Source organism: Tachyglossus aculeatus, chromosome 4, assembly GCF_015852505.1.
Source record: "Tachyglossus aculeatus isolate mTacAcu1 chromosome 4, mTacAcu1.pri, whole genome shotgun sequence".
In the NCBI taxonomy this organism is placed as follows: Eukaryota; Metazoa; Chordata; class Mammalia; order Monotremata; family Tachyglossidae; genus Tachyglossus; species Tachyglossus aculeatus.
The window spans coordinates 125,889,906-125,959,596 of record NC_052069.1 but is presented as its reverse complement, the minus strand read 5'-3'; the positions used below and the strand labels follow the sequence as shown (position 1 = coordinate 125,959,596).

The 69,691-nt window shown below is 47.5% G+C and overlaps 2 protein-coding genes, 2 long non-coding RNA genes and 1 pseudogene across 5 annotated transcripts in view; all 5 read left to right on the top strand.

The window, feature by feature from the left end:
• Positions 1–27,632: 27,632 nt before the first annotated feature.
• On the top strand, positions 27,633–40,441 carry LOC119927346 (allergen Fel d 4-like). 2 transcript variants are annotated; one of them, XM_038745955.1, is made up of 7 exons: positions 27,633–27,739; positions 29,313–29,449; positions 33,274–33,347; positions 36,040–36,150; positions 38,221–38,322; positions 38,596–38,621; positions 40,256–40,441. In XM_038745955.1, the coding sequence occupies exons 1-6, from the start codon at positions 27,644–27,646 to the stop codon at positions 38,607–38,609; spliced, it is 534 nt and encodes a 177-aa protein (XP_038601883.1). In that variant the 5' UTR covers positions 27,633–27,643; the 3' UTR covers positions 38,610–38,621; positions 40,256–40,441. The 2 variants fall into 2 exon arrangements, with proteins under 2 accessions (XP_038601883.1, XP_038601884.1); XM_038745956.1 differs by having other exon boundaries at positions 38,596–38,643.
• LOC119927151 lies at positions 40,336–47,999 on the top strand (annotated as a pseudogene).
• A 709-nt stretch (positions 48,000–48,708) lies between these two features.
• On the top strand, positions 48,709–50,504 carry LOC119926550. Its single transcript, XR_005450344.1, has 3 exons — positions 48,709–48,775; positions 49,399–49,472; positions 50,420–50,504. It is a non-coding gene; the product is annotated as an uncharacterized LOC119926550 (long non-coding RNA).
• A 665-nt stretch (positions 50,505–51,169) lies between these two features.
• Positions 51,170–54,581, top strand: LOC119926521. The gene is made up of 3 exons (XR_005450340.1): positions 51,170–51,260; positions 51,391–51,416; positions 54,459–54,581. It is a non-coding gene; the product is annotated as an uncharacterized LOC119926521 (long non-coding RNA).
• Positions 54,582–59,745: 5,164 nt separating this feature from the next.
• The window catches only part of LOC119927150 (beta-lactoglobulin-1A/1C-like), an 11,373-nt gene continuing 1,427 nt past the window's right edge, over positions 59,746–69,691 (top strand). Inside the window, exons 1-6 of the mRNA XM_038745693.1 lie at positions 59,746–59,838; positions 61,325–61,461; positions 63,882–63,946; positions 66,611–66,745; positions 67,887–67,991; positions 68,129–68,145. Of these exons, the coding sequence (XP_038601621.1) occupies positions 59,746–59,838; positions 61,325–61,461; positions 63,882–63,946; positions 66,611–66,745; positions 67,887–67,991; positions 68,129–68,145 (552 nt within the window). The remainder of the gene's footprint in view (positions 59,839–61,324; positions 61,462–63,881; positions 63,947–66,610; positions 66,746–67,886; positions 67,992–68,128; positions 68,146–69,691) is intronic.

The window sequence follows — 69,691 nt, the reverse complement described above, 5'->3', positions numbered from 1 at the left end:
TCCCAACGCTGATGACACCCAGATCTACATCTCTGCCCCTGCTCTCTCCCCCTCTCTCCAGGCTCGCATCTTCTCCTGCCTTCAGGACATCTCCATCTGGATGTCTGCCCACCACCTAAAACTCAACATGTCCAAGACTGAACTCCTTGTCTTCCCTCCCAAACCCTGCCCTCTCCCTGACTTTCCCATCTCTGTTGACAGCACTACCATCCTTCCCGTCTCACAAGCCCGCAACCTTGGTGTCATCCTCGACTCCGCTCTCTCGTTCACCCCTCAAATCCAAGCCGTCACCAAAGCCTGCCAGTCTCAGCTCCATAACATTGCCAAGATCTGCCCTTTCCTTTCCATCCAAACTGCTACCTTGCTCGTTCAAGCTCTCATCTTATCCCGTCTGGACTACTGCATCAGCCTTCTCTCTGATCTCCTATCCTCATGTCTCTCCCCACTTCAATCCATACTTCATGCTGCTGCCCAGATTATCTTTGCCCAGAAATGCTCTGGGCATGTTACTCCGCTCCTCAAAAATCTCCAGTGGCTACCAATCAATCTGCACATCAGGCAGAAACTCCTCACCCTGGGCTTCAAGGCTCTCCATCACCTCGCCCCCTCCTACCTCACCTCCCTTCTCTCCTTCTACAGCCCACCCCACACCCTCTGTTCCTCTGCTGCTAATCTCCTCACCATGCCTCGTTCTCACCTGTCCCGCCATCGACCCCCAGCCCACGTCATCCCCCTGGCCTGGAATGCCCTCCCTCTGCCCATCCGCCAAGTTAGCTCTCTTCCTCCCTTCAAGGCCCTACTGAGAGCTCACCTCCTCCAGGAGGCCTTCCCAGACTGAGCCCCTTCCTTCCTCTCCCCCTCGTCCCCCTCTCCATCCCCCCATCTCACCTCCTTCCCTTCCCCACAGTACCTGTATATATGTATATGTTTGTACATGTTTATCACTCTATTTATTTATTTATTTATTTATCTTACTTGTACATATCTATTCTATTTATTTTATTTTGTCAGTATGTTTGGTTTTGTTCTCTGTCTCCCCCTTCTAGACTGTGAGCCTGCTGTTGGGTAGGGACTGTCTCTATGTGTTGCCAACTTGTACTTCCCAAGCACTTAGTACAGTGCTCTGCACACAGTAAGTGCTCAATAAATACGATTGATTGATACAAAAAGATAAACAGGGTGGACACAGTCCCTGTCCCACATGGGGCTTAGGAGAGAATGGGATTTAATCCCCATTTTACAGATGAGGAAACTCAGACACAGAGAAGTTAATCAGTCCATCAACAGTATTTATTGACCACTTACTCCATGCAGACCACTGTACTAAGTGCTTCAGAGAGTATAATGCAACAGAATTAGCAGACACATTCCCTTGTCCATAACGAGCTTACAGTCTGCCGAACTGCCAAAGCAGACAAGTGGTAGGGATGGGATTAGAACCCACATCCTCTGACTTCCAGGCCCGTGTTTTTCTCAATAGGTTACGCTGCTTCCACTAGGCCACGTTGCTGGAATTAGAACATTTCTGAAGGGAACTCTGTTCCCTGCAGTGCTGCCCCCAAACCCACCACCCAGGGAGCCAACAAGCTTTCTAGAAGGAGGGGCAATGCTATCAGCAAAGGCTGCAGTGGCGAGACGGATTTTGGGGTTCATTCAATCATTCAATCGTATTTATTGAGTGCTTCCTGAATGCTGAGCACTGTACAACAATAATAATAATAATGGTATTTGTTAAGCACTTACTCTGTGCCAGGCACTGTTCTATGTGCTGGGGTGGATACAAGCAAATCCAGTTGGACACAGTCCCTGCCCCACATGGGGCTCACAGCCTTAATCCCCATTTTACAGATGAGGGAACTGAAGCACCGAGAAGTTACGTGACTTGCCCAAGGTCACAAAGCAGACAAGTGACGGAGTCAGGATTAGAACCCATGTCCTCTGATTCCCAAGCCCATGCTTTTTCCATTAAGCCATGCTGCTTCTGTATAATCACTTGGGAGAGTACAAAATAACAATCAACAGACACATTCCATGCTTACAACGATCTAACAGTCTAGAAGCCAAGGCTACAGTCTAGAGGGGTTGCGGGAGGGCCCCCTGCCTCACTGGGATGGTCTCTGAGGAACCATTTCTCACACTGGAGCTGCAGGCCACTGAGGAAGAAAGCTCGAGGGGCCTGGGGATATGGGCCCCGAGGGTAGGAAGTCCTGAGAGGGGACAAGAGGGAGGGAAACTGCCCTGAATGAGACCCCAAAGCTACCTCTGAGCTCTCTCCAGCTCCTCTCTGTCCACAGACTTCTGTGCTTTAATGATCATCCGGGTGAGTGGAAAGTTTATTGGCTCTGTTGGGAATATAACCCTCTTGTGTGTTGAGTGGCGAGGGGGTCACTAGGCTGTGCAGGGAGGGGAGAGTGATGGCACTGATCTCGCAGTCCTCCTCCCCCAAACCGTCTGGGAAACCGGTCAAATGGAAAGAGGCACAAGGCAGTGGGAGTGGAGGAGCCATTAGGGAATGTGGGGCCAGATTCAGGGGTCGGGGAACAGGCCTGGGAAGGAGAGGGAAGTGTAGGAATGGAAGAAGGGGGGGAGCATCTATGAAGGGGAGGAGGGGGACAGGGATGGAGCATGGTTACCTGGTCGCTAATCAGGGGAACCAGAGACAAATATTCTCCCCCAGTGAAGAAAGTTGGCAACGTTGGCTATGCTATTACGGTGGAGCAGTTTCCATAAAATTGGGAATCAAATCTAATCTGAAAGTCTACCTTGGGTCCCCTTCTGCCCCTTGCCATCTTAGTATCAAGCGGTCAGTACAGTGCACTGCACACAGTAAGCGCCCAATAAATACGATTGAATGAATCTTCTTTATGCCACCGATTCCATTAATCCCAGTCGATCCCATGTCATCCTCCCAATGTTACCTGATCTCTGCCCTCTATCCCAAGCTACCTGCCCCCCACCCCATATTCCTCCAGCCATTCATCAAAATCTATTCATTTTTTTTTACAGTGAAGCAGAAGAATCACAGTCCAGGAAAGTCCTTCCAGCTCCTGTCATTATCTGCCAGCATCCAGATGGGCCAAGTTGTGCCTTCCCCTTCTCCCTCCTCCTTCTCTCTCTTTCTCTCTCTCTCTCTCTCTCTCTCTCTCTCTCTCTCTCTCTCTCACACACACACACACACACACACATTGCATGCAGAGGGTTGAGAGATTTCCCATTTGGCTAAAGGACTCTCATATCTTGGCTCAATAAATGATTCTAACCATTGTGATTCTCTCTGCTGGTCTCTGCAAGGCAGAACTGTAAACTCATGGGATCCTGGGAGTTGGGAAGCTCCCACCCAGAGCCGTCACCACCATCAAACAATAATAATAATGATAATAATAATAATGATGGTATTTGTTAAGCACTTACTATGTGTCAAGCACTGTTCTAAGTGCTGGGGTAGATACAAGCTAATCAGGTTGGACACAGTCCCTGTCCCACATGAGACTCACAGTCTTAATCCCCATTTTACAGATGAGGTTGCTGAGGCCCAGAGAAGTGAAGTGACTCTCCCAAGGACAAGTGGCAGAGTGGGATTAGAATTCATGTCCTTCTGACTCCCAGGCCCGGGCTTTCTCCACTAGGCTCACTCTACCCCAGGTAATCTCCCCCTAAACTAGTCTGGGTCTGGTCTGGCCCGGTCTAGCTGAGAAGCCACCACTGACTCGACCTCTCCCTGCCCTTCCCTTGGGTGTCTGACCTGGGGGCCCCTCCTCTCCAGAACTGTAGCCTGCAGAGGAAGCTTTCTTTTCCTTTTTCCCCTTCATTTCCGCTACCCCTCTCCCTTCTGTTACCTTTTCCTACCAGCAAGGGATAGACATCACATTTGAGTTTGATGTTCCACCACATCCAATTCAATTCGTTTCAGTTCAATCATATTTATTGAGCGCTTACTGTGTGCAGAGCACTGTACTCAGTGCTTGGGAGAGTACAATATAACAAGCAGACACATTCCTTGCCTACATGAGCTTACAGTCTAGGGGGGAGGCCGACATTAATATAAATTCATAAATTATAGATATGTAGATGCAACACGTTCATTCCTTCAATTCAATTGTATTTATTGAGTGCTTACTGTGTGCAGAGCACTGTATTAAGCGCTTGGGAAGTTTAAGTTGACAACATATAGAGATGGTCCCTACCCAATAACGGGCTCACAGTCTAGAAGGGGGAGACAGACAACAAAACAAAACACGTAGATAGGTGTCAAAACGGTCAGAACAAATAGAATTAAAGCTAAATGCACATCATTAACAAAATAAATAGAATAGTAAATATGCACAAGTAAAATAGAGTAATAAATCTGTACAAATATATATACAAGTGCTATGGGGAGGGGAAGGAGGTAGGGCGGGGGTGATGGGGAGGAGGAGAGGAAAAAGTGGGCTCAGTCTGGGAAGGCCTCTTATTGACAGAAGAGATGTTTGCAGTGTCCATTGGTACCTAGACCTGCAACTGTTCACAGCAACTGCTCTCTCTTCCCTGTAAGAATTGCGGGCTTGAAATTTAAACAAAGACATGGTCTCCTATATTAAGTTACCCGCATATTATCACAAGAGCATAAGGAGTGCCTGAGTGCCATTACAGACTCTGGCCTGATTAATTAATTCAGGATTAATTTCATTGATGATTTGGTGTACCTCAAGCCTTGGTTCTGAGACCATTTGAATGTTTCATGTACACTGACTCTTTTGGGGAGCTCATCTTTAACCTCCAATTTCTCCCCAGCTCTGCAGTCTCGCATTTCCTCCTTCCTTCAGAACATCTTTCCCTGGATGACCAAGAAACCTCAAACTCAATCCATCAAGCTTCCCCTATTTCCCCTACAATGTGTCCCCAATATGTCCTCAACGAACTACAATCTTTCCTCCTCAACCCTCTCCTCCCCACTACTTTCCCATCACTGTAGACCACAGCACCATCCTTCCCATTTCACAAGCCTGCAGACCTCGGCATCATCCTTGACTATCTCTCTTCTTCTATCTGCGTATCCAGTCTGAAACTAAATCTTGTCTATTCTATCTCTGCAACATCTCCAGAATTCAACCCTTCCTCTCCACCCACACTAGTTCAAGCACTTGTAATATTCCATCTTGACTACTGCATCGGCTTCCTCACTGACCTCCATGCCTTCAGCCTTTCCCCTCTCCAGCCTATACTTCATTATGCTGCCCAGGTAATCTTTCTAAAAAGTATTTTGTCACACATCTCCCTATTCCTCTCATGCCTCCAATGGCTGTCCATCCACCTTCAAGTTCATTCATTCATTCATTCATTCAATTGTATTTATTGAGCGCTTACTGTGTGCAAAGCACTGTATTAAGTGCTTGGGAAATACAAGTCAGCAACATATAGAGACGGTCCCTACCCGGCAACGGGTTCACAGTCTAGAAGGGGGAGACAGACAACAAAGCAAAACATGGAGACAGGTGTCAAAACCGTCAGAATAAATAGAATTATAACTAATTCAAATTCACGTCAAACACAAACACCTTACCATTGGGTTCAAGGCATTGGATTAGTTCACTCCTTCTTACTTATCCTCACTCTTCTCTAAATATAACCCAGGCCATGTTCTTGGCTCCTTTAAATTCCTCACTTTCAACTCACCTGCCATCAACCTCTTTACTCACCCCCTCTCCCTACATTTTCCAGATCAGATCAGTCTACTAGATTTTTCCCAAAACAGATCAGCCTGCATCAGTTCATTCCTGGTCAAATTAGCCTGCATTAATATATCCTGGATCAGAGCAGCCTGTTATCCATTCATTCTGCATCATATTAGCCTGCCTCAGTGTATTCTGGGTCAGATGATCCTGAATTGGTTTATCCTGCCTCAGATTATCTTGCATTAGTTCATCCAGGGTCAGATGAGTTTGACTCATGTTCTCCTGCATCAGATTAGCCTGCATCAATTAATCACGGTCAGATTAGCCTACTTCAATTTTTGGTGATTCAGATCAGCCTGCTTAGGTTTTTCTTGAGCCAAATCAGACGGTTTCATTTGATTCCTGATCAACTTAGCTTGCATCAATTTATTCAGGGTCTGAATAGCCTCATCCATACACTCCAAATTAGATTTCCCTGCATAAGTGTATTTTGGTACAATTATCCTGAATGAGTTTATCTCGCACGAGATTACCCTGCATCAGTTTATCCACAGTCAGTTTGAATCTGACAGGTTTTTGTGTGTTAGATTTGCCTGCATCGGTTCATCCCGAGTCAGTTACCTCCGATTATTGGAGTTCAGATCAACCTGTTTTGGTGTTTTCCAAGTCAGATCAGCCTGCATCAGTTTATTCCCTGTCAAATTAGCCGGCATCAATTAATCCTGGGTAAGAGTAGCTTGTATTCATTCCACACCAGACTAGCCTGCATCAGTGTGTCTCAGACCAGATTGTCCTGACTGAGTTTATCGGGTGTCCGATTACCCTTCATCAGGCTATCCAGGGTCAGATTAGCTTACATCAGTCAGTGTATCCTGTTTGGATTGGCCTGAATGAGTTTATCTCACATGAGATTAGCCTGCATCAGATCATCCAGGGCAAGTTGAACTGGGGTCTGGCAATACTGCCTGACTGCTCCAGCTGCCCGGGACAGGTGCTTCCTGTCCCACACACATACTCTGACACCAAAGCTATCATAAAGCGTCCCCCAGCTCTTGAAGCTGCTGCCGCTGCAGGACACCTCCAACCACTGCCCTATCACACCTTGGGATTGACCCTAGAGCTCCGTGTTTCCCCGGCACCTTTGTATTTTGGGGATGCCCCCTTCTCCCTCCCAAGCCACATGACTCCAAGATGGTAGATTGCGCCACGAGGTGGAAATCAACAGACTGTTGGAGGTGAGCCTGAGAGCCTAAGAACAGGGACCATTAGAGAATGAAAGATGCCAACTTCCTGCTCATCTGCCACTGAGAAGACACTGAGCCTGAGGGACATCATGGGGACTTATGAGGGTTCGCCCCCTTGGGAGCATCTTCAGGAGGGCCAAGGGGAGCTGAATAAGACAGCCAGGAGTGGGGTCACGCAAATGGGAGGATGTGCTAAAACCCCGCCTATGTAAACTGCCTGAGATTAATCCTTGGATGGTGGCCATGTGCCAAGCTCTCCTAAGAGGAAGTGGGATTAAAGGTGCCTGATTTGGAGCAAACTGTGGTTTCTGTGTTTTCTTTGCTCCCCCATCACTCTAGGACTTGGATGGCATTCCCTGTCCCTCTAGAACCATATTGGCATTCCTCCCTTTCACTTTAGAACCCTGTCAGTGTTCTCCCTGTTGGCTACTGACCTCCTTCCTTTTGCTCCAGAAACTTACTAGCACCCCTCCTTTCCAGAACCCTGTCAATACTTCCCCCTTGACTCCAGGCATGATTCCCAGAGCATTGGGGAGAACACTGGCAGTGTTCTAGAGAGACAGGGAGAAGGTGGCCAGGGTTCAAGAAAGATAGGGAAAGTACTGGGAGTCCATGGGGAAAATACTGGTAGGGATCTAGAGCGACAGAGAGAATGATGGCAGCATTCTAGATAGTCAGGGAGAGTGCCAGGAAGTTCAATTCACCACGTGGAATAAATCTTGCATGGCTCAGCCTTTCTGAGTCTGATCTCTCACTCTCACTGTGCTGATCCTCTCATACGTCCCCGCGTGAAGGATGACAGAAAGGAAGTGAGAAGGAGGAGGCAGGAAGATCCTGAAATCCGGGAGGTGGTTGGGATCCTGGACCTGGGAGATGGAACAGGGGAAGTTTAGATTGAAATCAATCAATCAATCAATCAATCATATTTATTGAGCACTTACTGTGCGCAGAGCACTGTACTAAGCGCTTGGGAAGTACAAGTTGGCAACATATAGAGACAGTCCCTATCCAACAGTGGGCTCACAGTCTAAAAGGGGGAAACAGAGAACAAAACCAAACATACTAACAAAATAAAATAAATAGAATAGATATGTACAAGTAAAATAAATAAGGAATCCAGATATGTTTCAAAACCTTGGGGTCCTTGTCATTTTGCAAGTCCAGAAGCCAAAACAGAGCCCTTCTCTTCCCCTAGAGATCCCACTGGGGGATAAAGAGGCAGAAGTAGGAGTTTTTTGCTGATTGGTGCAGTTTGAGCTAGGCCAGAGGCTCTCACAGCCCTTCCTGGCCCACGGCACTGGGGAGCCCCTTCTCTAGTTCAGGATTCCCCAAACCTGGGCCATCTAGCTATCAGGGAGCTCAGGTCCCCAGCCACTGAAGTCCAGATATTCAGCCTCATTGAATGATGCAGCATCGTACGACCAGCCTGAAACTGATTGAGCTGGGCTCAAGGTGGGCCTGAACATGGCCAGTTTCCTGTTTGCTGGGTCCAGGATCACCAACAGGCTGGACAGAGCTCTCAGTTGACCAGTAGGTCTCTCTCTAGGCCGCAGGGCCAAGGAATATTATGGCCAGGACATCAAGTTCCAGTTGGTCCAAACGGGATAAAATGACCATTTTATCTACGAGCATCCTAAACCCCTCTGGTGATGGGATCATATCCAGTCAAACGGTCTATGCTAGGTGAGAAGAAAGAGCTTCCCTCCTTCCCTCCTTCCTTCCTTGTCTCCCCCTCCCTTGAAACTGTTTTCATGTTCAGGCTTGGCCCCACCATTCTGTCCCACCCACTGCTGCCTCTGTCTGAAGGAATTATTTTGACTTTTATCAGTCCCTTTGTCTTCTGACAATGCCTCCAGCCTAGTTTGGGAAGGGGAGGAGGGGAAAAAAAGCGCACTGAGTGTTCACTTGTATTTTTGCAACTCAAATTTGGGTCCTGGAGTCGAACCCCAGGTTCATCCTGACAGAACCGAGGAGCTGAAATGTGGGATTGAGACTCTGGGGTAAAGGACAGAAAATGTGTGAGAACAGGAAGCGCTAAACACTTGGTGACACTCAGTGATCTCATCGTCGAGTCAGGAAAGTGGCACCACTGAGAGAAGAGGGTAAAAGCAAGTCAGGGATAACAGAGCCTTTGTTCGCTCTGGTTCACCAGTCACTCTGCCCAGAAGCTCAAATCTATGGGAAGCCAGACTGCTTTCATTAAGATTTTCCCCCATTTACATCTTATATTTTTTAAATTGTATTTGTAAAATATTTATTAAATAGGCTAAATCCCTATTTTATAGGTGAGGTAATTTAGACACAGAGAAGGTAAGTGTCTTCCTGGCCCAAGATCACACAGCCTACAAATGGTAGAGTCAGAATTAGAACCCAGGATCTGTGACTCTCAGACCTGTACTCTTTCCACTAGGCCACTTTGCTTCTGCTTCCACCCTCATCTCTGGTCAGGCTCTGGAGGTGATTCAGGGAAATCAGGACCCCAAACAGTGTCCACTGGATCCTAAAACTCTCCAGATGTTCCCTCCAGCGGGCAGACAGACTGGGGCTCCCTGCCTAGCAAACCCCTCTCCTGAACCTCTTTGGCTTCCGGCACCATACTTTGTCTCTCAAACAAGTGTTCATCTGAACAGCAAGGGGATCATCTAGGGTCTAGCCAGCCGTAGCCTCCCCAGAGTCGGAGGCATTAAGTTCATGGGAAAATAGATTCCCTCCTGGTTCCCTCGCTTTCCTATGCAAACACATGCTCCGAGTGCCTGGACCTTCTGAGCAGGCAGACACTGAGGGTAGAAATCTGAATGGACTTTCAATAGACAACTTTCAGGGAGCAATCATGCATTTATCACACAATAAATAGAACCACAGTCTGACCCAAACTTCCTTTCCCTTTCTCTAACACTTTTTCCCCTTATCCAGGACCCTTTCTACTTTTGCACCAGCGACCTGATGCATGCATTCCTTTGACCCTCCCCACTTTCTCGTGGGATGTCCCGGATTCTAGTCTCTCCCTCAGGATCTTTGGCAGCTGAAGTGGATCAGCTGTCTATACTCACGATTGCTTCCCCCCCTCTGGAGTAGGAGCCTCATCTCCCTGGGGTCTGAAGCTCTGGACCCCGAAACATCTGGGTCTCTGGACTCCCAGAATCACATCTCAAATCCCCCTCTGAGTCCTGTGCCTCTCCAGAGTCAAGGCCCAAAACTTCTGCCTCCAAATGGCTGAAGGGTTCCTTCCCCAATCCCCTACCCGACTCCTCCTGTCCCAATCTGTCTTTCTCTGTGATTGGCTGGGCTCCAGATGGCAGAACCCAATACTTAATCCAATTCATCCTCCCTCATGAAGGGAGTCCTTAAGAGTGAGTTTCCTCATATCTAGGAATTTCTGGTCTCTCTTCCTCTCTTCCCTTGAGTGTGGGGCTAGTGTGAGTCACATAGGCTTCAGATGTTATGCACCGTCAGATGAGGAGACACCTGCTGTCTCAAGTGCTTCTCTTCCAGCTCTGTCCTTGACGCCCTTCAATCTGGCTTCCATTCCCTTCACTCTACAGTCATTCATTCAGTCAGTCATAGTTATTGAGTGCTTACTGTGTGCTGAGCCCTGTACTAAGCATTTGGGAGAGTACAATATAACAACATAACAGACAAATTCCTGACAACATGCTTACTATTGCCTTCTAAAAGGTCACCAATTGCCCCTTCATGCCAGATCCAATGGCCTCTATTCCATCCTAATCCTCCTTGAGCTCTCAGCTGCCTTTCATTCATTCATTCAATCATATTTATTGAGCGCTTCATTTATGCAGAGCACAGTACTAAGCGACTGGGGCCTTTGACAACCATCCGCTTGTCCTAGAAATGTTATCCAGCACTGATTTCACTGACACTGTCCTCTCCTGGTTCTCCTATTTCTCTAGCTACTCAGTCTCTTTTGAGGGGCTCCTCCTCTGCCTCCCACCCTCTAATTGTGGGTGTCCCTCAAGGTTCAGTTCTGGGTCCCCTTCTATTCTTCATCTACACCTACTCCCTTGGAAAACTCCTTTGCTCATATGGCTTCAACTACCACCTCTATGTGGATGTTTCCCAAATCTACATCTCCTGCCCTGATCTCTCTCCTTCTCTGCAGTCTTGCATTTTCTCTTGCCCTCAAGACATCTCTACTTAGCTATCCCACTGTCACCTCAAACTTAACATGTCTAAAACAGAACTCCTTATCTTCCCACCCAAACCTCATCCTTCCCCTCCCTTTCCCATCACTGTAGACGGTACCACCATCCTTCCTGTCTCAGGAGCTTGTAGCCTTGGCTCTATCCTTGACTTCTCTCTCTCATTCAACCCACATATTCAATCCATCACTAAATCCTGTTGGTTCCACCTTCATAGCATCGCTAAAATTCATCCTTTCCTCTCCATCCAACGTGCTACCATGTGAATCCAAGCACTTACCTTATCCCTCCTTCTTGACTTTATCAGCCTTCTTGCTGGCCCCCCTGCCACCTATGTCTCCCCACTTCAGTCCATACTTCACTCTGCTGTCTTGAACATTTTTCTTCAGAAACATTCAGGCCACGGTCCCTCTCTTCTCAAGAACCTCCAGTGGTTGCCCATCCACCTCCACATCAAACAGGAATTCCTTACCATTGGCTTTAAAGCAATCAATTGCCTTGCCTTCTCCTACCTCACCTCTTTACTCTCCTGTTACAATGCAACCTGCACATTTTCCTCCCCTAATTCTAACCTACTCACTGTACCTTGATCACCCGCCTACCTGTCGCCCACATCTTGCCTCTGGCCTGGAATGCCCTCCCTCTTCATATCCAACAGACAATTACTCTCCCCACTTTCAAAGCCTTATTGAAGGCACATCTCTTCTAAGAGGCCTTCCCTGACTGAGCCCTCCTATCCTCTTTTCCCGCTCCCTTCTGCATTACCCTGACTGGCTCTCTTTATTCATTCCCACTCCCAGTCTCATAGCACTTATGTAAATATCTGTAATTTATTACTTTGCATTATTGTCTATCTCCCCCTCTAGACTGAAAGCTCACTGTGGGCAGGAAATGTGTCCCTTATATTGTTGTATTGTACTCTCCCTATTGCTTAGTACAGTGCTGTGTACACAGTAAGTGGTCAATAAACACTACTGACTGACTGGCTGACTGGCTGTCACCTTGGCAACACTGAGATAGGAAAAAGGTAACAGTCACCCAACAGTCATCTAGATGTCCAATTGTCCCCATCTTTTCCCTGCCTTTCTATCCCCCAGGTAGTCTTATTCCAGATCATGTCCAACTCTAGTCGGTCACTGCTCCTGTAGGCCAGGCAGGATAGCCACGTGCAGAGCCCAGGATGGAGGACAAGCTGGAAGAGTGGAGGTATTTACTGGCCCAGTTACTACCCCAGTTACTATCTTTACTATCCCAGTTACTATCCTAGTAGTCCCAGTGGTTCCCTGAACAACTGAGCCTGCTCACCTCCCTAGAGGCTGGGGCTGTGTGGTCTGTCAGGTTTGAACAGCATCCATTCCAACCCCAAAGGGAAGCCTGCAAAGGGATTTCTGTATGTGATCCAACTGGATACTGCACTAAAAAGAAGAAAAAACAAGAGTAGCCCAGGGGAGGGAAGAGGATGGAGGAATCTTGCTCCTCCCCCGGGTTCCCCGCAAGGCTTCCCCAGGCTCACCAAGATCCCCCAGATTCCCTGGGCTCTTTAGACTGTAATCTCGTTGTGGGCATGGAATGTGTCTGCTTACTGTTGCATTGGACTCTTTCAAACACTTAGTATAGTGCTCTGCACAGAGTAAGCATTCCATAAATATGATTGAATGAATGAATGATTGAATGAAAGGATCCCCAGACTCCCCAGAACTCCCCAGACTCCCCTGGACTCCCCACTATGTCCCAGTATTCCTCTGGCTCCCCCAGGCTCTCTGCACTCCCTCAGGCTCCCCTAATCTCCCTCAGTCTCCTCCAGACTCCACCAGATTCTCCCCCCCACCCACCGCCATCAACCCCCCTGACTCCACAGGCTTTTCTAAACTTTCCTAGGCTCCCTCAGATGCCCTTGGACTCACTCCCCCAGACTCCTCCAGGCTCCCTGGCATTTTCTGGTACCCAGCCAGCTCTCGGTAGTGCTCTGGCTAATTTCCTGTCAAGCACCTTTGTTTCTCATCTGCCAGCTTAAACCTCCCGCCCTGCTCATTAGCACATCCAGCAGAGTGTGGAGTGGAGCCCTAAATTCTGTAAGAGTATCACTTGTCTTCAGTACCAGGAAAGGTCAGAGCAGGAAGGATACCTGCAGGATATTTTTCAAGATTAGCTTCGGGTTTCAGGTACCTGTGTTCTCCCAGTCCCCTGTGAACGCAAGTGCTTTGTTTTTGTATTTTGAGAGTCTTTGTCCCAGAAATCATTTTCTAGATGATGGAAGCACCCTCAAAGAGCAAGACCCAAACTTAATTATGGCTACGTTTCACCCCCAAGGCTCTGGGGTCAGTCATTTAATAGTATTTATTGAGATCTTACTGTATGCAGAACACTATACTAAGCACTTGGCAGAGTACGATACAGCAATACACTTCCCTGCTCTCAATGAGTATACAGTCTAGCCAGGTAGACAGACATTAATATGAATAAATAAATTACATCTAGCCAGAGTCTGTTCAAAAAGGGTGGGTGCAATGAAAGAGGGGATCCAAGCTTCTGATTTTATCACAGGCTGGAGCTCTTACCCCTGGACCAGGGAGCTGACAGGAACCTGGTGATTTGACATTGGCTTGCTGTTCCTTGTTTTTCAGGCCAGAAGTGCTCTGCAAAGAAGGCAGAGTTCCCAGGACAATTCATACCCTCAGGTAGGCAAGGTTCCAGCTCTGTCTTCCAGAAAGCAATCAATCAATCAATCAATCAGTTATATTTATTGAGCACTTACTGTGTGCAGAACACTGTACTAAGCACTTGGGAAGCACAAGCTGGCAACACATAGAGACAGTCCCTACCCAACAGTGGGCTCACAGTCTAAAAGGGGGAGACAGAGAACAAAACCAAACATATTAACTAAATAAAATAAATAGAATATATATGTACAAGTAAAATAAATAAATAAGTAGAGTAATAAATATGTAAAAACATATATATATGTATATATATATATACAGGTGCTGTGGGGAAGGGAAGGAGGTAAGGCAGGGGGAATGGAGAGGGGGACGAGGGGGAGAGGAAGGAAGGGGCTCAGTCTGGGAAGGCCTCCTGGAGGAGGTGAGCTCTCAGTAGGGCCTTGAAGGGAGGAAGAGAGCTAGCTTGGCGGATGTGTGGAGGGAGGGCATTCCAGGCCAGGGGGATGACGTGGGCCAGGGGTCGATGGCGGGACAGGCGAGAACGAGGCATGGTGAGGAGATTAGTGGCAGAGCAGCGGAGGGTGCGGGCTGGGTTGTAGAAGGAGAGAAGGGAGGTGAGGTAGGAGGGGGAAAGGTGACGGAGAGCCTTGAAGCCCAGGGAGAGGAGTTTCTGCCTGATGCGTAGGTTGATTGGTAGCCACTGGAGATTTTTGAGGAGGGGAGTAACATGCCCAGAACATTTAGAGAGGTGAAGTTAGCTTCAGGAGGCATTTTACTATTGTCTCTACTGTCCCTCCTTTCCAGCCCTGACTCTTCCCATGGCCTCTTCCAGACCCCCAATTCCTGGCCTAGAGACTGGGAGTTGCCAATGATCTCAGAGTTCAGTATAGGCAGAATATACTTGGAATCCCAAAAGGAAGAGAGGGCAGAAGCCGCAGCACAGCTTCATGTTGGAATGGGCCCACTATTTTTTCTGGCGGCTGCTTAGACGTCACCCCACCCCTGAATGCCTGGCACCCTCTAGAGACATTGTGCTCAAGAGGCAGGTGGGAGCAGAGGATCCTCCCGGCCCAGTTTCTGGGGTGCTACAGCTATAATTCCATCAGCAGAGTGACTGCACATCTTCATTGACTCAGCCCTACCTGCCTGGGTAGAAAAAGGAAATGCCTTGGGTTTGGAAGTATTCTGTCTCTGACATGGGTCTCCTGCCTGTTTCTTTCAAAGATGAAAGTCAATACTTCTTCCAGGTGGAGGAGATGGACTAGAAAAGCTTCGCTATTAACTATGACTTTGACCATCAAAACCAGATCAAGAGTCAAGTAAAACTTGACAGTATGGGACTAAGACACTAACTTGTTTAAGAAACGGAATGAGAAAGCTCATTAGAACTAGAAACTTATCAATTGGTGTCAATCCACAAACACAGTAAGCACTCAATAAATACAATTGAATGAATAAATGAATGAAACTCGGGTGCCTGCCTGCAGGGGATGGCCTGTTGTCCCATTCATCCTCCCACTCGCCACTGAGAAGGTTTTGGTGGTTTGACATAATTGGCCTAATGGAAAGAGCCTGGCCCTGGGAGTCAGAGGACCTGTGTTCTAATCTCACCTCTGCCACCCGCCTGCTGTGTGACTTTGAGAAAGTCACTTAGTTTCTTTGTGCCTCAGTTTTCTCATCTTTAAAGGGGAGTCAATAGTTGATTTCCCTCTTACTTAGACTGTGTGCCTTATTTGGAACAGGTACTGAATATAACCTGATTAACTTGCATTTAACCCAGAGTTTAGATCAGTGCCTGATACATAATAAGGGCTTAAAAAGAACATAATACTATTATTAGTAATAGTAGTAGTTGCAGTAGTAGTAGTAACAACAGTAGTAATAAATGTAGTAGAAGCAGCTGTATTAGTGTAGTAGTAGTAATAATAGTAGCAGAAATAATATCTCTAGTAGTACAGCGTGAGGAGCAGCATGGTCTAGTGGATAGAGCATGGGCTTGGGAGCCAGAAGGACCTGGGTTCTAATCCCGGATACACCACTTGTCTGCTGTGTGACTTTAGGTGAATCACTTCACTTCTCTGAGCCTCAGTTACATCATCTGTAAAATGGTGATTAAGACTGTGAGCCCCATGTGGGTCGAAGCTGTGTCCAACCCCATTATCTCGTATCTACCCTACCACTTAGGACAATGCTTGAAACATGTAAGCGCCTAACAAATACCACAGTTATTATTATTGTTAGTAGTAGTTGTAGTAATAGTAAGAGCATTTATAAAGAGTCTTTTGGATAACAGAGCACTGTACTAAGCGCTGGGAAAGTATACCAGTCCCTGGTCCAGTCCCCTGTGCAGCAGAATCTGAAGCCTCAGGTCCTAACCTATCTTGATAATAATAATAACAACGATCTGGCCTCCTACTTCATTAACAAAATTAAATCCATCAGGTAAGACCTCCCCAAAGTCACTTCCCCCCTTTCTCCAACCCCCCGGCTCTCAACACTCTCTGCTACTCTCCCATCCTTCCCAGCAGTATCCTCAGAGGAGCTCTCCTCCCTCCTCTCAAGTGCTACTCTGGCCACCTGTGCTTCTGACCCCATTCCCTCTCATCTCATAAAATCTCTTGCTCCATCCCTTCTCCCCTCCTTAACTTCCATCTTCAACCGCTCACTCTCCACTGGTTCCTTCCCCTCTGCCTTCAAACATGCCCAGGTCTCTCCCATCCTAAAAAAACCCTCTCTTGACCCCACCTCACCTTCTAGTTATCGCCCCATATCCCTCCTACCATTCCTTTCCAAATTCCTTAAACGAGTTGTCTACACTTGCTGCCTAGAATTCCTCAACACCAACTCTCTCCTCGACCCCCTCCAGTCTGGCTTCCGTCCCCTACATTCCACGGAAACTGCCCTCTCAAAGGTCACCAATGACCTCCTGCTTGCCAAATCCAATGGCTCATACTCTGTCCTAATCCTCCTCGACCTCTCAGCTGCCTTCGACACTGTGGACCACCCCCTTCTCCTCAACACGCTATCCAACCTTGGCTTCACAGACTCCGTCCTCTCCTGGTTCTCCTCTTATCTCTCTGGTCGTTCATTCTCAGTCTCTTTTGCAGGCTCCTCCTCCCCCTCCCATCCTCTTACTGTGGGGGTTCCCCAAGGTTCAGTGCTTGGTCCCCTTCTGTTCTCGATCTACATGCACTCCCTTGGTGACCTCATTCGCTCCCACGGCTTCAACTATCATCTCTACGCTGATGACACCAGATCTACATCTCTGCCCCTGCTCTCTCCCCATCTCTCCAGGCTCGCATCTCCTCCTGCCTTCAGGACATCTCCATCTGGATGTCTGCCCGCCACCTAAAGCTCAACATGTCGAAGACTGAACTCCTTGTCTTCCCTCCCAAACCTTGCCCTCTCCCTGACTTTCCCATCTCTGTTGAAGGCACTACCATCCTTCCCGTCTCACAAGCCCGCAACCTTGGTGTCATCCTCGACTCAGCTCTCTCATTCATCCCTCACATCCAAGCCGTCACCAAAACCTGCCGGTCTCAGCTCCACAACATTGCCAAGATCCACCCTTTCCTCTCCATCCATACCACTACCCTGCTCATTCAAGCTCTCATCTTGTCCCGTCTGGACTACTACATCAGCCTTCTCTCTGATCTCCCATCCTCGTGTCTCTCCCCACTTCAATGCATACTTCATGCTGCTGCCCGGATTATCTCTGTCCAGAAACACTCTGGGCATATTACTCCCCTCCTCAAAAATCTCCAGTGGCTACCAATCAATCTGGGCATCAGGCAGAAACTCCTCACCCTCGGCTTCAAGGCTGTCCATCACCTCGCCCCCTCCTACCTCACCTCCCTTCTCTCCTTCTATAGCCCAGCCCGCACCCTCCACTCCTCTGCTGCTAATCTCCTCACCGTATCTCGTTCTCGCCTGTCCCGCCATTGACCCCCAGCCCACGTCATCCCCCGGGCCTGGAATGCCCTCCCTCTGCCCATCCACCAAGCTAGCTCTCTTCCTCCCTTCAAGGCCCTACTGAGAGCTCATCTCCTCCAGGAGGCCTTCCCAGACTGAGCCCCTTCCCTCCTCTCCCCCTCGTCCCCTTCTCCATCCCCCCCATCTTACCTCCTTCCCTTCCCCACAGCACCTGCATATATGTATATATGTTTGTACATATTTATTACTCTATTTATTTATTCATTTATTTTACTTGTACATATCTATTCTAATTATTTTATTTTGTTAGTATGTTTGGTTTTGTTCTCTGTCTCCCCCTTTTAGACTGTGAGCCCACTGTTGGGCAGGGACTGTCTCTATATGTTGCCAATTTGTACTTCCCAAGCGCTTAGTACAGTGCTCTGCACACAGTAAGCGCTCAATAAATACGATTGATGATGATGATGATACGATTGATGATGATGGCCTTTGTTAAGTGCTTACTATGTGCAAAGCACTGTTCTAAGCGCTGGGGAGGATAAATGGTGATCAGGTTGTTCCCCATGGGGCTCACAGTCTTAATCCCCATTTTACAGATGAGGTAACTGAGGCACAGAGAAGTTAAGTGACTTGCCCAAAGTCACAGAGCTGACAATTGGCGGAGTCAGGATTTGAACCCATGACCTCTGACTCCTAAGCCCATGCTCTTTCCATTGAGCCACACTGCTTCTCACACTCACTTGATCCCACACTCCCACTCACCCCAGCCACGTGTCTGCCGTGGTGTCTTTTGAGGGCTCTGACCGCCATCAGAGAAGGCTTGGAAAGAAGGTAGCACCTGGTCCTTAGGCCTCTAACCCCTGCCTCCTGGGCCATAGACTGGTGGTAGGAAGGGCCTATACCATCCTCAAAAATATCCCAACAAAATATCATCAACACATACCAGGCCCACTAAAAATATTAATAATTAAAGTAATGATGGTATATGTTAAGCTCTTACTATGAGTCAAGCACTGTTCTAAGTGTTGGGGAAGATTCAAGCTGTGTTGGACACAGTCCCTGTCCCATGTGGGGCTCCCAGTTTTAATCTTTATTTGAAAGATGAAGTAACTGATGCACAAATAAGTGAAGTGATTTACCCAAGTTCACACTGTAGACAAGTGGCAGATGTGGAATTAGAACCCAAGCCCTTCTGACTCCCAGACACAGACCATGCTGCTTTCCACTACCCAGGGAGTCTGGTGTACACACACACACACACACACACAAACACACGCGCGCGCACACACAGTAACATGCACACACTCACATGATCACCCATGCACAGGCATACGCTCACACACAGGGATAGTCATGCAGAAAGGGGTGAAGATGGTGAACAACATCAAAGGGAAGCATTGGGAAGCATGGGAGCAGTGTGCAGCGTGGCTTAGTGGGAAGAGCCCGGGCTTGGGAGGCAGAGGTCATGGGTTCTAATCCTGGCTCTGCCACTTGTCAGCTCTGTGACTTTGGGCTAGTCACTTCACTTTTCTGTGCCTCAGTTACCTCATCTGTACAATGGGGATTAAGACTGTGAGCCCCACCTGGGACAACCTGACTACCTTGTATCTCCCTCAGTACTTCAAACAGTGCTTGGCACATAGTAAGCACTTAACAAATACCATCATAATTTTTATTATTGTTGTTGTGGAAGGATGGGGAGAGCCCTGCCTCTGCAAGTTTTCTCCAACAACTGGCTCTACTGAGCAGGGAAGAGGGAGAGTGTCCCTTGTTCTGGGGGCCACAAAGTCCCCATCGATCCCTCAGGGGGTCTAAATCAAAGGCTGGGCTGGGCCACTGGTGCCTTGAGAAGAGGTGGTCTGTGTTCTTCAACCAGGAGGGGTGAGGTCAGAGAACAGGATGGTATTTGTTAAGTGCTTACTATGTGCCAGGAACTGTACTAAATGCCAGGGTGTGGATATAAGCAAATCGAGTTGAGTACAGTCCCTATTCCATGTGGGGCTCACGGTCTCAATCCCCATTTTACAGATTGAAGTGACCTGCAGACAAGTAGTGGATCCAGGGTGACCTTCTGACCCCCATGCCCGTGCTCTATCGACTACACCATGCTGTTTCTCCAGGAGGAGGAGAGACGACTCTCCGAGGTTTGCTTGTAAACACAAAGCTGTTTCTTGGGGATTTCCCCAGTGGATTATCACCAGAGACCCAAGCTCACCCGCATCTTCCCTGTCCCTCACCCTCCCAGGGCTGAAGTGCCTGCTGCTGTTTCCCAGGTGACTGCAGCCCCTCAAGAATTCTGTCAGCTGATTCTTGCTCAGCTCAGTACCCTCTGAGACCTTCCTGCTCCAGACGAGAAGTGGTGACAGCACACCTATCCACGAGCTCTGGGACTCAGCAAGAATTCACTATCAAATGTAATAATAATAACACAACAATAATAATAATAATAACAATTGTTGCATTTGTTAAGTCTTGTGCTAAGCATGGACATAGATACAAGATTCGTGGGGAAGGAGTGTGGCCTAATGGTTAGGCCTGGGAGTCAGAGAGACCTAGTTTCTAATCCCTGCTCTGCAACGTGTCTACTGTGTGACCTTGGTCAAGACACTTCACTTCTCTGTGCCTCGGTTACCTCATCTGTAAAATGGGGATCGAGACTGTGAGTCTTATGTGGGACATGGACTGTGTCCAACCTGATTACCTTGTATCTACCCTAGTGCTTAGAACAGTGTCTGGCGCATAGTAAGTGCTTAACAAATACAATAAAAAAAGATAAAAGATAATCAGATCAGACCCAGTCCCTGTCCCACATGTGGCTTAAACTCTAGGAGGCAAGGAGAATGAGTATTTATTTTACAGATGGGGAAACTGAAGAAACTGAAGGTTCACTTACCTGCTGGGTGATCTTGGACGAGTCACTTAACTTCTCTGCGCCTCAGTTCTCTCATTTGCAAAATGGGTATTTAATACCTGTTATCCCTCCCACTTAGATTGTGAGCCCCATATGGGACCTGATTATCTTGTATTTACCCCAGCGCTTAGTACAGTGCTAGGCGCATAGCAAGTAATAATAATAATAATAATAATGACATTTATTAAGCACTTACTACGTGCAAAGCACTGTTCTAAGCACTGGGGAGGATATAAGGTGATCAGGTTGTCCCAAGGGGGCTTTAACAAGTACTTAACAAATGCCACAATTCTTCTTCTTCCTGTTATTCTTGTTATTATTTTAATTATCAGCAGTATCATTAAGCTATTGCCCAAGCTTACACAGCAGGCAAGTGGGAGAGCCACGTTTAAAATCCACTTTTGATTAGGGAACCAGTGAAAAGGGATCTAACTGCTCTAAAGGTCATCAGAATACCAACTAACAAAACATTGTTTCCCTTCGTGGTTGGATAAACTGAGGCAGAGGGAGGCCCGAAGGACTGGAGTCAAAATGTTTTGTCAGTGACTGAAACAATATTGACTCAAAGAGTGAGTGGTCCTTTGTCTGGCTTTCACTTCCTCCTTTCCCTTTAGTTCAGTCAAGGTTTGGAGAATTGGGTGAGTGTAGATGGCAAGGTGGAAGTCACTTGCAGAGAATGACCGTTGGATCCTTAGATAAATAATACTATATTCACTCCTGGGGTCAGATGCCCACGGGACTGGCTTCCAGCCCGCAACCATAAGGGATCTGGGAGAGGTTGGTTTCAGCAGGTGATCAGAGCAAACGCACATAGTCTGACATCGTGCCAAGAATGGAATCTAAGAGCAAACAGCTCTGATGTTCCGGGGCAAGCTTTAGCCAGAAAACGGACTCCACAGTCCCAATTCCTCCACAGTCCCAATTCTCACTGCTCCCCTTCTCCAAAGAGGTCACAATACAGTCTTTACCCAAGTAGCTTGCCATTTCCTGCCCCAACCAGGCCGTGACGGCTCTGGGTGGTTGTTTTGGAGGTCTGGAGTGGCGAATTTGGGGTGCAAGCACTCCTGGAACCCTAGACCCAGTAACCTAGCCTAATAATAATGATACTAATACCACTAATAATGATAATAATAATAATAGTGGTATTCGTTCAGTGCTTAACATATGCCAAGTACTGTGCTAAAACTCAAGTACAAGATAGGTGGAAACAGAGATTCTCAGTATAAGAAGGAGAGAGAACAGATATTGAATACTCATTTTACCCATGAGGAAACTGAGGCTTAGAGAAGTTAAGTGACTTGCCCAAGTTTGTCGAACAAATGCCAGGGCCAGTATTAGAACCCTTGATTTTGAACTGATTTGGATCTCAGAAGTTCTTGAATTTTTTCCTTTGCTCCGAGGTAAGTTCAGTCAGTGCTGCCCCTTGGGCTTACATCCTACATACCCCCGCTCTGTACAGTCATCGGCACCTTGACCCACCGGCCGGTTTTCCAGGACTCTGTTCTTCCTCTCTTCCCCAGCTGACCTCTAAGTGAGCACATAAACAACAAGTACAAAACTGAATTCCTCAACTTCCTTACCAGATCCTCTCCTCAAGTGACGTTTCCATCTTTGTTAACGACACTACCATTCTCTCCATCTCTCAAGTCTACAACCTAGGCACTAACCTAGACTTCTTACCATTTTCAATCCCAAACCATCATCAAGTCCTGTCAATTCTCCCTTCATGACATACCTAGAATCGACCCGTTTCGAATGGCCCTTACACTTGTCTAATCCTTTGTCATATCCCAACTCTTTCTCTCTGATCTCTCTGATTCCAATATCTCCTCTCTCCAGTCCATATTTCATTTTGCTATCCAGATCATGTCCTTAAAACATTTTGGTGCATGTCTCCCTGTTCCTCATAAGCTTCCAGTGCTTATCCATTCTACTCTACATCAAACAGAAACTCCTGACAGTGGCATTCAGTCAGTCCTCTCCCCCCACATAGTCTAACTGTTCTCTGAGTACAACCCAAGTCACACTATTTTCTCCTCTCAAGCCACCTCACTCACTGTATCCTGTCTTTTCTCATTTGAATTTTCTTTCTCCCCTGCTCCACTTTTACCCAAACTCTTCAGCCTTCCCCAGCATACTTACTATTAGTATATTAAGAGAGTAGAGGTCTGTATTCCACTATCTCCTTGCTTTTCCTGTTGGGGGTGGTGATCTGGGGTAGTAGGGAGGACAGGCATGGTAGGAGAAGATGAGGAAGAGGAGGGTGGAGGGAAAGGTAACAGAGACCACTGGAATCCAATTCTCTCCCAAATGAAGAGACCAATCTATAAAATGGAGATGGGGACTGTGAACCCTATGGGGGACAGGGATTGTGTCCATCCTGATTGGTTTGTATCAACCTCAGTACTTGGAGCAGTGTCTGGCACATTGCAAGCGCTTGACAAATACCACAATTATTCTATGAAAGAAGGTGGGGGGTGCTTCAAGCCCGAGGGAGGACATGGGCAAGGTGTTGGCAGCTTAAAGGTTGAGAGGAGTGAATAGGTTGGTATTAGCAGAGTTGGATGTGCCAGCTGGGTTAGAGTAGGACGTTTTACTGATAAGGACAACAGGAGACCCACAGTTCAACAACCGCAGGCCCTCACAACAACTGACCCTTTTTGTGCCATTGTGTTTGTTGCTTGCAGTTTCAAAGATGAAACTCTGAGCTGGAAGGGCGGGGAACGTGTGAGAAGCAGTGAGGCTTAGTGGCAAGAGCCCGAGCTTGGGAGTCAGAAGACCTGGGTTCTAATCCCAGCTCTGCCACTTGTCTGCTATGTGACCTTGGGCAAGTCACTTCACTTTTTTGTGCATCAGTTACCTCATCTGTAAAATGGGGATTGAAACTGTGAGCCCCATTTGGGACAGGGACAGTGTCCAGCTTGATTACCTCATATCTATCCCAGTGCTTAGAACAGTGTCTGGCACATAGAAAGTGCTTAACAAATATCATCATCATCAATCAGTCCCAACACTGAGAAATGGCAATATTCCTTCATCCTCCAGGGAGGGGCTGGGTCCCCCTAGTACCCTCTTATTTGGTCCTCCTCATTTCCACTTGCATGGCCATTAGCCTATTTGTCACTGCCATTCCTGGAGACAGGGAGAAAGGCAGAGAGAAAGAGAGACAGAGCGTGGCTTGTGGATAGAGCATGGGCTTGGAAGTCAGAAGGTCCCGCGTCCTCATCCCGGCTCTGCCCCTTTTTGCTGGGTGACCTTGGACAAGTCACTTCACTTTTCTGTGCTTTAGTTCCCTCATCTGTAAAATGGGGATTAAGATCATAAGCCCCATTTGGAGACAAGGACTGAGTCCAACCTGATTAGCTTGTATCTACCCCAATACTTCGAACAGTGCCTGCACATAATATTATTATGATTATAATATTAATAATAATAATAAACGATGGTATTTGTTAAGTTCTTACTATGGGTCAAACACCGCTCTAAGTGCTGGGGAAGATACAAGATAATCAGGTCAGATACGGTCCCTCCTGTCCTGCACAGGGCTCACATGGAAGGCGAACAGATACTGAATCCCCATTTTACGGGTGAGGTAACTGAGGCACAGAGAATTTAATTGACTTGGCCAAGGTCACACAGCAGACATGTGGCACAGCAGGGATTAGAACCCAAGTTCTCTGACTCCCAGGCCCATGCTTTTTCCAATAAGCTGTGCTGTTCCTCATGCAAGGAGAGCCAGGGGAATCCAGAACAAAAGGGAAGATGAGGCAGAAATATCCAAAAGGAGAGGCCCAGAGGGAAAGGAAGGAAAGAAGGAGATCAGGAAGAAATTCTGAGGAGATGAGCCCACACAGGACCTAGCAATAGGACGGAAAAGAAAGGTTTGGGATAGCAATAATGCCAATGAATATGGAATCAGTTGATTAAGCACTTACGGGAGGCGTAGCTGTGCATATGGGCAGTTGCTCAGATTCTGTCAACGGAAATGGGGGCTCTTTGACCTAGAAAAACAGTGAGAGGTTAAATTCAACGACTGAGGATCAGTGACAGTAAACAAAGGCATTCTCTTCCTTATCTCCCCAGACTCCTGACTGTTCCAGTCCTGGCTGCCTGTTATTCATAATCATCAAAATAATAACGGTGGTATTTGTTAAGCACTTACAAACAAGCACTGTACCAAGAGCTGGGGTAGATACAAGATAAACAGATCAGACACAGATCAGGCAGAAACTCCTCACCCTCATCTTCAAGGCTGTCCATCACCTCGCCCCCTCCTACCTCACCTCCCTTCTCTCCTTCTACAGCCCAGCCGCACCCTCCGCTCCTCTGCCGCTCATCTCCTCACCGTGCCTCGTTCTGGCCTGTCCCGCCGTTGACCCCCGGCCCACGTCATCCCCCTGGCCTGGAATGCCCTCCCTCCACACATCCTCCAAGCTAGCTCTGTTCCCCGCTTCAAGGCCCTACTGAGAGCTCACCTCCTCCATGAGGCCTTCCCAGACTGAGCCCCCTCCTTCCTCTCCCCCTCCTCCCCTCCACCTTATCTCCTTCCCTTCCCCACAGCACCTGTATATATGTTTATATGTTTGTTCACATTTATTACTCTATTTATTTATTTATTCTACTTGTACATATCTATTCTGTTTATTTTATTTTGTTAATATGTTTTGTTTTGTTCTCTGTCTCCCCCTTCTAGACTGTGAGCCCACTGTTGGGTAGGGACTGTCTCTATATGCTGCCAACTTGTACTTCCCAAGCACTTAGTACAGTGCTCTGCACACAGTAAATGCTCAATAAATATGATTGATTGATTGATTGATTGACACAAGACCTTGTCCCACATGAGGCTCACAGTCTAAGTAGGAGGGGCCACAGGTATTGAATCTAGATTATACAGTTAAGGAAACTGAGGCCAGAGAAGTTTAGTGACTTGCCCAAGGTCAAACAGCAGGCAGGTGGCAGAGGCAAGATTATATCATAGGTCCTCTGACTCTCAGGCCCAGGCTCTTTCCCCTAGGCCAAGTATTTCAAACCACCACAACCTTCTCAGAGGCGAGTGGGAGAGAGGACAACAGGCCACCCCCTGCAGGCAGTCACCTGAGTTTCATTCATTTATTCATTCAATTGTATTTATTGAGTGCTTACTATGTGTGCGGAACACTGTACTAAGCACTTGGGAGAGTAAAATACAATAAAAAACAGAAACATTCCTTGACCACAACTAGTTTACAGTTACTAACTCTCGGGGAGGGAGTTCTCCAAGTCAGGTAGAACTGGGATTCTTCCCACCACCGAACTGCAGGCTGGAATGGGAATGAACGAAGGGGGAAAATGGGAGTCTTTGGCACATCTGACTTAACAGAGCACAGAGGGAAGGTGGGTGGGCAGGTCAGTAGGAGAAGGGACCACAGGTGGGCTTTTCTCCATTTTCAAAACTCTGAGCTCAAGGACTTCTGCCCTTCCCATTCTCAAAGGTCTCAAAATATCCTGGCTCCTCCAGGAAGCCTGCCCCATTAATTCCTACCACCTCAAGTCACATAGTAATAGTATTTCTTAAGGACTTACTGTGCTGCACACTGCACTGGGAAATTATTTACCAGTGAGAATTAGACAGGTTCCCTGGCCCTTGAGAAGATCACACCCTAAGAAATCAGGGGGAAAGGGAGTCACAAGCATGAGGAAAACCAAAAACAATAGGGACACAAAAATGACATGAAATGAGAGGCTAGGGACCAGTCAATCAGTTGCATTTTTTGAGTGCTTACTGAGTGCAAAGCACTGTTCTAAATGCTTGAGAGAGTACAATCCAACAGAGTTGGTATGGATGCTCATAATGAGATAGCTGCAAAAATCAAATCAAATAAAAGCCATAAGGCACATTGTGTATCAACCTAACACCCACCCTTAGCATTTATGTACTCTTCCCCAGCCTCTGGACTCATGTACATGTGTGCATTTAATTGCTTTTTACATATTGAATTATTTATTGTATTTCATCCAGACATTGTCAAATCTACTATCTACCAGATCCTTGCCTTTCTGACTGCTCTTATTCATTTTTCAAGCCCCACTTCCTCATTCGATCACAAGGTCCCTGTGAGCTGGGAACATGTCATTGTACCTGTTGAACTGTCCCCAATCCTTAGTAGAGTGCTCTGCAATCAGCATATGATTAGTACTATTGATCAATTGATTGATTCCATGCTTGATTTATTGAGATTGGGGGATTATCCCTGTTTTGAAGTCTTACCCTCTCCCAGTCCCCAGATTCCAAGAATTGATTCCTCCTCCTCAGTCCCTGGCCCCTTGCCCCTGCCCAGTGGTCTGACTTACTGAGACCTGAAATACTTCCCCATCACAAAAAAGTTGCAGGTCACAGCTTTATCACTTGCCACATCTAGAGTTGAGTACAGGTTTCAGGTGACCACCCAGTTCTACTGATATATTGGTGCAACAAGACAATGTAGAAGGAGCATGGCCTAGTGAACAGAGCACGGGCCTGGGAGTCTGAAGGACGTGGGTTCTAATCCCAACTCTGCCATGTGTCTGCTCTGTGACCTTGGACAGGTCACTTAACTTCTCTGTGCCACGGTTCCCTCATCTGTAAAGTGGGAATTAAGACTGTGAGCCCCATGTGGGGCAGGGACTGTGTCCAAAACTACCCTATTTCTAAGAACAGTGCCCAGTGCATAATTAGTGTTTAACAAATATCACAATGAAGAATGAAATCTTCACTAGACTGTCTCTCCAGACAGGTGGGAAAGGTCATTGATGATTTTCACTTAGTTTGCGATCCAAATGAAACACAGTGTTTGGCCTCTGGGCAGTGAAAGGGCTTCTCTGTTATAATTCTTGAGAAAGGAGTGGTTTCCATTGGGATCCAACTAGAAAGATGTCATTTAATGCTTGATAAATATCATCTCTGTTTTTACAAAACACATCCTTAATTTGGGATCAGGATGGTGTGGGGTAAGAGCCAACCTCTTCCATTGCATACTATGTACTACTATTTACGGCTATAAAACGCGCAAGCAGGAGAGTGCTGAATGTTCCCAAGAACTGCTTTCACTTTGTGAGCTGCTGTTGGTGAATGGGGATGAAGGTTCTGTTATTGAGCTTTGGGCTGGCCTTGGTCATTGCTGTCCAGGCAGAACGTGGTCTGCAGGATGACTTCAATGACCGCAAGGTAATGTGATTCCCTTATGACTTTGAATCTAGGGAGGGAGGGAGGGAGGAACCAGGACCGGATAGTTCAGTGGTGGGGAGTTGGTGGCATCAACTGGAGATGATCAAGTTGAAACCGTCATGTCATCAATAACCAGATAGATGGATTCTTCATCTAAACCATAAAGGGGTCCCTTCTGGCCTAGGCAGGAAGAAAAAATTCCCATTTTTGCCTCCTCTGTAACTGGTCAATCAATCAAACGATTTACGGAGTGCCTACTGTGTGCAAAGCACTGGACATTTGATATTCGCCCCGCCCCCAACCCCACAGCACTTATATACATACCTTTAAATTATTTATTATAAATTATTTATTCATATTGATGTCTGCCTTCCCATCTAGGCTGTAAGCTCATTATGGGCAGGGAATGTGTCTGCCAATTCTCTTGTATTGTACTCTGTCAGGTTCTTAGAACAATGCCCTGCACATAGTAAATGCACAATAAATACATTGATTGATTGATTAAGGAGCTTACAGTCTAGAAGGGGCGACAGACTTTAAAATAAATGTATAATTTATGGATCTGTACATAAGTATTGTAGGGCTGAGGGCGGGTGAATAAAGGGCACAAATCCAAGTGCAAGCGTGATGCAGAAAAGAGATGGAGTAGAGGAAATGGGGGCTTATTAGGGGGAAGACCCCTTTGAGGAGATGTGGTTTTAATAAGGGTTTGACGTTAGGGAAAGAATTTCTGTCAGATACAAGGAGAGAAGGAGGTCCAAGACAGAGGCAGAATATGGGTGAGGGCTAAGCGGTGAGATTGATGAGACCAAGGTAAAATGAGTAGGTTAGCAATAGAGGAGCGAAGCTTGCTTGCTGGGTTATAGTAGAAGATCAGTAAGGTAAGATAGAAAGGGGAGGGCTGATTGAGTACATTAAAGTCAATGGTAGGGAATTTATGTGAGAAACCTGGGGCAAAAAGAGCAGCCCAGTCAACATTGCCTATGCCTATGGATCTGTATGCATAAAGCCCTTGCTCTCCACCCCACCCTCAGCCCCACTGCACTAATGTACTGTACTGCACTCTGTCATATTGTCCTCTCCCAAGTGCTTAGTACAGTGCTCTGCACATAGTAAGTGCTTAATAAATATCATTGATTGGTTGCTTATGCCCATATTCTTATATTCTGCCATTTACCCTGTTATTTATTTTAATGTCCATCTCCCCTCCTAGACTGTGAGCTCCTTGTGGGCTTGTACTTTCTAACTCCATTGTACTGTATCCCCCTGGAGCACGTAGTACAGTGCTCTGCCCACAATAAGTGCTCAATAAATACCATTGATTGATTGATTGAGGCAGGGGGAGGGACTGACTTCAACTTGGGGCCCGGCTACCTAATGACGGGAACACTGCAGCGCCAATATGGGAGCTCTCCTTGTGATGTCCACAGTTGTGGTCCACCAGAGCTAGGGGTGCCCCCTGTCTGGGCTGGGGCAGATGGGACTTCCTCCAGAAGAGGGTCCCCTCGAGCATCTGTCTCAGGACCCCACCCCCGTTTCCGGGGAGAGAATGAGGTGGAATGAAACTCTTTAGTTCGAAGGTCCCTGGCGCTCCCGTTACTTGGCATCGGACAACCTACCACTCATCGAAGTCTACGGCCACATGAGAGTGTTTGTCGTCAATGTCGCCCGCACCGTCGAGGGAAATCTGGACTTCACCTTCAATGAGAGGTAAAAACCCTGCCTGTGGCTAAGCCCTCCTCCAAGCCATCACGCTTCTAGTCACACTGTCCATCTCCCGGGGGGCATTGGCTGGGCAGGGCTGGGTGGAACTGTGTAGCTCCATTTCCAAAATCGGTGTTGGGTGTGAAGGCCAAGGAGAACTTCAAGGTTCATGGATCCACCCAGGAAGGTGAAAGGTGGAACAGGTCGCTACCAGAAAGGTCTCTTGACCACAGGCAGGGATAGGGCACCTGACTGGGAAGGGGAACACAGTTCTCATGGCCAAGAACAGCTGGTTCCAGCATTTCACCCAGATGATCCACAGAGAAGGTGCACTGATCTTTCAGGGCCTCTGCTAAGACCTTACCCACTGCCAGTTAGGAGGCCCCAGTTCCCGCCCCAGGCTGAGTTACTGGCATGAGGATGTGGGAACTGAACACAGAACCGACACTGAATAGATAAATGGACTAGCGGAAAGAGCACGGACCTGGGTTCTAATCCCCACTCTGTCTAATCCCTGTTCTAAGTGGCTCTGCCACTTGTCTGCTGTGTGACCTTGGGCAAATCACTTCACTCCTCTGTGCCTCAGTTACCTTGTCATTAAAGTAGGGATTAAGACTGTGAGCCCAGTATGGGACAGGGACTGTGTCCAACCTGATTAACTTGTATGTACCCTGGTGCTTAATACAGTGCCTGGAACATAATAAGTGAAGCAGAATGGCCTAGTGGATAGAGCATAGGTCTGAGAGTCAGAAGGTCAAGAGGGGGAGACAGACTTTAAAATAAATGTATAATTTATGGATCTGTACATAAGTACTGTAGGGCTGAGGACGGGACAATAAAGGGCACAAATCCAGGTGCAAGCACGATGCAGAAAAGAGAGGGAGTAGAGGAAATGAGGGCTTATTAGGGGGAAGACTCACCCAAGGTCACACAGCAGACAAAAATTAGCAGACATCTTCCCTGCCCATGAGGAGTTTACAGGCTAGAAGATGACAGAACAGGAAGATCTGCTGCTTACATGCTTAGAGAGCTGGTTGGGGGTGGTGACTCTTTCCTCCCCACCACAGTTGACCTGCCAGAGGTGTAGATGCCCTATGGGGATGCAGCAGCAAAGATATGGGTCTGGTTTATTAAGGAGACTTATTTAGCATGGGCAGAGGTGCTGAAGGGCAAAAGGTGTCCAAAGATGAAGAGAAGATGCAGGTGTGTGTCTGAGAGAAGGGGCCAGGGGTGGGTGATTAGAAGAGGATTGCAGGGCAAGAGCAGGGATAGGTTGACACCTGACCACACGTTTTGTTTTGTTGTCTGTCTCCCCCTTCTGTACTGTGAGCCTGTTGTTGGGTAGGGACCGTCTCTATATGTTGCCAACTTGTACTTCCCAAGCGCTTAGTAGAGTGCTCTGCACACAGTCAATCAATCAATAAATGCGATTGAATGAATGAATGAATGAATAAGTAGTCGCTCGGTGTGGGGCTGGTTTGGGAGATAAATATAGCATAAATAAATGCAAATTTATATTTATAAATATAAATATAGATAAATATATAAATACAGCAGCATGGTCTAGTGGATAGAGCACAGGCCTGGGAGTCAGAAGACCTGGGTTTTAATCCCAGCTCTACCACTTGTCGGCTGTGTGACCTTGGGCAAGTCACTTAATTTACCCGTGCCTCAGCTATCTCACCTGTAAAATGGAGATTAAGACTGTGAACCCCATGTGGGTCAGGGACTGTGTTCAACCTGTTTAGCTTGTATTGCCTCTAGCACTTAGAACAGTGCTTGACACATAGTAAGTGCTCAACAAATACTACAGTTATTATTGTTATTATCTCAAGTTGAGAAAGTTACTGTGTGCCGTATGCTGCACAGAATCATACCCCGAAATCCTGGGCAGAAGGCCCCAATAGCTCAGTCTCTGGGGGACTTGGGCTGAAAACAAAATGGGAATCCCAAACTCTGTTTTCCACCCCTCTGGAAAATCCTTGGAAGGGTGGGCTTGCCCCTAGGAATGGCCCTGTTTTACTCAGCCTGTCCTGCTAGGGAAACTGCTGGTCCTGGGGACTGGTCAGACTGGTATTGCCAGTAGGGACTCTGCTCAACCCCAATTCAGATCAGCTCTCCTGGCCCAGCCCTATAGGACAGTGAGGCTGGAATCGAATCTGCCCTGCCTCAAATGTAAGAGTGGACTGCAGCAAGGGCTGGGGAGGGAGTGCAGAGAGGTGCTTTCACTGGGGAGGAGATGACAGAGAGGGGCTTCCAAACTCAGGAGACCCTACTGCCAGCTGAGCAGTGATCTCCCCCTGCCCCTCTCTCAACCCTCATCGTCATCACAGCACGGAACCACTGCTGCTGCCCTCAGGGGCTGCTATCAGCTCCACGAAGGTCCCTGTCCCCTTCCAAAAACTAGCCCTAGCCTTCCTTCACCAAGAAAGATGAATTCCCACAGTTCCAGTTCACAACCATAGCCCATGGACACATAACCCTCTCCGAGTTGTGTACATCACAGCCTCATAGGTGTGTGCATGCACACACACACACACACACACACACATACTTTCACACCATATGGTAAGGGCTCTCCTCTACTGTCCCTTAGCTGGGCTGATGGGTCATTCTGTCAAGCACTCACAGGGAACTGTATATTGGCCTGGAGTTTCATTCTTCTGCAGGATCAGGTGAAATTCCTTTCATGTGCCATTTATCCTGGAAAACAGACCACAGTTAAATTCACATTCAATTCTCTTCTCCCTAACAAGGTACACTGCTCACTCCAAAGGCAAGCAGGCCAGCAATGACCTAAGCTGGGGAGGGAATGGAGGAAGCCTGGTGCCAAGAGCTGCCCTGGGGTCTTGGCAGGGGTGAACCAGGCTGTGCGAAGCGGAGGAAGGGTGAGGCAGCCAGCCTGCGCTGCGCAAGTGATGACTAAGTCAACACTGGGCCTATCTCCAGGCCCTTTCAGGGAGCTCAGAGCTGCCTGGGTAGGCTAATTGCAGAACCTCAAGGCCAGGTAGTGCTGCAGGTATAAGACAATCCTACCCATATGAAGGGAAAGGCTTAATGGGATGAACAGGAAGAGTGGATGGGGGAGTTGGAAGAAGGGACAGAAGGGACTGTAGGATCCAGCTGGGAGTTTGAAAGCTCTTCACAGTTACCCTCCCGCTCCGCCCCCACCCCATCCACCGGCCATGATGGTAGCTCCTCCCAGCCCCCCCACAGTACGTGGTAGCTCCCCCCAGCCCCCACAGTGAAGTGAACTCCTCCCAGTACCCACTCAGCGATGGATGTTAGCTCCTCCTTCCTTTTGTCCCAGGACTCCCTCAGGCTGGCTGGGCAAGTGGCCCTACTCCAGGCCTCCTTGTGAGGCTACCAGGAGGAAGGGGTACCAGGGGGAAGTTCACATCACTCTGAAGCAAGCCAGGGCTCCGGCTAAATCCCCTGGTTAACCGACCTAAGGGCTGGAAGCTGTTGCCCTTCCCTGGAGCCACTGAATTTTTCATCTCTGTTTCACACCCTTCCTCCCCACTACTATTCCTGTGGAATCACAGCCCTCAAATTATCATGGGTTTCGGGCCCTGTGGCCAGGCAGAAGGCCCATCAAAGCCAGGTAGCCAGGAATTGTCACCCTCTAATCAATCAAACAATTTATTGACTGATTTACTTTAGGCAGATATTTTTAGACTTTGAGCCCACTGTTGGGTAGGGACTGTCTCTATATGTTGCCAATTTGTACTTCCCAATCGCTTGGTACAGTGCTCTGCACACAGTAAGCGCTCAATAAATACAATTGATGATGATGATGATATTCTCTCCCTTTCATCCATGTTTTCCAGGATAAATGGCACATGTAAGGAATTTCACCTGATCATGCAGAAGACTGAAACTCCAGGCCGCTATACAGTTTCCTGTGAGTGCTTGACAGAATGCCCCATCAGTCCAGCTCGGGGACAGTAGAGGAGACTCCTAGCTATAGTGTTTCACTAATCTGGCCACCTCCCCTGAGGACAAGGGGGAAAGTTGCTCCCCTCCGCCTTGACACTGGGCCATGCTGCAGACTTTCTTGGGTCAGCCAGATCCTGGCTTTCCCAAGAACCTCTACAGGCCATGCAGGTCCCAAGTTCACCCAGGGTTCTTCAAGCACTCTCTTTCACTTGGAAATTCCCCCTGGGTCACAACTTCAAATGAGGGTTTCCTCACCATGCTGGAAAATGACCTTTCCAAATTGTCAAAGCATCTATCTCCCCTTCTAGGCTGTAAATTCATTTATTGTTGCATTGTATTCTCCCAAGCACGTAGTACAGTGCTCTGCATGCAGTAAGCACTCAATAAATATGATTGAATGAAAGAATGAATGAATGAAAGAATGACTGTCAGACACACAGTCCCAGTGAGCTGCAGTGGCAAAGACCTCTGTTTAAGGTGGGGTCATGAGGTCTTCTCACTTCTTAATGATTTCCTGAGATTAGTATATTTAGTTTTATTGAGAAATGCCTCTATGGGTAGAAGAGTAACTCAATCATGTTTTCTTCTACGAAGCTAACGAGATAGTGATAATAACAACCAGTGTATAAATCATTATTGTATTTTGATTTCCATAGCCCTTGATATTTCGTATTGATTTTCAGCCCCACTGGTCAGAAACCTAGTTGTTAGTGTGAATGGAAGGGACAGTTAGTTCTCCTTTTCCTCCTTCGCTTTCAGTCTGGCCCAGATTCAAAGTCAGTTAGTCACTCCTATTTATTGAGCGCTTACTGTGTGCAGAGCACTGTACTAAGAGCTTGGGAGAGTATGATACAACAATAAACAGACACATTCCCAGCTCATTCTGAGTTTACAGTCTAGAGTCGAGCTTACAGTCCAGGGATAGCAAAGGATAAGGGGGACCTGCTACTGGTTGCTACTGGTGACCTTTTATATCTGCAGGGAGATAGGCTTAATGGGTCTTCCCTGGGGCCAGGGCTCCCCACCCTCCTCCACTCTGTTCCACCAACTTGGTCTGCTCTGGAGGAGTGGGAAGTCTGTCTACTGATTCATTTCCCGGGCACCTCTCATTTCTGCCCCGATGGTCCGGCCCTCTCTGGCCACCCCACATCTGTAGCCAGTTCTCACCATTCCACTGGGCCATTTGAAAAGGAAGTAGGTCTTGTTGAAAGAAAGGAAGTAGAGTGGGGGTGAGGGGAAGGAGAAGGAATGAGGGTAGGAGGAAGGCAGGAGCAGGGCCAGGAGGGGATGGGGAGAAGGCTGGCTTAGTGGTTAGAACCCGGGCCTGGGATTCAGAAGGATCTGGGTTATAATCCTTGCCCTACCACTTGCCTGTTTGGGCAAGTCACTTGGCTTCTCTGTGCCGTGGTAACCTCGTCTAAAATGGGAATTAAGACTAGGGGCCCCATGTGGGACATGGACTATGTCCAAATTGATTAGCTTGTATAATAATAATAATAACTGTGGTATTTGTTAAGTGCTTACTATGTGCCAGGTGCTATACTAAATGCTGAGTGTATATAAGCAAATTGGGTTGGACACAGTTCCTGTCCCGCGTGGGGTTCACAGCCTCAATTCCCATTTTACAGATGAGTTAACTGAGCCACAGAGAAGTGAAGTGACCTGTATCTGCCCCAGCACTTAGAACAATGTTTAGCAAATAGTAAGCTCTTAACAAATGCCATAAAAAAGGCTTGTGAAGACTACAAGAATGCAGCAGAATGCCTGATTTGCTGGAGGGTTATGGTTGGTTAGAGTTTGGGTTAGGATTGCGGTTAAGGTTAGGGTCAGAGTAAGGGTTAGGGTTGAGATTAGGGAGGGTGACCTCTGAGGTAGAAGTGGGTCTGTTCAGAAACAGGCCAAGAAGAGTGCTGGTAATGACTCCACTACCACCCCGCAGAGCCAGCTGCAAAATGTTTCTAAGGAAACAAGTCTCCAAGCCCTCAGTTGCCTCTGGTGTCAGTGGAAGTCAGTATGGCTCAGTGGAAAGAGGCTGGGCTTTGGAGTCAGTGGTCATGGGTTCAAATCCCGGCTCCGGCAATTGTCAGCTGTGTGACTTTGGGCAAGTCACTTAACTTCTCTGAGCCTCAGTTACCTCATTTGTAAAATGGGGATTGACCGTGAGCCACCTGTGGGACAACATGATCACCTTGTTACCTCCCCAGCGCTTAGAACAGTGCTTTGCACATAGTAAGCACTTAATAAATGCTATTATTATTATTATTACGTGGGGGTGACACAGAGTTGAGAAACATTGCCTGATGATAAGAACAAAGCTGACTGATTCTTCCCTCGGTGACCATTCAGGCCTATGCATCCTTCTTCCAATCACAGGAAAAACTCTTGAGACCAACAGGCTTCAAAGTCCTGGCCAAAACAATCCCCTGACACAAAGATGGTGATGATGGGCAGTGCAGTAGAGGGAGCGAGAGGTTACAGAGTTGTTTGTCCCATCCCAGCCACGGTCATTCCATCACCTGCAACTGTTGAAGCAGACAGCTCAGGGGAAGATGGAAAAAGTAGTGGCGTGCAGCTGAGCTAATTTACTGGGTTGGAGGCAGGTTTTGTGTTTGGCCCAAGGCTCTTACATTGTTGTAATTAGTGGTTTCCCCCTGCAGATTTTGGAGAGAACATCGTTGCTGTTGTGAAGACAGATTACCTATCCTATGCTATTCTTTATGGACAAAACAACAATGAAGGAGAGGTCTACAAACTGATTCAATTCCTAGGTATGTGGCATCCCAAGACTGAACTCCTTGTCTTCCCTCCCAAACCCTGCCCTCTCCCTGACTTTCCCATCTCTGTTGACAGCACTACCATCCTTCCTGTCTCACAAGCCCGCAACCTTGGTGTCATCCTCGACTCATCATCATCAATCGTATTTATTGAGCACTTACTATGTGCAGAGCACTGTACTAAGCTTCTGGGAAGTACAAATTGGCAACATATAGAGACAGTCCCTACCCAACAGCTCTCTCATTCGCCCCTCAAATCCAAGCTGTCACCAAAACCTGCCGGTCTCAGCTCCGCAACATTGCCAAGATCCGCCCTTTCCTCTCCATCCATACTGCTACCCTGCTCGTTCAAGCTCTCATCCTATCCCGTCTGGACTACTGCATCAGCCTTCTCTCTGATCTCCCATCCTCTTGTCTCTCCCCACTTCAATCCATACTTCATGCTGCTGCCTGGATTGTCTTTGTCCAGAAACGCTCTGGGCATGTTACTCCCCTCCTCAAAAATCTCCAGTGGCTACCAATCAATCTGCGCATCAGGCAGAGACTCCTCACCCTGGGCTTCAAGGCTCTCCATCACCTCGCCCCCTCCTACCTCACCTCCCTTCTCTCCTTCTACAGCCCAGCCCGCACCCTCCGCTCCTCTGCCGCTAATCTCCTCACCGTACCTCGTTCTCACCTGTCCCACCATTTACCCCCGGCCCACGTCATCCCCCTGGCCTGGAATGCCCTCCCTCTGCCCATCCGCCAAGCTAGCTCTCTTCCTCCGTTTAAGGCCCTACTGAGAGCTCACCTCCTCCAGGAGGCTTTCCCAGACTGAGCCCCTTCCTTCCTCTCCCCCTCATCTCCCTCTCCATGCCCCCCATCTTACCTCCTTCCCTTCCCCACAGCACCTGTATATATGTATATATGTTTGTACATATTTATTACTCTATTTATTTATTCATTTTACTTGTACATATCTATTCTATTAATTTTATTTTGTTAGTATGTTTGGTTTTGGTCTCTGTCTCCCCCTTTTAGACTGTGAGCCCACTGTTGGGTAGGGACTGTCTCTATATGTTGCCAACTTGTACTTCCCAAGTGCTTAGTACAGTGCTCTGCACACAGTAAGCGCTCAATAAATATGACTGATTGATTGATTGATCCCTCCGGAATTTTGCCCCTATCAATCAATCAGTGATATTCACTGAGCTTACTGAGGGCGGAGCACTGTATTGAGTGCTTGGGAGATTATAATGGAGTTGGTAGATATGTTCCCGGCCCAGGACGAGCTCACATCTAGAGGGTGACAGACGTAAATATAAATGAATAAATTATTGATATGTACATAAGTGCTGAGCAGCAGGGGCATGGGAGAAAGAGTCAAGGATGAAGACTCAAGTGTACTGTGAGGAAGGAAGCTATGATAAACCACTTCCATGCTTTTACCAAGAAAACTCTATGGATAAACAACCAGGATGATTGCAGATGGAGATAGGGTGTTCTGGGAAAAAAGTGTCCATGGAGTCTCTCTAGGTCGGAGACAACTCGACATTCTAAGGCTGTGGGGCTGAGAATGAGGTGAATACCAAGTGCTGAAATGGTTCAGATCCAAAGGAAACAGTTGTTAGGGAACCAATGGCACTGGGTTTCTTCTGCAGGAGTGGGGTTGAAGCAGGCTTGTGTGTGATTTGTGCTTGACACTGCGTAGAGAAGCAGCGTGGTCTAGTGGATAGAGTCTGGCCCTGGGATTCAGAAGGATCTTGGTTAGGATCCTGTCTCTGTCACTTGTATGCTGTGTGACCTTGGTCAAGTGACTTCACTTCTCTGTGCCTCAATTACTTTATCTGTCGAATAGGGATTAAGATTATGAGCCCCATGTGGTACGGGAACTGTGTCCAACTCAATTTATATTGATCCCTGCATTTAATACAGTTCCTAGCACACAGTAAGCACTTAACAAATACTATTATTATTATTATTACTTCTACAAGGAACAGGGTTTTGGAAATTTGTTAGATGGTACCTCAGGGGTTCCAGCAGTGCCACTAACATTGCTTCAAATGATTCTCCTCTGGATCCTAGTCAGACCCATGAAGGAGAACCAAAAAGGTCAGAAGAATTTTGAAGACTTCTGTACTGATGAGGGAATTCCTTCCAGTGGGATACTGAACATTCCAGAATCTGGTAAGAATCGCCAACCCTCTTGTTTCCCTTTGCTCGTCTGCCATGTAAGAGAAGTAAACTGGGTTGGTTCTCCTGATCAAATGGGGTTCTGCCTTTGGGAGATCAGAAGGGTCATGGGAGAAAGTTGTGAAGCCTCTGGATTTCAGTGCGGAAACCCCTTCTGGGAAGGAGAATGGGAGTTACTTGTGAATATTTATGTGCCTGTGTGGGATCAGGGATCCTTTGACAAACTAAGTGCTCCTTACATTTGCTTGTTCTTTTTCCTTCCCTCAGAGCGATGCCCCTGAGCCGGAGCTTAGGTGAGAAAATTCTGCTACCTCTGTGAGTCTCTGGATTCATAATTGTGATATCTGTTAAGCACTTACTATGTGCCAAGCACTACACTAAGAGCTGGGATAGTTCTAAGATAATCAGGTCCCACATGGGGCTCACAGTCTACAGACAAGGGAGAACAGGTATTGAGTCCCTGTGCTGCAGATGAGAGAATTTAAGCAGAGAAGTTAAGTGATTTACCCAAGGTCACACAGCAGGCATGTGGTGGATCCAGGATTAGAACCCAGATTGTCTGACTCCCAAGCCTGCGCTCTTTCCACCAGGCCGTGTTGCTTTCACACAGATTCATTTATTCCCCATATTCTGGCACCCCATCCAGCCCATTGCTGGGCTGTTTGTACGAGGCCTTCCTGAATCCGCATTATATGGCAGTGGGATACTGAGAATATAACAGCATATTCAGCCAGTAGCTGCCACTGAGTCTCCATTTTGCTTGAGCCCAGCAGAGAGGGGACAGTGGGAGATAGGGGAGGCAGAGAGGGGGCATGGGGTCCACTGGGCTTAATATTATTATTAGTAGTAGTAGTAGTAATCCCCATTTTGCAGACAAGGGAACTGAGACCCAGAAAAGTGAAGCAACTTGCCCACGGACAAGTGGTGGAGTCAGGATTAGAACCCAAGTTCTGTAACTCCCCAGCCTGTGCTCTTTCTACTAGGCCATGCTCGGGGTTAGGGCATCCCCTATCCAGGTGCGGTGAATGGAGGAATGGGGCAAGGGAGAGGAGACTTAAAACTCGGATCATCCTGGGACTCAGTCCTAGGACTAAAGCAAGTGTGTTAGCTGCTACTTAAGCTTCCAATGCACATTCTCCAAGCCCTGAACCTGGAATAATTGGATTTCAGAGCCACGTTACTAACATTTTCCACAGCAGGGTGACCAGCCTTAGTACTTCAAGGGTTCCCCATAAGCCCCCAAAGAGACCACAGCTCTCCCTGTCTTCAAAGCCCTTCTGAAAGTCTAACTCCTCCAGGAGGCCTTCCCTGGTTAATTTCTCATCCCCTCACACTTAATTCTCTCCAGCGGCCACTTCCGCATCCCCTAAGCACTTGGGTACTTAACCCAAATGCCCCCAGAGAATCTATGTGCATGTCTTTATACTCTATAGGTACCCCGAACCTCTAATTTGTTTACTATCTGTCAAACACTACATATTTACTAATCTATTTATTTTATTAATGATGTGCATATAGCTATAATTCTATTTATTCTAACAGTTTTGACACCTTGTTTTGTTTTGTTGTCTGTCTCCCCCTTCTAGACTGTGAACCCGTTGTTGGGTAGGGATTGTCTCTATCTGTTGCTGACTTGTACTTCCCAAGCGCTTAGTACAGTGCTCTGCACACAGTAAGCACTCAATAAATGTGATTGAATGAATGAATGAATAAATGAATGAATGAATGGACGGAGGAGATGGGTGGGAGTAGAGCTGTGGGTAGTGTGTGCCAATGGGCTTGGCTGGAGTCACTTTGAAGGCAATGGGGGCTGGGGTTGGACTCTGAGACCACCACTCTGTAGTCAGAAGTAGCCAGAAAGGATTTGCTGTCTGAGGGAGGTCAACAGGACTGGAAGCATCCCTTCACCTGTGCTCCTCTCTTCCAGGAAGAAGAATCAGACTCAAGCACACATTCATGCTAAGTTAAATAAGCAAAAGAATCAAGACTAATTTAACTCATCATCGAATGGCTCTAAGCCAAGCCTACGGCTCCAGTATGTTACACTGTAAGCTCATCCTCTACACTGTAAGCTGATGGGCAGGGAATGTATCTGTTTACTGTCCTATTGTACTCTCCCAAATGCTTAGTAGAGTGCTTTGCACACAGTGAACACTCAATAAATATGATTGAATGAATGAAAGAAAGAATAAGGTGTTTTGGTTCTGGATATGCTAATGAAGAACCCAACTCCAGAGAACCTTGCTGGACCCTGCCTATCCCCAGGAGAAACTCAACAGTAGCCTCTTTACCATTAAGAAGAATACTAATTATAATAATGCCAATAATATTAATAAAAATATAGCTTACCATGTGTCTAGCACTATTTTAAGTGCTGGGGTAGTTAAACGTTTATCAGGTTAGACATGGACCCTGTACTGGGGCTCACAGTTTAAGTATGAAGGAGGGCAGGTATGAGATGCCATTTTACAGATGAGGAAACTGAGGCACAGATAAGTTAAGTGACTTGCCCAAGGTTTCAGAGCAAACAATTGGGAGGCAAAATTGGAACCCAAATGTACCAACTCTCAAGTCTATGCTCTTTCCACTAGGCCACACTGTTTCTCATTAATCAATCAATGGCAATTATTGAGTGCTTACTGTGGTTGGAGCACTGTACTAAGTGCTTGGCATTTTCTATCCCACTTGGTACTTGTAACTTGTATACCAATTCCACTTGTTGTTCAGGGGAGATTTAACAGACATGGCCGCTATCTGCCCAGGCAAATTGGTTCCCAGGAGGAAAAAAAAAACCCCAGAGAACAAACTCAGTTCCCAATGACCTGGCTTTCATCGGTATTATAATCATGGTATTTATTAAGTGCTTCCTTTGGGTCAAGCACTGTGCTGAGCATTAGGGCCGAGACAAGATAATCAGCTCAGACTCAGCCTGTGTCCCACATGGAGCTTGTGATCCCAGAAGAAGGGAGAGGAGGTATTTTCTTCCCATTTTACAGATGAGGAAACTGAGGTCCAGAGAGATTCAATGACTTGTTCAAGATTACCCAGAAGACCAGTGGTAGAGATGGGATTAGAACCCAGGGCTCCTAACTTCCTATGCTCTTTCCACAAGGCAACCTTGCCTCTTGGCCATAATGCCAAGCGGGATGGGAGGGGTGATAAATAGCATGTTGAACTGCAATTCAGCTGAGTGAGACTTCAGACAGTGGGTTGGGCCCATCCTCAAGGGAAAGGATGGAGGAGGAGGAAGAAGAACGTGTCTACCAACTTTGTTATATCACACTCTCCCAAGTGCTTAGTACAGTGCTCTCCACAAAGTAAGCACTCAATAAATACAATTGATTGATTGATTGATTGAGTCTGGAGGTGAGGAGGTGAAATCTCTAGCTGTAAAAATGAGAGAAGAAGGAACGAGGTAAGTACAGTCAGGGGTTGGGAGGTAGGGCAAAGCAGGGCAGGAGAGGTCGCATCAGAGAAGAGCTAGGAGCAGGCATGATGGAGAGGAAAAACTGGGTGGAAGGAGACAAGTGGAACAGGGAAAGGAGAAGGAGGAGAAGGACCAGGCCGATGGGTAGGGCTAATACTAGCCATCCATGTCCCTTTTCTAGGCCTTAAGGCTCCTCCAGGAGCCCTGTGAGTCCAAGGAGATGAGGTCTGTTCTCCTGGACCCTACTCTGTGGCTGCCCCCTCCTGATGCTGCTGCCTTCACTCTCACAAGCTTCTAAGACTGGGGTCAGAGACCAGACCTTCCATGAGAATGCCTCAGAGCTGGTAAATGGCTCCCAGGGTGTGTGGTGACCAGACCTTACTGTTCACTAGCTGGAGATGCTGATGTGTGGTGATCCAGACACTGCGTGGAATGAGGGCCCCTGGCTCACTGAGGTCTGTGGTGTTCACTAGATTCCCTTTCCCCAAAAGGGAATCCAAAAGGGGGATTCCCCGAGCTGGGCCTTCTCTACTCTTGCTTAGGAACTGTCTCAATTCTAAATAAATAGACTCATTAACCCTATTCCTGTGGTTCATGGATTGATTTGGGGACTCTGTGGGTGGAAAAGGTTCTGGAAACAACTGGGCATATGGTCACAGTATTCATGGACCCAAGCATGAATCAACCTCCTCTCCGATCTCCCATCCCCTTGTCTCTCCCCACTTCAATCCATACTTCACGCCGCTGCCCGGATTGTCTTTGTCCAGAAATGTTCTGGGTGTGTTACTCCCCTCCTCAGAAATCTCCAGTGGCTACCAATCAACCTACGCATCAAGCAGAAACTCCTCACCCTTGGCTTCAAGGCTCTCCATCACCTCGCCCCCTCCTACCTCACCTCCCTTCTCTTCTTCTACAGCCCAGCCCGCACCCTCCGCTCCTCTGCCACTAATCTCCTCACTGTGCCTAGCTCTCACCTGTCCCACCGTTGACACCCGGCCCACGTCATCCCCCTGGCCTGGAATGCCCTCCCTCCCCACATCCGCCAAGCTAGCTCTCTTCCTCCCTTCAAGGCCCTACTGAGAGCTCACCTCCTCAAGGAGGCCTTCCCAGACTGAGCCCACTCCTTCCTCTCCCCCTCCTGCCCCTCTCCATCCCCCCCGCCTTACCTCCTTCCCTTCCCCACAACACCTGTATATATGTATATGTTTGTAAGTATTTATTACTCTATTTATTTATTTATTTTACTTATACATATTTATTCTACTTATTTTATTTTGTTAATATGTTTTGTTTTGTTCTCTGTCTCCCCCTTCTAGACTGTGAGCCCACTGTTGGGTAGGGACCATCTCTATATGTTGCCAACTTGTACTTCCCAAGCACTTAGTACAGTGCTCTGCACACAGTAAGTGCTCAATAAATACGTTTGGATTGAATGAATGAATGAATGCATCACGAATCTGATTCAGAAAGGAAGTGCAGAAATGTGGCTGCCTGGGTGGATTTTTCACCATCATGTGTATGGCCGGAAGCACGAGATCAGGCCTGGGAACCTTCACCCTCAGAATATAAGAGATACCTATCCCAATTCTTTTATAATGAACAAGATTCCATGGCTGTGTGGAACTGGTAAGGTCATTGTCCAGAACTGTAACTCAGTTCTGACTCTCTTTCACCTATATCGTTCTTCAGATGCCCTCCTTGATCATGAAAATGATGCTGTCTGCAAGATCTGTGCTAGGTCTATGAATACTAAACATCTCTTTTAGGGATGCAAATCAAGTCACTGCCCATCAGTTGGGAAGTATATTCCAGCCTACCTCCTCCTCTGAAGGCTCACCTTAGTACAGCAGATATCAACTAGGAGACTTGGTGCAGAACTTAATTACCCACCTTGAATTCAAGGTGTTGGGTCTTGGTAACATTCCTCAGATGGCTGAGAAGTTACTGGCATGCAGTTCATTTACTTGGGCTGGGCTCATCAAGCATTTGAGACAGATGCTCATTTCTAATGCAAAAATGGAAGAAAGCATTGATTGGTAGGTATGACCACTTTGGATAGGATGCAACATGTGTATGTGTTTGGATGAGATGCAATGTGTGTGTGTATATGGGTGGGGGGTATGTGTGTGTGTGTATGGGTGGGGTGTTTGTGTGTGTGTGACTCCCACAAAGGGGGCCATTGGTGTGATATATTCAGGTACCACTCCTGGTGGGAATAAAGTGGGCGGGTTGGATTGTAGTGGGAAAGGAGCAAGGATTGGGAAGGAGAGAGCTGATTTAGTGCTTTAAAGCTGACTATAGGAAGCTTTTACAATTCTTGCAGGATATAGCCAACAAGAAACTCAACAGTGTGGTAATCACCCTGAACAATAAATAGTCTACTGATCTCATAATAATGTGCATACACTACGGTTAATTTGGGGTTCAGAGATGGCCATGGAAACTGTCTCAGCTCATGCCATTCTAGGCAACCTCAAGATACCTCTTCTGCTGCTTCCATTTTGTTTTCATTTATGATGCCAAGCCTGGACTCAGTTCCCTTTCTTTGCCATGAATGGAGCTCTTTAACACTTCTAGCTCTGGCCACAATCTTTGAAGCTATCAAGAAACCCAGTCCATGCGTTATAATGTGCCATTTGAAAGTGAATGAGATTATTTCTTGCCTATTCGTGCGTATCCAGAGACAGCAACAGCATCGTGATCTGGAATTAAATAAAGCAATCACTTCATTCTGTTCCAAAACTAATGTCATAATTTCTGCTTAATTATCGCCCAGGGCATGGTGGGCAAATTGCGTAGTGTGCGCTGCCATGTTTTTCGGGGAAATGAGACCCTTGTAAAGGTATAAAACGGGCAGAGGAGCTCTGAGCCCTATACCTTCATTTGAACCCTCATCCCCGGTCCATCTTCACTGCTGCTAACTCTGCCAGAATGAAGGGTCAGCTACTGAGTTTCGGCCTGGCCTTGGTTTGTGCCATCAGGGCCGAGCTCTTTGAAGATTTGGGGGAATTACCTGAGACTTTTGTTGAGATCACCAAGCAACATGTCTTCAATATTGATCAGGTACTGGCGGGTTGTGATGCTGGAGTGGGAGCGGGATTCCCCACATTGCTCTCAGTACGTGGCAGAGTAGGCAGGGGAATAAGCCACCATCACAGCAGTGTCTTCATTCCTGTCGGGGACTTTGTTGCAAGCACTCCCTTTCTCAGATCTCTAGGACCCAGTGATGGATTACCCTAAACAAGATGGAGGGGTTCTGGGGTTGGGCTTGGCCAATAAGTTGGGTAGCAAGACCCCGATTCCAAGGTTGCACTCTATCATCCTCACCACTCCAACCCTCTCTCTTATCTTGGGTCCCCAGGGATGAACCTCGGGAGAGTCATAAGATAGGCTGGTCATTTGTCCGGTATTCTATCTAAGCTCGATGTGGGCAAAGGATGTGACTACCACCTCTGCTGTAATGTCCTCTCCCAAGCACTTGGTTCACAGCTCTGCATTCATTCGTTCATTCAATCATAATTCTTGAGCGCTTACTGTGTGCAGAGCAGTGTACTAAGCACTTGGGAAGTACAAGTTGGCAACATATAGAGATGGTCCCTAGCGAACAACGGGCTCACAGTCTAGAAGGGGGAGACAAACAACAAAACAAAACATGTAGACAGGTGTCAAAACTGTCAGAATAAATAGAATAAATAGAAGGTTTATAAATAAATGGAATTATAGCTATTATTCTATAGCTATTATATCTATTCTATATAGCAGAATTGTAGAATTTCTGCACATAGGAAGCACTCAATAAATGCCACTGATAATAATGAGTCTACAAGAACATCTGTTTCTCAGCTGATTTCTCCCTTGTCCTGGGCTGTGGAGAGGTGTGTTGATAAAATGCTGTTTGGTATTCATGAGTAACCCAAGGGCCTAAGGGAGGACTCTAGACCATAAGCTCCCTGTGAGCAGGGAATATGTCTACCAACTCTGTTAGACTGTACTCTCCCAAACTCAAAAAATACTACTCATTCATTGATTGACCTACAGGCCTCAGAGAATTCTGAAGTAGCATGACCTCTGCCACTGCTTCCCCCCTGCTCACTGCCCTTCAGAGCCCACATGTCAACATCTGTCCATCAGTGCTAGGGCCATGCTCTGTCCTTTGGAGCCTGTACTTTGGAGAAAGGCAGCTCTGTGAGTTGCTCAATTTCTGGAGTAGGGGGATCGGACATGTCCATTCACTCAGTCCACGAGGTGGGAAACTCTTGTTACGGTGTTTTTACTCTCCCTACACCCTCCCTGTCTGAGGGGCTACCTACCCCCCCTTCCAGCCAACCTACCGGCCGTTTCCTGGTGGGTCACGTGATTCTGGCCTTTATTGTAGCTTTCAGGGGACTGGAAAATTGTTGGCGTGGCAACAGACTGTCCACTTCTGGAGAAGATAAGGAGTCACCTCAAAATAATACCCTCCACCTTCACCCTCACGAGTGACGGGAACATGGACGTCACCATGGTCATGAGGTAAGTGGAACAGTTTAGGTGCCTCTTGCCACCACTTTGCTTTTCGAGTCCCTGGCCAGTTTCTCTGGGGAATGTACAAATAGGTTGGCTCCTCTGCAAGGGGTAGAGGGTATAACCCCCTCTGTTCCCTTCCTCACTGTCTCCAGGCCTTCCCTTCCCTGCTCCACTGCACAGTTCCTGATCATATGCGGACATTCAGAGGGCCCTGGGCCCAGCAGGGCTTTTACAAATCATTCCCCTGCCTCAGCCCTGCCTCTGCCCCCTGGCTTTGTGCAGGCCAGACCCAGATAGAGACTCCCCAGGCCCAACTGAACATCTGGATAGTTGGGTAGGGGGAGGCACCCAGGACTTGAAGTAGACTTGAACTTGCACTTGAACTTGAAGTAAACAGGACTTGAAGTAGGAGAAGCAGCATGACTCAGTGGAAAGAGCACGGGCTGTGGAGTCAGAGGTCGTGGGTTCAAATCCTGACTCTGACAATTGTCAGCTGTGTGACTTTGGGCAAGTCACTTAACTTCTCTGGGCCTCAGTTCCCTCATCTGTAAAATGGGGTTGAAGACTGTGAGCACCCCGTGGGCCAACCTGATCACTTTGTAACCTCCCCAGCACTTCGAACAGTGTTTTGCACACAGGAAATGGTTAATAAATGCCATGATTATTATTATTATTATTAAACTGCAAACATCAGGAACTCACCTGTGGCATAGGACAAAGGCTGACAATGTCTGTTCCCAGGGCTGTGAGGGCAGCAGGGGGGTGTTGACCCCTCACAGGTGGGACTGGGCAGCAGCAGTTGCAACCCATCCCTATCATTTAACCCCACCCTGAGACCATGGGCAGTGAGCCCCACTGACTGCCCCCCGCTCCTCTTCCCTTCCTCCCTCCCAACCCTCCCAACTCCCCTGACCCACACCTCTGATCCCACGTGGGGCTCACACTTTTAGTCCCCATTTTACAGATTAGGTAACTGAGGCACATAGAAGTTAAGTGACTTGCCCAAGGTCACTCAGCAGACAAGTGGAGGCAGAATTAGAACCCACAACCTCTGTCTGACTCCCAAGCCCGGACTCTGCACACTAAGCCACGCTACTTTTTAATGTTTGCCTCTCCCTGTAGACTCTAAGGTCCTTGTGGGATGGGCAATACAACTCTGTTGTATTGTAGTTTCCCAGTTGCTTAGAATAGTGCTCTGCACATAGTAAGCATTCAATAATACTATTGATCAGTCCAACCTGACTCAACAAAGCCAGTCCAGACTAGCCCACTCCAGTAAGGCCTAAGGTGGGCTAGTCCAGCCCAACAAATCTAGCCCCTCCCTGGCAGATCACCTGATGTTATTTGAGTGTTTATTGTGTGTAGAACACCCTACTAAACTCTTGATATAGTACAATATATGGACAAGGCCCAACACAATTTCTCGCAAGGCTTCCTTCCCTGAGTCAGATCTATTGGCGAGGTCCGGCCTCAAATTTACTTTTGTGGCATCAAAGCCAGAACATTTACATAACCCGGATCAATTGGCTGGTCTCTGCGCCCTGGGTATCGCTGGGGGCATGGATTAACTGGGACCCAACCCCTCCACTGTTCACCACCCAGGGAGCAGATGGGTTCTTGCTTCTCCCTCATCACTGGATTGGTAAGCTGCCGCAACTTTTCTCTCTTTGGCTCCAGAGCTGTGGCCTGCAGAGGCCCCAAAGCTGGCCAAACTCATCCTCTCATAGTCTCCCACTAAGGGGGCCCACTTTCTCAATTTCAGGATATTGAGAAGCACCAACCACTCAGGACCAGAGACCTTAAAAAAAAATTTAAGCAGCTACTATGTGCCAGACACTGTACTAAGTTACCTCAGCCAGTCATTTAGTTGTACTTATTGAGCACTTACCATGTGCAGGGCATGGTGCTTAGTGTGTGGGAGAGTACACACTGTGTGGGGAAGCAGCGTGGCTCAGTGCAAAGAGCCCGGGCTTTGGAGTAAGAGGTCAGGGGTTCAAATCCCAGCTCCGCCATTTGTCAGCTGTGTGACTTTGGGCAAGTCACTTGACTTCTCTGGGCCTCAGTTACCACATCTGGAAAATGGGGATTAAGACTGTGAGCCCCCTGTGGGACCACCCGATCACCTTGTAACCTCCCCGGTGCTTACAACAGTGCTTTGCACATAGTAAGTGCTTAATAAATGTCATTATTGTTATTATTATTATTATTATATTTGATATCCTCACTCCGGCTAGAAAGGTTTTTATACTTCCAGCACTGGAAGCCATCATCTTTCTCCTTTTCCCTGAGAAGTGCCAAGGAGGGAAAGACCTAGCTCATTGGTTCTGTACCCAGAGCATTCCTGGGTTATGTTGGAGCGATATTGAGTGAAAGCTCAAAGTCTAAGGCCAGGAGCGGGTGGGGCAGAGGCCTAGCAATGTCGACTGGGGGATGAGGGCAGGAGGAGCAGCCATCCTGAACGGGGGAAGAAATGGCCTAGACTCCCAGCAACTCTTTCCTCCTGCTCCAGCTCCAGTAAGTGACCCTGCCCCAACTCAGAACTTACCCTCTCTTAGAACTAGACCTAGACCCCCTGTAATGAGCCTGGGCACTCTATTCACAAACCCTCAGTTTACCCAAGAATGACAACCCTGTCCCTCACTAGACCTGCCCTTAGCAGGAAACCTAACGGATTTGTATGAGCTGCAGCCCCAAGCCTGGAAGTAGAGGGAGGGGAAGGAGGAGGCCCTGGGAGCAGAGCTGCTTTCTTCTGACTTCTCTGCCACCTCTGTAATGGGCAGGGAGGAGAAAGAGCTTTGGGGCAGGGCTGGAGAGATCCAAGTAAGGAACGGAAAAAAAGCCATGAAAATCAAGCATTCCCTGGGCTGGGGTTTTGTATTCAGCGGAGTGCAATATTTGGGTAGTTTCCAAGGGACAGGGGTGTGGAGTTGGGCCTAAGGATGCCCTCATCTAGCAGTGCGGGAGTAAACGAGTAAGGAGGAGAAAACAGACAGGACCTTCTGTTATCTCAGCATGTTCACAGCCCTGAAAAAATGTCTAGGGTATTTTGTTGGAGGAAGACAAATGCTTTTACACATCTTCCCAAAGTAAACCATAAGCTCCAATAAAGCAAAACATTGCCATTAATTTGTTTTCAGACGAGGAGGGGACAAGTGTGAAGAAATTCATGCACACCTGGATAAAACAGAGCGCCCAGACACATTTTCAATGAGTAAGTAACCTACAGAGTATCCTTTAGCAGCCTTAAGTGGGAGGGCAGAAGTCGTTTTTGTTTATTTTAAATCCCCAGGGATGAAGGTCACCGAAGCAGATTTTCCATTTGAACCGTTAGGATGCTTGGTCTGGCTCATCCTAGAGCCTGGCTGAAGAGGCTAGCCCCTGACATCACTGGTCAGTCATCCATGTTTTATCAAAAGTCCGAAGTGTGACAAGAAAATTTCTGTTAGGATATAAAGCAGAAAATGGCCCTCTATTCACAAACCCTCAGTTTACCCAAGAATGACAACCCTGTCCCTCACTAGCCCTACCCTTAGCAGGAAACCTAATGGATTTGTATGAGTTGCAGCCCCAGCGACAGCCCAGCGGGTCAGTGCCACTCATATATAAAGGAGACTAGAAGGCCAGCGATTCCTAGGGAAGCAGTGTGGGCTCGAGAAAAGCACACAGGCCTGGGAGTCAGAGGACCTAGGATTTAATCCAGGCTCCATCACTCACCTGCTGTGAGACCTTGGACAAGTCACTTTGCTTCTCTGTGCCTCAGTTTCCTCAACTGTAAAATGGGAATTCAATACCTGTCCCCCCTCCTATTTGACTATGAGCCCCATATGGGACAGGGACTGTGTTTGACCTGATTATCTTGTATCTACCCCTGCTCTTAGAAGAGTGCTTGACACAAAGTAAGTGCTTAATAAATACCATAGTTATTATTACTAGTTATTATTATTATTAGCCCAGTGGTCCTGGGAGGCCAGTTTCCAAGGTGACCAGTAATACCATAAGGTCTAGAGAAAAACCTAAATCCCTGAACCCTCTTTGACCTCCAAACCTTTCTCATCTCTGCTCTCACCCAGGCAGGAGGGTAGTGTAATTATATGGATATCCCTGAGTAGGATCTATGGCTCTTGGAATTCTGAGACTTAACCATGTTCTCCCTTGCAGGTGGAAAAGCCGGCTCGGTCAGTTTTATGGAACTAGGCAATAGTGATCATGTTGTTATGTTTTCTGACGGTGAATATAATGGGAAAAAATTCAAGTCTGCAAAACTCTTGAGTAAGTGTCCCATAAATTCATTCATTAATTCTGATTAAGAGGTCAGAACCCAGAAGGGGGCCAGACCAGCTGTGGCCTGTGATTCCTCAATGTGAGGGTCCAGAGTCCAGGGCCTTTGAACAACATTTCTCCACGAAGCTTCCCTTAGCCACTGCTTGCTCTCCAGCGGAGACTGGAGGCATATGCTGCCCACCCACCCTCCTCTGTAAAATGGGGATTTGATACTTACTTCAATCAATCAATCAATCCATCAATCCATCATTCTACTCAGGCTGTGGGCCCCAGGTGGGACAGGGACTGTGTCCAACCTGATTATCTTATTATATCTACCCTGGCACTTGGCACAATACTTGGCACATAACAAGCATTTAAAATATTTTACAGTGATTACTATTATTACAGGCCCTACAGTCTTTCCCCACTACCTGGACAGATGGCCATTCCAAAGCTTGGGAATTCGCAGCCTGTTTGCTCCTATCAATCCAGGATACTGACTCCCCCCACCATTTCCCCCACCAAAACTCACTTATTTTCCATCCCTTCTACCTGGGGGACCCTTTATCTGCTTCTTCCCCTCACTTGGTGAGAGACTGCCCGTGTCTACACTAAATCTATTGTCTCATGACAGGCAAAAGCCTCAGCATTGATGAAGATACAATGGCTTTGTTTAAGTTGACAGCTGAGAGCCTAGGTCTTGGAGAGGATAGAATGGCCTTCCCAACACAGATCGGTAAGGATTCCAGTGTCCATAGTCCTCAAGGGCCTTGTTAGGAGAAGGGGTCGGAAAGCAAATGGTTGAGAAAAGGCTAGACTAGAAACTTCCTCATTGACTCACTCTCCTTTCTTCTTCCTTCTTGCAGAAACCTGCACCCCTGCCAAAGATTAGGTAAGTGAGCCCTTCAGGTCCTGCAAATGCTTAGGAGCAAATCATTCACCCCAAGAGCTTTCTGCGCAGAAAGGCAGGGCTTCCCAGGGGCACTGGGAGCCAATATGGTCTCATGTGATTGTGGAAGAAGAGACCCAGCTGTGTTCCCCGAGCCCCGAGGGTGTCTCTCTGACAAAGGGGAGGGTGTTGTTTAAGTTGAACAGGAGCCTCCAGGTATGGTTCTGGTCCCCCAGGGCTGTCCATGGTCACAGAGACTTGGTCGGGTTGGAAGGGAGAAATTGAGTCGGGCCCATGGCAGGGGGCTCCCACGGTGTTTTCGCAGAGATGGGGGTGAGGGGTGCATCCCTGCAAGGGAGGGGAGGGACCTTACCTAAGTTGATTTCCTGCCACTGGAGGGGGTGGGGTGCAGGGGAATAGTGGAGCAGAAGGCAGCTAAAGTTCAGTTGGGCTAGGGAGGGATCACCCACCCTTCTGAGGGGTTTCGAGGGACCAGAAGAGGGGCTTCAACTGGACTGAATGAGCCTGTGGCAGGATTCACCTTCTACTTTAGGACACTTGGAGAAATTTTTCTCTCCTGCCCAGGCCTCTGGGGACTGTTATTTTATTTTATTTTATTTTATTAATGATGTGTATATAGCTATAATTCTATTTATTCTGATGGTACTGACATCTGTCTACTTATTTTGTTTTGTTGTCTGTCTCCCCCTTCTAGACTGTGAGCCCGTTGTTGGTTAGGGACTGTCTCTATATGTTGCCGATTTGTACTTCCTAAGCACTTAGTACAGTGCTCTGCACACAGTAAGCACTCAATAAGTACGATTGAATGAATGAAATGAGGGCCCAGGCAGCTCACTCTTTATAGCTATGGTGTCCATCAAGCCTGTTCGATGGGCTAAGCATGGGGGCAGACTCAAGGTTACCAGTCATTCAGTCAGTCAATCGTATTTATTGAGCACTTACTGTGTCCAGAGCACCATACTAAGCACTGGGCAGAGTACAATACAACAATATAATAGACACCTTCCCTGCCCACAACGAGCTTACATTCTAGAGGGGGAGACAGACATTACTATAAATAAATAAATTACAGATACAGATACATAAGTACTGTGGGTCTGGGAGGAGGGATGAATATAGGGAGGAAGTCAGGGCAACATGGAAGAAGCTGAAGAAAAGGTAAAGAGGGCTTGGTCAGGGAGGGTTTCTTGGAGGAAATGTGTCTTCAGTAAGGCTCTGAAGGGTGGGGAGAGTAATTGTCAGATATGAGGATGGTGGGCATTCCAGGCCAGAGGCAGGATGTGGGTGAGAGGTTGGCAGTGAGAGAGATGAGATCAAGGTACAGGCAGTCAAGTGAAGTATGGACTGGAGTGGGGAGACACAGGAGGCTGGGAGGCCAGCAAAGGGACTCATGCAGTAATCCGGTGGGGGGGTGGGGGGGGATAGGATGAGTGATCGCATTAATGTGGTAGCAGTTTGGATAGAGACGAAAGAGTGGATTTTAGCTATGTTGTGAAGGTGGGCCCGACAGAGAGGAGTCAAGGATAACATCAAGGTTGAGGGCTTGTGAGACAGGAAGGATGGTGGTGCCATCTACAGTGATGGGAAGTCACGGGGAGGACAGGGTTTGTGTGGGAAGATAAGGAGCCCTGGTTTGGATTCATTCATTCATTCAATCATATTTATTGAGCGCTTACTGTGTGAGGAGCACTGTACTTAGCTCTTGGGAAGTTTGGATATACTAAGTTTGAGGTGACGTGAGGACATCCAAGTAGAGAAGTCTTGAAGGCAGTAGGAGATGAGAGACTGGAGAGAGGGAGAGAGGTCAGTTCAGGAGATCTAGTAGTTGAAGCCAGGGAAGCAAATGAGTTCTCCAGGGGTTGTAGATGGAAAATAGAAGGGGATCCATCTGTAATTTATTTATTTATTTATATTAGTGTCTGTCTCCCTGTCTAGACTGTAAGCTCACTGTGGGCCGGGACTCTGTTTTTTGTTATATTGTAGTCCTCTAAGTGCATAGTACAGCTCTGCACACAGTAAACTCTCAATAAATACGATTGAATGAATGAATGAATGAATGACCTCCTGGGGGAAGTTTGGCTTTGGGGTTGCTGCAGCCACCAGATTAATAATGCTAATGATGATAATAATAATAATAATGATATTTCTAAAGTGCTTACTATGTGCCAAGCACTGTACTAAGGCCTGGGGTAGATAGAAGATAATCAGGTCCCACTTGGAGTTCACAATCTAAGTAGGAGCGAGAACAGGTTTTGATTCTAGAATGTGAGCCCGTTGTTGGGTACGGACTGTCTCTATATGTCGCCAACTTGTACTTCCCAAGCGCTTAGTACAGTGCTCTGCACAGTAAGCACTCAATAAATACGATTGAAATGAATGAATGAATGAATGAATGAATCCCCATTTTGCAGAGGGAACTGAGGCCCAGAGAAGGTAAGTGATTCGCCCAGGTTCACATAGCAGGAAAGTGGAGGGAGCCAGAATTAGAACCCAGGTCCTCTGACCACCAGGCCTGTGTTTTTTCCAGTAGGCCACACTGATTACCTCTGACCTCTGCTCAACAGCTCTCCCCTCCAAGCTGGAGAGGTGTTGGCTTCAGCCCCATTTGCACCACTAATAATAATAATGATAGCATTTATTAAGCGCTTACTATGTGCGAAGCACTGTTCTAAGCGCTGGGGAAGTTATAAGTTGATCAGGTTGTCCCACGGGGGACTCACAGTCTTAATCCCCATTTCCCAGATGAGGTAACTGAGGCACAGAGAAGTTAAATGACTTGCCCAAAGTCATACAGCTGGCAATTGGCAGAGCCGGGAGCCACTAGCAATTTACAGCCAAGCACCCCACTTTCGCTCTGCTCCTCCAGTGACTCCCAGGCATGAGATGCATCTTTCTTGTCATGGTGATGGTTTGCCATGAAAGTCTGACACAGTAGGCAGCTACTTTTGGTTCTTTCTGTTGGGATTCAGAGCCTTTACTCTTTTACGTAACCCCAGGGTGCCTGACATCTCCACTCTTTTCTAGGAAGAACTGACACCCCAGAGCCGCTCGACTTTCTTCTGAATTCAACCTAAGAACCAACTCTATCCTGAAATCCATGCCTATCTCTTCATCTGACAAGTTGTTTCCCCCTGCAGGCTTGGCCAGGCCCAATACTTTATGGAAATTTTCTTCAGTTCTATATAAATGACTTCAGCAATGACACCTCAGTTCTCCGCCTGTTCTGTCGAGTTGGGTGGTGGATCAGTGGTGGGAGGAAATTATTCTGAAAGTGTCACTGAGCTGAATGCTCCTCTCAGAGTCAGGGGAGTGGGGGAGTGACAGAGAGTCAGTCCTTGAGGGGACTTTGTGGCTTTGGTTGAAGGGATAGTGGGGGGAAGAGGATGGGTTCCCTTTCAATCATTTACTCAAACCTAAGCTAGGTCACATGGTTCCAATGCAGGTAGGTTCTCCTGCCTCAGGTAGACTTGGAGATTTTATCCCTGTAATGCAGAGCTAAACTCAATAGTTTCTTTTCCACTCCCCCAGAACTACTTTCACCCCAAACTTTCAGGTATGCAGTGGACGGTGGAAGGGGTGTTGTTATAATTATAATTATGATGGTATCTGTCAAGCTCTTACTATATGTCCCACCCCACCCTAAGCATTGGGGTAGATACAACGTTGGTTGGACACAGTCCCTGCACCATATGGGGCTCACAGTCTAACTAGAAAGGAGAATGTGTATTGAATCTCCATTTTACATATGTGGAAACTGAGTCACAGAGAACTGAAGTGATTTACCCTAGGTCAAAAAGCAAGTAACTGGCAGAGCATAGATTAGAACCCAGATCCCCTGACTCCCAGGCATGTGCCTTTTCTATTAGGCATGCTATTGGTGTAAGCAGTGTATTGTGCCCTCCTCAATGTGGGGAAGGATCAAGTCCCTTGTTTATTCTGTACTTGTGCTGCCCCTATTCCAAAGTGCCACACCAAGCGGATGCTCACCATGTGCTGCTACTACTTCCGATCCTACATACATCTTCACTTCTAGGATTCTGTGAGGGCTTCCACGTAATAATAGTGATTCCCCTCTTCAAAGCCCTGCTGAGAGCTCATGTCCTCCAGGAGGCCTTCCCAGACTGAGCCTCCCTATTTCTCTGCTCCTCCTCCCCTCCCCATCACCCCTATTCCTTCTCTCTGCTCTACCCCCTTCCCCTCCCCACAGCACTTTTGTATATTTATACATATTTATGACTTTATTTTATTAATGATGTGTATAGATCTATAATTTTATTTATTTATTTTCATGGCATTGATACCTGTCTACTTGCTTTGTTATCTGACTCCCCCTTCTAGACTGCAAGCCTGTTGTTGGGTAGGGACCATCTCTATATGTTGCCGACTTGTACTTCCCAAACACTTAATACAGTGCACTGCACGCTGTAAGTGCTCAATAAATATGATTGAATGAATGAATAATAATAATGATATTTGTTGAACGCTTACTTTGGGTTAAGCAGGTACTTGGGGCCAGGCACTGTTCTAAGCAATGGGGTAGATACAAGTTAATCAGATTGGACACAGTGTCTGTCCCACATGGGACTCACAGTCTTAAACCTCATTTTAGAGATGAGGGAACCGAGGCATAGAGAAGGTAAGTGACTTGCCCAAGGTCACAGAGCTGACAAGTGGCAGAGGTCCTTCTGGACCCAGGATCCAGGTTCTTCTGACCTGGCTCGGGCTCTATCCACTAGGCTGCAGGGTGACCTGCTAGCTGGCTGTGCCTACAGCTGGATGGTGGCACAGCCACAGAGGGAGGGGGAGCAGGCATGGCCACCTTGGTCATTCTCACTCCCCAGTCCCAGCTCTACCACTTGTCTGCTGTGTGACTCTGGGCAAGTCACTTAACTTCTCTGTGCCTCTGTCCAACCTGATTTGCTTGTATCCACCCCAGTGCTTAGCACAGTGCCTGGTGCATAGTAAGTGCTTAACTAATGCCACAATTATTATTACTATTTTTATTAAACCAGGTTTCAGAAAGATGTCTGGAAGTGGGCATTTTATAGAACACTGAGAAAATAAATGAAAGGACTCTCACAAAAAGGGATTTTAAAATCGATTTTGGAGTATAATTTTCTACACCTTCCCATGCAAAATAAGCATTTGTGGCACATGCTAGAGTTTAGTACAGTCCTCAACACACAGTAAGCACTCAATAAATACTACTGACTGACTGACAAGAAACTGGAGAGAAGTTCCTGCCATCACAGGGCAGTATCTGTAGTAGCACAGTCAGGCTCTGGACATAGAATCATCCCTCAGAGCTTGGTACCCTTTCCTTGGGCTCCTGGCATTCACTTTCCCTTAAAATCTGGAGTCTATTTTATCCATTTGTTTGTGTTTTAATTTTTCATCGCTCCTGTTGTGTCTGCTTCCAATCCCTTCTCCCCGTTTAAACTTTTAGACCGTGAGCCCCACAAGGAAAAGGGACAGGGACAGTGTTTAATTCCCATTTGTGCATTTAGTTCCCACTGTGCTTGGTACAATGCTCTGCACGTAATAGGCACATAATAGTATTACTAGTACAGTGAAGCCCAGATTAAAGCCATCACCAGCAGATGTTAATCAGCACTGAGCTCTGAGACCCTCCAGTAGTGTGAAGAGAGCCAAGGGTAGCTTATCTCCTAAAATAAATGAGATTCATTAATACTAATATTTCTGGACTGCATTAAGTGCCCACTGTGTGCCAAGCACTGGGATAAATATAGGATAATCAGGTTGGACACAATCTTTGTCCTATGTAGGTCTCACGGTCTTAGAGGGAGGAAGAGCAGGTACTGAAATCCATTCTACAGATAAGGAAACAGAGGCCCACAGAAGTTAAGTGACTTGTCAAAGGTCACATCGCAGGGAGGTGGGGATACAGGGGTTAGAATCAAGATCCTCTGATTCCAAGGCCAGACTCTTTCAAGTAGGCTTCTGACTTACCAATTAATCAGTCAGTCAATCAATGGTATTTAACAAGTGCTTACTGTGTGCAGAGCACTGTACTAAGCACTTGAGAGAGTACAATATATGAGAGTTGGTAGTCACGTTCCATTCCCATGTGCATAAGAAAATCAGTCGCCTGGGAAGGAAAGTTCTGCTGTGGGTTTGAGTTCCCACCTCTCTCTGTCCTAGTATGAAAGGATGAGAGGGAGAGAAGGAGGCGCAGAAAGACAGGCATACAGAAAACAGAGGGAGATGAAGATGAAGCGGGAGAGAGAGAGAGAGACAGAGACAGAGACAGAGACAGAGAGACAGAGAGAGACAGAGACAGAGAGACAGTTGATATGAGGGGTGGGCTGAGCTGGGAAGAGGGGAAGTGGAAGGGTATGGATAGGAGACAAGATGACAAAGTGGGGCTGGGGTGGTTGATGAGAGCAGTGGGATGGGATCTCTAATCGGGCAGAGGGTTGAGTGAAGAAGAGCCTCAATGAAGCGAAGGGAAGGTGCTTCTATGGACTGAATCAGCACTTGGATTCCACCTGCCAGTGGCCCCTGCCCATGAAGTGGGGCTGAGAACCTCCCCGTCTCTCTGGGGGCATTGGCCCTGGGGTGCTGCGGGATCTAATGCAGATCCCCAGGCACTCTGCGAGGAGGGCAGAACCCCCAAGGGAAGTTCCAGGGACATACTGGGAGATCCAAGAGGAAGTTCTACCTCTTCCCCTGAGGTTTATTACTATTTTTTTTTAAGTATTTGTTAAGTGCTTACTAGGTGCCAGGCACTATACTAAGCACTGGAGCATATACAAACTAGTTAATCAGATTGGAAATAGTCCATGTCCCCACATCCCCACATGGGACTCATAGTTTTAATCCCCATTTTAACAGATGAGGTCACTGAGGCACAGAGAAGCTAAGTGGCTTGTCCAACATTGCATAGTGGTCAAGTGGCAGAGCAGTGATTAGAATCCAGGTCATTCTGACTCCCAAGCCCGTGCTCTTTCCACTAGTTCATGCTGCTTCTCTAAGACCCTATCTCACTGTTATATAGCCACCTCCATTTCTAGAATAGTGCTTTGGCATATACTAAGCATTTAACAGATACCAGTATTTTCCAGGTGGACAAGATGGCTGAATTGTCCAAAGCAATTAGTGTAGACAAGAATTTGGTATACATTTCCATTTATGGTATCCATTTCTGTTCTCTAGTGGCCACAGCACAGGCCTGGGAGTAAGAAGGACCTAGATTCTAACCCCGGCTCTGCTGTGTGTCTGCTGTGTAACCTTAGGCAAATCAGTTCACTTCTCTGGGCCTCAGTTACCTCATCTGTACAATGGGAAGTAAGATATGAGAAGTAGCATAGTGTAGTGAATAGAGCATGGGCCTGGGAGTCAGAAGGCCATGGGTTCTAATCCCAAATTCGCCCTTTGTCTGCTGTGTGGCCTTGGGCAATTCACTTAACTCCTCTGTGCTTCAGTACCTCATCTGTAAAAGGGGGATTGAGCCCCATGTGGGACAGGGACTGTGTCCAACCCGATTTTCTTGTGTCCACCCCAGTGCTTAGTAAGAGCCTCGCACATAGTAAGCACTTAACAAATACCACAATTATTATTATTATTATTATTAGCCCCATGTGGGATGGGGACTGTGTCCAACCTGATTATCTTGTTTCCATCCCAGCACTTAGAATGGTGCCTAGCACACAGTAAGTGCTTAACAAATACAATTAAAAAAGTAGTGGTGTTTCAGGCCATTCTCCAACCCTTTGTCCAGGAGAGGAAGGGGAGGCAGGAGGCCTGGGCTGAACATTACCAGCAATCTAACTCACAGAGGTATCTTCTGACAATAGGATTCCTGCCTCCGGGGGCCCCCCCTCATTCTGCCCCAAGGCCGTTTGCCAAATCTTTTGCAGCAACAGAATCAGGAAATGATATTGGCACCAAACGGCAATGTGCCTTCCCCACTGTCAATCCCAGATCATTGCTTGTCTTTACTGAGAACTGAGGGGAAATCGGAAACTGTGACAGTGCAGTGCTTTGTGGCCGAACCAGAATGGGAAAGAGAGCTACTCTCAGGGTGACTGCTTCGAGGAAAGCTGATGTCACTGTTTGCCGTAACATCTTTTCCAGGTGAAGTTTTGGATGTAGGAATGTGCCAGCTTCACCACTTGCATAGGGGACCTTTGTCAGTTTCAAGGAATCGCAGGCACAGGTGGCTAGCTGGTTACGATCTGTTTCAGAGTAAACCCTGTCTCCCACCTGCTATATAAGGTCAGGGGTGACTGACAGAGTCATCACCACTTTCTCTGGAGCTGAAGAGAAGTGAGAGATCCCTGCTTGCACAATGAAGGTTCTTCTGCTGAGCATTGGCCTGGCCCTGGTTTGTGCCATCCAGGCTGCGGCTGATGTATCTGGCAAACCCATCCAAACTGAAAAGGTAACCCCAGGTGGAGCACTCTGGGGGACAGAGGAAGGGTACAGGCTGAAGAGGATGGGTGGGAAGGGGTCTCTCCTGATGCCAGAGGAGGAGAATGAGGCGGGCAGCTGAGCCAGCCTGTCTCCTCATTATCCTCTTTCCACCCTCATCCCATCCAACACCATCAATTTGCTCTAAGGATCTCCTAGGAGTGAGTGACATTTACAACCTTGGATTATTGGGAAGTGAGTGGGAATGTGACTGGAAATGAAAAGGGATTTTATCCAAGTTCTTCTAATATCGGGGCTATTACATCCTGCCTCTAACAAAGAGAGAGAAGCAATACTTTAAGAGTCAGGAGCAATTTTGGGGTGTTTTTCCTAATTTTACCCACCATTGTGGATGGAAAGCCGGGGAGGAGCTCCGTTCTATACAAGGAACGCCCCATGCTGAGAGTTCTCTACCTCTTCATTCAGGGTCTCTGACTGGTTGAGGCGGCTAATGGGAATCTAGGGGGAGTCAGCAGAAGGCCAGCCAGAGTGGCAGATTGGAGAGGCTGGAAGAAACTCTGATTAGGCTTGTCCCAGGCCACAGTGGGTTCCCGGACTCCCTGCGTGAGATGTCTTTGGAGGAGTATTGTAGGTCAAAACCCTGCCATGGGTGTGGAGAATGGAACTATTTCTCTCTGAGAAACCTATGGTAGCACTGCAGGACTCCAATGGCCTTGGTCCCTTTTGTCCATTGAGGCCTCGGGCTCTTTGTACCCAGTGAGTTCGGCTCCAGGGTGGACCCACTGTCCTATTCCTCAGATCCCACTCCCCATCTTCAGACCTGGTTTGACCCAACTGGTTACCGTCTTAAGCCAAAGATAGGGCAGGGAAGCAGGGTGATGGGTGAAGTCAGCCAGATGGCCAGAAATTGGGGGCAATGAGTCCGGCTTGGGGGTGGGATCACCCTGGGTTCTGGCCCACTGTTCCCGAGCCTCTGGCTGGTGTTCAGCATTCCCAGGAGTCATATTCTCAGGGATCAAGTCGCAAGGTCTTCCCAGTCAACAGAGACAGTTTATTCTTCATCTTCAGCCCAACTGCTGGGCAATAGGAAGACCCTACCTGGCTCAGGGATCCTTTAGGCAGCACCCCAATTCTAAACTCGAGGACCACAATGTGTGGATACTCTTGGCAGAGAGAACAGCAATGGGTGGTGGGGGGAGCAGAGATCTGTTCAAGGCCACACCTAGCCCCCAGATCTGAGTCCTCTCTCTCTCCAGGATTACCACCTCTGCTTGCCCTGGCCTGGCCCCTGGAGTTCTGGCTCTCAGCCCTGGTTGGAGTGCCACAGATGTGGGTCTGTGCCCTAGAGGGTTGATGGGGGTTTTTCACGTTCAGGGTCCCGAACTTCAGCAGTTCCAGGAGGGTGGGGCTGGATGGCAGCCAATGCAACAGTTCCATCAGGCTGTTTGTTTCTCACATGGGGCGGGGACGGTGGGGGTTGGGGGGACTTTCTTTAGTTGAAAGGACAATGGCACACCATCTCCATGGCTACCAATGAAATGAAACTGATCGAGAAGGATGGAACGATGAGGTTCTTTTTCAAGACAGTCACCCCCAGAAACACCGACGAGCTGATTGTCACGATGCTCAAAGAGTGAGTACAATAATAATAATCACTGTGGTATTTGTTAAATGCTTACTGTGTGCCAGGCACTGTACTAAGCACCGGGGTAGATACGAGCAAATGAGGTTGGACACAATCCCTGTCCCGCATGGGGCTCACAGTCTTAATCCCCCTTTACAGATGAGGGAACTGAGGCACAGCAGACAAGTTGCAGAGCCGGAATTGGACTCCCAGATCCATGCTCGATCCACTGTGCCATTCTACAATGCTGGAGAGCTGTGGGCTAGCAGCAGCTTTGCTACAGAGCTAGCCCTCCTCGGCTCTGGGATCAGGGGCAGATAGCCAATGTTACTCCTTCCTCTTCCTTCCTTCCTTTCTTCCTTCCTTCCTTTCCTTCCTTTCCTTCCTTCCTTCCTTCCTTTTTATTGAGTGTTTACTGCATGCAGAGCACTGTACTAAGTGCTTGGGAAGTACAAGTTGGCAACATATAGAGACGGTCCCTACCCAACAATGGGCTCACAGTCTAGAAGGGGGAGTCATGTTTATTGAGAGCTTATGGTGTGCAGAACACTGTACTAAGTGCTTGCGAAAGAACAGGATAACAATATAGCAGACACACTCCCTGCCCACGTTGAGCATATCATCTCTATGCTCTGCATACCAGAGCATACACTCTGGTAGCTAGGGGGGCAGAGGAAGCAGCAGGACAATGGATGCTTCTTAGGTTTGCGATTGTTTGGGGCAGCTCATCTGCTAGCAACCAAAAATAGCTCCAACTTGCAGATGCTCAGAGTTCAAAAGAATGATATGAAGTTATAAGTCCTGAAAAACCTGCAGGGATTTCATCCTTTCTGAGGGTGTAGAGGATCTAAGACAAAACTTGCTCATTGGTGGATAGCTAGGTTCCACTGCTTCAGCTACCCAAACCATTTCTGACTTTGCCCAGCTACTACCCTTCCTTGGGGCCAGACTAGCCCTGCCTGGCCTTACCGAACTGGAAGCTTGACTCTTGTCTGTGAGACTTGGGGGCAGCCAACAAGTTAAGTCGGTGGACTTTTTATGATATTTGTTAAGCACTGATCATGCGTCAAGCACTGTACTAAAAACTGGGGTAGATACAAGTTAATCAGGTTGGACACAGTCCATGTCCCACATGGGGCTCATGGTCTTAATCCCCATTTTTCAGATGAGGTAACTGAGGCCCAAAGAAGTGAAGTAACTTGCCCAAGGTCACACAGCAGACATGTGGCAGAGCCGAGATTAGAACCCTGGCCCCTCTGACTCACAGGGCTGTGCTCTATCCACTGTGACACGATGCTTTGGAATTCTAACCTGGGGTTGTTGGTAGGTTGCTAGTGGGTTGCCAAGGACACTAATTCTCCATGCAGTCCACTAGAGGTCCACGATGGTAGGCAGGGGTTGGAAGGAGAGCCAGCCCGTTGCTATGGGCAGTCTGGTGCAGGGTGATGCTGAAATGGTCTGCGGGAGACTGCTGCAGCAGGGAGACCAGCCTGGCAGGTAGAAATGGGAAGAGGGGCTGCTGTCCTTGAGCAAAAGCTCCATTAAGATGGGGTTGTGAGGAGGCAAAATCAGGAAAGGATACAGGCCTGTGGTAGGAGAGGCCCGTCATCATAGCAAGTAGAGCACTCCTGATTTGCAAATAATGTGGGAGGGAGGGTGGGCCCCAGGTCAGGTTTTCAGCCATCCTGGCCCACTCCTTCCCAAGTGGCTGAAAACCTTCCCTGGGGCCCACCCAGGAAGGGTCACCCTGCCAGTACGGTCACCTGCCAAAATGATGGACAATGAGGTATGTGTATATTGAAAAAGGGTGGTCAGGCAATGGGGAATAGGTTTTGGAGTGGGGGCTGCTTCAGCTGAGCAGGGAGCCTCCACTCTGCTGGAACCAATAATTGGGATCTAGAGGCCACCTGATCCCCACAGCTCTCTCCCGCCACTCCAGGAGAGAACCCTGCTCTGAGCAGAACCAAGCAGGTAAGAGTTGCCTGCCCCAGAATCCCATGGTGGAAGCCTGTGGGTTGTTGACCTCAGGGTCCAGACAGCCCAGGCCACCCTGGGTCCAGGGCACCATGAGAGGGTGGGTACTTGCCCATTCCACCTCCCCATCCCCTAGGTCAACTCCTGTACAGCCCTTTAAACTCTTGCTTTCCCTACTCACAACTTATTTTAGTGTCTGTTTTCCCTGTTGGATTGTTGGCTTCTTGAGGGCAGGGATATTGTCTAACAACTCTGTTTTATTGAAGTCTCCTAAGCACTTAGTCCAGTGCCTTGCACAGAGTAAGTACTCAGTATATATTTTCGATGGAGTGAAGATAGTTCAGGCACAGCTAATTCATTCATTCATTCGATTGTATTTATTGAGCGCTTACTGTGTGCAGACCCTGTCCCTGGCTGTGGCCCACCATATCACACCTACTTGATTTGCTTTCCAGGGAAAACAACAAATGCACTGAATACAATCTGGTCATCAAGCAGACTGAAGAGCCCAACAAATTCCGTGAGTAGAGCCGAACTCTTCTTTCACAGAGCATGATGGGCAAAGTGTTACTAAGCATGCCTGTTGGATCCACCAGGGTAATCGTAAAATCTCTTTCCTCTATTTACTTGCATTATTGATCCACTTTTTTGCACAATTTTTGTTACATTAATAATGGATGGGGCAAATATAGGATTGTTAGGGAAGGGAGGGAAAAAAGAGATGGAAAAACGGGAGATGGAAAGGAGGGGATATGGAAGAGGAAGGTTATGGGCACTTGAGACTGTATCTCTTACTCCTATTGCAGTCACTCAAGTGCTGCATACAATAGACTCGCAATGGATTAATTCCCTGTCCCTGCTGTGTGATCATGTTCAAACCCTTCCCCTCCTCTCTCTGGTGCTCCTGCCTCAGTGAATAAACTTCTCTCTGCTGCATTGTTCCCTTCTCACTTGCTTCCTCTAGATGTTTACCATTTTCACTGCTTACAATTATGCAGTACCAAAAATAATCTTTTATTTCCTCCTCAAAAATCCATGTGAGGCAATTAGGTAGCAGAGGCAATTTTGAGAGCAAGTATGGTAGTTTCTTTTAAAATTCTAGAAATTCTGGGTTGGATTTTCCTCTCTGGGCTTGGGGGACCAACAGCTGTGCCCCAAGCTGAGGTAGGAACACAGTCCGTTTGGAAAAATCTCTGGATGCCAAGAGTAGCTCCAGTGGCATTAGCCCATCATGGGCATGTTTCTGAACAAAGGTTTTTTTTTTTTTCTGTCCATCCAAAGCCAGATCATTTTCAGGATGTTGTAGATTAGCTGAGAGCAATGCTTTCTGTCCTACCCTACATTAGGTATGGTCAGAGTGGAAACAGGAGTAGTCAAGATGGAGGCAGGAGCAGGACCATGCCATGGGAGTGGCAAAGTTAGTAGAAGCCAAAGGCAAATGCCCAGGGAGGTTTGTGGAGAGATTCTAAAAATCAGTGCAGAAAAGAAGAGGGGATGGAGATGGGGAAAGCAGGAGCCAGGGAGAGCTAAGGAATGTAATTCTGCCATGGGCTCAGGAATCCCCATGCTCACCTCTGTCATGGGTGAATCAATTTTAAGCCTTGCATGATGGCTCCAACATCCCTCAGATATATTTATTCAATCATATTTATTGAGCACTTACTGTGTGCAGAGCACTCTACTAAGCGCTTCGGAGAGTACAATACAACAATAAATAGATACATTCCCTGCCCACAGCGAGATCCATTTTCATGTCTAATCAGTTCTCCTGTAGCATGGAGTGGCTGGGTGGGAAATCCCTTTCAAGTACCCCTTTCGAGTAACCCTGAAATCCCTTTCCGCCCTTTCCCCTCCATCCAAACCACTACCTTGCTGGTTCAATCTCTCATCCTATCCCAACTGGATTACTGCATCAGCCTCCTCTCTGATCTCCATCCTCCTGTCTCTCTCCACTTCAGTCTATACTTCACGCTGCTGCCTGGATCATCTTTGTGCAGAAACGCTATGGGCATGTTATTCCCCTCCTCAAAAATCTCGAGTGGAATGCTGTCCCTCCACACATCTGCCAAACTAGCTCTCTTCCTCCCTTCAAAGCCCTACTGTGAGCTCACCTCCTCCAAGAGGCCTTCCCAGACTGAGCCCCCTTTTTCCTCTCCTCCTCCCCATCCTCCCGCCCTACCTCCTTCCCCTCCCCACAGCACTTGCATTTATTTGTACAGATTTATTACTCTACTTATTTTACTTGTACATTTTTACCATTCTATTTATTTTGTTAATAATGTGCAAAGAGCTTTAATTCTATTTGTTCTGTCGACTTGACACCTGTCCACATGTTTTGTCTTGTTGTCTGTCTCCCCCTTCTGGACTGTGAGCATGTTGTTGGTTAGGGACCCTCTCTATATGTTGCCAACTTGTACTTCCCAAGCGCTTAGTACAGTGCTCTGCACACAGTAAGTGCTCAATAAATACGACTGAATGAATGAATGAATGTGTAGAAGAGATGGTATGAGCAAAATAGATGTTTCATTCATTCATTCCGTGGTATTTATTGTGCGCCTATTGTGGCAGAGTACTGTCCAGAACACCTAGTATGTTCAGAGCACGGTACTGCGCACCTACTGTGTGCTGAGTCCTTTACTGAGCCCTGGGGAAAAGCCCCAAAGATACTTATTCAGACATGGGCCCAGGGTTCACAGTCTAAGATTAGGGTTAGCCGAGGATACACAGGAGGAGGTTGAGGTGATGAAAACTGCTAAACAACATAAGTAAATAAGGACAACAGTCAAAACAATAGCATCCACAAGTGATTTTGGTGAATGGATTTCCTCACTATTCAGAAGGCCAGACAGGAGTTGAATAGCCACACTTGGTCAGCTTTCCAAATCAATCAATCAGTGGTATTTATCTAGCATTTACTGTTGCAGAGCATTTTACTAAGCACTTAGGAGTGTACCATAGAGCAGAGTTGGTAGATACGTTCCCTGCCATCAAAAAGCTTACAGCCTAGAGGACAGTAAATGTCTGCATGGTGTTTGCTGTCTCTTCTTCTACGTCTTCCTGGAGGGGGCTGGCCTTGGGAGGGAAGTATTCCGAAGCAGAGGCGCACAAGCACAAATTCTGAGGGCCCCACTGCAGGGACACACATGCGGCCACTGGCTTTGTTTCTGTTGTTCTTTCCGGGTAGGTCCTGTTCCCTTCACAGACAACAAGAGGAACCTCATCATCATGGCTGACACTGATTACCTGAATTACGCCCTGGTGGTCATTCAACACTATGACAAAGAACTGGACAGAGAGGTCACAGTGGTGCAGTGCCTCAGTAAGTGTTAAGAGCCACCAATTCTTCCAGCAAGAAAGTTAACCCTGGAGGGAAGCGTGACTGAAGCTTTGTCTGCCTTGGAGCAAGAAAGCCTAGCCTTCTTTCCTTCATTTATTTAATTGTATTTATTGAGCGCTTACTGTGTGCAAAGCACTGTACTAAGCTCTTGGGAGAGTACAATAATAAAAGAGACACATTCCCTGCCCACAGTAAGTTTACAGTCTAGAGGGGGAGACAGACATGAATATAAATGTCTGTCTAGTACCCATCACCCCATTGGCACCATCGTACCACTGGCATTATTGCCTACCATTCCCACCATTGTCACCAAGAGCGGCAACAGCAAGCATCTATCTAACACCAAGTAGTTCAAGTTTCTGTGTTAGGCCCTTTGGGGGCTTCTAGAGACTAGATTTGAAACTGACCTTGTCCTGTGAGGAGCTGATGGAGAGACAGGGAGGGCACATACCTAGGAAGAGTGCCTATGGCTGTATTTGTAAATCTACACTGGCATGGCAGCACAGAGGTGGGGCTAAGTGATATGACACCAGCTCCAATTAACCTAGAACGGGGGTTTCCAGGAAGTGGAATTGCACCTTGAGAAGGCTGGAGACTGTTCCCAGTGGAGAAGGCTTGTGGGAGGGAGGAGGAGGAGGAGGTGGAAAAGGAAGAGGAGGAATCTTGTGCGTGGGTGGTGTGAGGGTGTGTCTCTAGAAGGGAGGGAGTGGACCAGGGATGGAGAGAGAGAAAGGAGAATAATTAAAATAAATTCTCGAGGAACTTGAAGCCCATAGGAATGTGACACCTGGAGCATTCTGATGGAGAGACCAATTCCCAGACCCTCCCTTTTGGTGGGCTTGATTGTTGCCAAAGGCCAAAATTGAACAGGTCCTTCTACTAGGCAAAGCAGAAGATATGCACAAGGAGTCCACTTTGTGAGGGCAGTTACAGTTAGCTCTTCTGTGTCCCATAAAAGTTTGGCTGTGCCCCCTAGAAGAGCTTGGCATGGCAGAGCCAAGGGAATAGTGGAGTCAGGGAACCATGGCAGAATCAGAAGGGATGGCAGAGCCCTGATCCCAATTCACCAACTCCCCATCCCAGTCCAGACAGAGGTCCCCATGACTCCTTTCTCTCACTGCAGGCAGAACTTTGGAGGTGACTCCTGAGGTTGTGGAAAAATTCAACAAACTGCTCAAAGATTACAACATCAGTGAGAAGAATGTAATCAACATGAACAATGAAAAAGGTGAAGGCAACCACTGAGTTTATTTCTTCCCCATTTCACCGTTCAGCTGAAACCAAGCACCTGAAATAGATGTCTCCCACTCCTCTGAAACCTTTAACTAAATGACATCACTCATTTTTGCCTCTTTGTTTCCACAGATATATGCCGTTTGTAGGTGAGTTACAGCATCCCCTGCTGTCTGTTTCAGGGGAGCTTTGGGAACCTGTCTGCTGACTTGTCTAGGAAGCAAGTAATTCTCTTGAGCTGAAATCTCTGCCCTGACAGCCAGGGTGGTTATTATTATTATTATTATTATTATTAATATATTATATTTATTAATAATATAATATATTAATAATAATAATAATAATGGCATTTGTTAAGCACTTACTATGTGCCAAGCACTGTTCAAAACGCTGGGAGGATACAAGGTGATCAGGTTGTCTCACGTGGGGCTCACGGTCTTAATCCCCATTTTACAGATGAGGTAACTGAGGCTCAGAGAAGTTAAGTGACTTGCCCAAGGTCACACAGCAGATTAGCTCTCTTCCTCCCTTCAAAGCCCTACTGAGAGCTCACCTCCTCCAGGAGGCCTTCCCAGACTGAGCCCCCCTCCTTCCTTTACCCCTCTTGCCCCTCCCCATCCCCCATGCCTTACCTCCTTCCCATATATGTATGTATGTTTGTACGTATTTATTACTCTATTTATTTATTTATTTTATTTGTACATATTTTTTCTATTTATTTCATTTTGTTAATATGTTTTGTTTTGTTGTCTGTCTCCCCCTTCTAGACTGTGAGCCCGCTGTTGGGTAGGGACCATCTCTATATGTTGCCAACTTGTACTTCCCAAGCACTTAGTACAGTGCTCTGCACACAGTAAGCGCTCAATAAATGCGATTGAATTGAATGCGGGGGAGCCGGGGTTAGAACCCATGACCTCTGACTCCCAAGCCCATGCCCTTTCCACTGAGCCATGCTGCTTGGGTTCAGGTCCCTTTCTCTCCGATGCAGAGCACATTCCTCCCCTGTGGGAGTCCTGCAGGGGAGACATTTGGGCTCAGCTTGATCTGATGATGATTAAGATGGTATTTGTTCAGTGCTTACCTAAGGTGTCATGCACTATAAGAGTGTTAGGGTAGGTATAAGATGGTCAGGTCAGATACAGTTTCTGTTCCACATGAGACTCACAGTCTAAATAGAAGGGAGAACAGGTATTTACTCTCTATTTTGCAGATAAAGAGACTGAGGCATGGAGAAGTTAACTGGCTCGCCCCAGGTCAGTTGGGCAGGCAAATGGAGGAGTGGGGCTTAGAACCCAGGCTCACAACTCCCAGGACCATGCTCTTTCCACTAGGCCATGCTGCTTCTGTAACCAGGGCTAGAATGGCCCCCAGCTTCATAGAGTCCCCTTCCCTTTCAGGTAAACCCACCTTATAGCCCAACTGGGACATTTAGGCTAATGTAGACATTTGATGGAATCCAGACTGCCTGGAGTCTGAATAACCAGGTGAACAGGCCCAGAGTCAATCAATTGATCAAATTTATTGAGCACTTATTGTGTGCAGAGCACTGTACTAAGTGCTTGAGAGAGTACAATGTAACAGTAAACGGACGCATTCCCCACTAGGAGCTTACGGTCTACAGGGTGTTGCGGATGGACGGTCCAGCGGGCACCAGAGAGAGGGAGCCTAGTATCTGTAGGATGGAATGCTACCACA

Coding starts and splice junctions, on each gene's coding strand:
- LOC119927346 (XM_038745955.1), top strand. CDS start 27,644: ATGGGGATGAAGGTTCTGTTATTGAGCTTTGGGCTGGCCTTGGTCATT. Junction 27,740..29,312: donor ATGACTTCAATGACCGCAAG/GTAATGTGATTC, acceptor GAAACTCTTTAG/TTCGAAGGTCCCTGGCGCTC. Junction 36,151..38,220: donor CAAACTGATTCAATTCCTAG/GTATGTGGCATC, acceptor TCTGGATCCTAG/TCAGACCCATGAAGGAGAAC.